Source organism: Zea mays, chromosome 10, assembly GCF_902167145.1.
Source record: "Zea mays cultivar B73 chromosome 10, Zm-B73-REFERENCE-NAM-5.0, whole genome shotgun sequence".
NCBI classification, from domain to species: Eukaryota; Viridiplantae; Streptophyta; class Magnoliopsida; order Poales; family Poaceae; genus Zea; species Zea mays.
The window spans coordinates 83,494,821-83,566,909 of NC_050105.1; positions in this window are offsets into that span (position 1 = coordinate 83,494,821).

The window sequence follows — 72,089 nt, forward strand, 5'->3', positions numbered from 1 at the left end:
AATGGGCAGGTGGAGCGTGCCAACGGCATGATTCTGCAGGGACTTAAACCGAGGATCTACAACGACCTCAACAAGTTCGGCAAGCGGTGGATGAAGGAACTACCCTCGGTGGTCTAGAGTCTGAGGACGACGCCAAGCCGAGCCACGGTACCGTTCTTTCTAGTCTATGGGGCCGAGGCTATCTTGCCCACAGACTTAGAATACGGTTCCCCGAGGACAAAGGCGAACGACGACCAAAGCAACCAGACCAGCCGAGAAGACTCGCTGGACCAACTGGAAGAGGCTCGGGACGTGGCCTTGCTACAATCGGTGCGATATCAGCAGTCTCTGCGACGCTACCACGCCCGAGGGGTTCGGCCCCGAGACCTCCAAGTGGGAGACTTGGTGCTTCGGCTGTGGCAAGACGCCCGAGGGCGCCACAAGCTTACTCCCCCCTGGGAAGGGCCGTTCATCATTGCCAAGATTTTGAAGCCCGGGACATACAAGCTGGCCAACGATCAAGGCAAGGTCTACAACAACGCTTGGAACATCCGACAGCTACGTCGCTTCTACCCTTAAGAAGTTTCGAGTCGTTCATATACCTCGTTTTCTTTACACACACAAATAGAGTCTAACCGTCAAGTAAGGGTCAGCCTTGCCTCAGCAAAGCCCGACCCTCCCTCGGGGGCTAGAAGGGGGGAACCCCCACTGCGTCAAAATTTTCCTCGGAAAAAGTCTTTCTGCTAGAACATCTTTCGTGCTTTTCGACTGCTTCGATAGCAGGGTCCTGAAAACGACGGAGTACACGTAAGCGGCAAGGCCGACCGAGCCGAGGGACTCCTACGCCTCTGGGATACGGATACCTCACTCATCACCTTCCGCGATAAGTAACTCACGCTCGGATAAGTGATTCTGCTACCGAACAAGTCTCAACGCTCGAAAACTTTTTTGCCAGAACGATTTTCGTGCCTTCTTGACTATATCGATAATAGGATCCTGCGGACGAGTAAGAGTACACGTAAGCGGCAAGGCCGACCGAGCCGAGGGACTCCTACGCCTCCGGGATACGGATACCTCACTCATCACCTTCCGCGATAAGTAACTCTCGCTCGGATAAGTGATTCTGCTACCGACGAACAAGTCCTGATACTCGAAACAAGAGGAAAGGAAACACAGCTTTACAACACGACAATAATATGTTTGGGCCTCGGTGGCCGCAAAAAACATACGCACACTACAGACAAACTGTTCCTGCAGGTTCAGACATCGACAGAGGGAGCAGCAGCACCCCCGGTGTTGTTTCCACCTTCGGCGGAATCTGGCCCGGCCTCGGACGGCGACACGGGCGGAAGGATCTGCACCTCGAAGGAAGACGTCAGCACCGTGCTCGGGCCATTGCAGCCAGGGTCTCCTCCAGGGTCCCGGCCCAAGCAGACATCTTGATCGTCTGCTCCGTAGCCTCAGCCAGCTATCCCCCGAGGACATCAGCCCGACTCACGGCCTCGGCAGCGTGACTCCGAAGTTGGTCCCGCTCACGGATGACCTGGCCAGGCTCCAGCTGCCGCTGCTGCGCCTCCTCGGCCAGGGAAGCCACGTGCCCCCGGGCCGACGAAGCCTCTTCTCGAGCCGACTCCGCCTCTATCCACGCTGACACTGCTGCCTCTGGCTCCGGCTCATCGTAGAGTGGCCGAGGGTTCCTTAACGGAGCAAGAGAAGCCTTGAGTGGTAAGGTCGACCGAGCCGAGGGACTCCTACGCCTCCGGGATATGGATACCTCACTCGTCACCTTCCTCACAAGACAACTCACACTTGGTTAAGCGGTTCAGCTAGCCGACAGGCGAGTCACGACGCTCGAAATGAGGAAGAAAACACGGCTTCATGCCCAAATCCCTAGATGTTTAGGCCTCGACAGCCACAATGAACACACACCGGCACTCAAGGTGCCATTACAAACGGAACTCCGGTTCCACTCCCGCGGGTATGAACAACCTCCACATCGGAGGGCCTGCGGGACGACAAACTCCAGGTGGCTCACCGCCGACCACTGCAGCAACAGCGACAACGACCTCCGCTCCGGGCGGCTAAACAACAGCAGTGATGACCTCAAGGCAGATGCTGCTGTGGCAAGGCCCTCGCCCACATCCCCACTCGAGGGGCGAGGACAAGCTATCAAAGCCAAAGAGCCGAAGGTCCGGCCGCAGGTGGCGCTGACAATCTCGTCGGCAGAGAAACCTCCTCTGGCGACCACCACCTCAGCACCAACGACAGCGGCCACCTGCGCGCCGACGCTACGCCAACGAAATGGCGGCCGCCCCAGCCTGCACCGAAAGATCCCCACTCAAGTCCTCGCGGACAGGCAGGCACCAACCTCCGCGCGGAGGCATCGTGCCGGAGTGAGGACAAGACAATCCAAGAACACGAACGCCGCCCTAGCGGCGTGCGACGTCTTGGACGGTCCCCCGGTGCGCACGGCGCAACAGCCGCTCGTACGGCGGGCAGACAGCCACACTCCGCCCCAGCGGTGGGAGGTGGCACCGGAAGCAGCGCCAGAGTCGGCTGAGCCAGCGAGCCAGGCATGCTGGAGCTGACGACGCTTGCGGCCGACTGGCCCTGCGTTGTCGAAGTCCACCCCCTCCGCTAGGCCGGTGAGTGCCCTCTCCCCTGAATGCTGAAGGAAGAGGCAGTCCGCCGGCCCATACGAGAGGTAGAGCTCCGGCTCAGCTCGCACCTTGCCCTAGCAAGGATGATGAAGATCCTTGAAGCTGAAGGCGGGGCAGAGGCCGCAGCCCGGCTTGCTTCTCCCCACCATCGAACTGGTGGTCACCATCCTGGGTGACCATTGGTGAGGGAATGCAGCCGGGCTGCCCGATGAAAATCCTTGAAGCCAAGCAATGGCTGAAGGGTCCCCACCTCCGTGAGGTTGCGCTCCTCCTCCAACAAGACGAAGGCAACACGGGCGCTCCCCATCCGGGGGCTCGGAAGGTGGAAGGACACGATGCATGAGGGGAGTGCGAAGGCATGGCTACCGCCCGGGGGGTCGATCCCTTTTTAAAGGCGGCTCTCCCCACTCGCGTCCTCAGGCGTCGCGGACTAAGTCTTCACCGACGTGCTCCAGGATCCTCCCCCTACGACACGGGGGCTGGGTCCCACACGTCATGCAAGCTGTCCCGGAACAGAAGAAGCCAAACCGTCGTGCGCGGAGCGTGTAACCGCCCCGCGGTTACAAGCACTCCTCCATCCTCACCGAAACCAGCGGTTGATAAGGCGGACCGCCATGCAGGTGGCGTGCAACTGCACCACGGGGACGCACCCCTTCGACTTCGACGCATCCAGCAAGGAGGCCCAGGCCCACATGTCATGTAATCGGCGCGCCCGTTACTGCGTGCGAGAAACTGCACCGCCACTTGCGCCAATGCCGCGCCTTCTCGACTGCGGAACTAGTGCCGCGATTCGAGGCAACCCTGCGCATGGCCCAACAGTGCCAACCGAGCACATCGGTCACGGGTCAGTCAACCACGGGAGGAGACGCAACGGTCGATATGGTCAAAACTAGGCCGGCAGTAATGGCGGCAGCAGGCGAGCGGAAGCAACAGTCAAGTCGTCTGCAGGCTCATGTCCCCTCCTGGAGCAGCAGGGGAGCCCTCTCCCACGGCGTGAAGACGACGCGCCCGTGTTCCGTCCTTCGAACGGCTCGCACAACGACCGCCCCGCGAACCACCCGTCCCGTCGCATTAACTCCTCGGCAAGGCAAGCGACACCTTTGGCAGGTGAAGTGGGCGTCGTTTCACCTCCACCATGATGACCGCGTCAAAAAAGGTGCGCCACACCGTTTAAATTCATATCCTTTTCTTCTTCCCCTTTCTCTCTCTTGCTACAGGGACCGGGAAAGGGGACAATTCGAAAGGGATCCTTCTCCGCGAAGGAAGCGGGCCCCGAGCCCTCCTACTGATCAGGGGTTCGAAGGCTGGCCCCTCAGAAGGGTTTGACAGCCACCCCAGAGCACTCGGGCTTCAGGCTCATTACTGATCAGAGGTTCGAAGGCTGGCCCCTCGGAAGGGTTCGACAGCTGCATCAGAGCACTCGGGCTCCGCGCCCACTACTGATCAGGGGTTCGAAGGCTGGCCCCTCAGAAGGGTTCGACAGTCGCCCCAGAGCACACAGAGCGAGGGATGACTCTGGGTACGTCCGATACATGGCCGAGGCTTGGGCTACGCTCCCGAGGTACCCTAGGACATTTCCGAGACCAGCAGGAGCAATTTTGTAACGGAATCCCATCAGAGGGAGGCATCGAGCCCTCGGACCCTATCAAACGGGACCGGGTCCGGCAAATCACCTGCAAGTACTTTTGGAGCGTGCCTCTGGGCCACTAGCCGACCCTTATCGAACGGGGCACGGGCATCCACTCGGATCACCCATTAGCAACTCACTGGAGACACCATGTTCGGCGCCCTTCGAGGGCAACATGGCACTTTCCCCCCCTTCCTCCTTGCGGAAAGGCGACGAAGGGGCGTATCATAAAAGTCGAGTCAGTCCTTGATCGTCCTCTCGCTCCGTGCAGAGGCTCGGGGGCTGCTCTCGCAAACCTGGCTACGGCCAAACCGTTGACAGCGTCAACAAACCCACCTGAAAACTTGAAACCTGACCATGCACCCGGGCTACGATCATATCGCATGAGGGAACAACCAGACCGGCCAAGGCATCACGAAAGCCATTAAGACCTCAGAGGAGTCAAACCACTTCTCCAAGGCCTCGGGGGCTACACCCGGCGAGTGCGCTCGCGCGCACCCACCGGAACAAAATATAACCGAGAAAGGCCGCCCCCCTTGCAAAAAAGTGCGACAAAGCCTCCAAGCGAGTACCAACACTCCCTTTGAGGCTCGGGGGCTACTGTCGGGTACCATAATTAGGGGTACCCCCAACACTCCTAAACTCGGCTGTTAATCACCATCAACACAAACTGCAGAGACTGATGGGCGCAATTCAGGTCAAGGCTTCGTCTACTCAAGGGACGCAATCTCGGCTCGCCCGAGCCCAGCCTCGGGCGAGAACAGTAGTCCCAGGCGAATTCACACCTCGCCCGAGGGCCTCCTCAAGCAACGAACGCACCCTCGACTCGCCCAAAGCCTAGCTCGGGCAGGCTTCGTTGTGAAGCAACCTTGACCAAATCACCTCACCATCCGACCGTATCGCAGGCGCATTCAATACAAGTATCGCCTGACGCCTTATCCTGACACGTGTGCCTCAGTCGGCAAGGTCGAAGTGACCGCAATCACTTCGCCCTCCCGCTGACTGACCTGACAGGAAAACAGCGCCGCTCGCCCCTCTCCGACTGCTGTGCCACCCGCCAGGTTGAGGCTGACAGCAGCTGAGTTCAGCCTCAGGCGCAACAGGAAGCTCCGCCTCGCCCGACCCCAGGACTCGGCCCCCGCCTCGACCTCGGAAGGTGGTCTCCGCCTCGCCTGACCCCAGGGCTTGGCCCCCGCCTCGGCCTCGGAAGGTGGTCTCCGCCTCGCCCGACCCCAGGGCTCGGCCTCAACCTCGACCTCGGAAGGTGGTCTCCGCCTCGCCCGACCCCAGGGCTCGGCCTCAACCTCGACCTTGGGAGGAATCGCGTCCTCGCCCGACCTCAGCCTCAGGAGGAGTCCCCGCCTCGCCCGAACTTGGGCTCGGACCGACCGCGCCACGGAGGATACATCATTACCCTACCCCTAGCTAGCTCAGGCTACGGGGGAACAAGACCGGCGTCCCATCCAGGCTCGCCCCGGTAACAAGTAATGATGGCTCCCCGCGTGCGTCCGTGACGACGGTGGTTCTCAGCCCCCTACGGAAGCAAGGAGACATCAGCAAGGTCCCAGCAGCCCCGACAGCTGTGCTTCTACAGGGCTCAAACGCTCCTCCGACGGCCACGACACCGCGTACAAAGGGCTCTAGCGCCTCTCCGACAGCCACGTTGGCATGTACATAGGGCTCTGGCTCCTCTCTGCCAGACACGTTAGCATATTGCTACACCCCCATTATACACCTGGACCCTCTCCTTGCATCTATAAAAGGAAGGGCCAGGGCCCTCATACGAAGGGTGGTCGCACGGGAGGACGGGCTGACGAACCGGCTCACACACACTCTCTCTCCCTCGCGAATGCTTGTAACCCCTACTGCAAGCGCACCCTCCTCTGGCGCAGGATAACACGAGCGGCAGTTTCCCCCCTTTGTGTTCCATCTCGCGCCAACCCATCTGGGCTGGGGCACGCAGCGACAATTTTACTCGTCGGTCCAGGGACCCCCCGGGGTCGAAACGCTGACAAACGCCTTCCCTTCTTTTCGTACACAGTGAAGCATAAAACTACTTCTTTTTCTTTTTGTCGAAGCCTTGTCTTTAAAGCCGAAGCAACTGCCTGTGTCATGATGATGATGATCCTTTGTATGTCTAAATGAATGTTTATGAATGCAAATGTATGATGTAATGTACCGTGCAAATGAATGTCCAAACATACGCATACGAAGCCACAACCATAGCCTCCATTGCCTTAGGAATAACCAAAGTCTCTTTGCCGTTTATTTTTCGGCTTCACCGCTTATTTTTTAGTGTATCAGCGCTGACTTTTCGCTGTAAGTTCTGCATTCCCTTAGGAACGTCTTTTGAACTTCTTCGCCTTCTATTTCGGTGGTATCGCGTTGACTTTTCGCGCTTCGCCTTATATTTCGGCGGAATCAGCGTTGACTTTTTGCTGTAAGCTCTGCATTCCCTTATGAACGACTTTTGAGCAGAAAACTTACACTGCGCTCCCTTAGGAACGACTTTTTGTAGCTTCATCGTTCTCTGCATCCCCTTAGGGACGTCTTTCGAGCTTCTCCCTGTTTTTTCTTTTCTCTTTGCACTCAATGGTGCATGCTCAGCTTTTACATTTACATTTTTGGGGGATATTGCTCTTGTAGAGCTGAAATAAGAAAAAGAGAAATTACATGCTATGGCCCCATTAAAAACCTTTCTCCCCCTTTAGAAAGGAAAAGGGTGCCATAGGAAAAAAATAAAAAGATTACATCAAACTATACATAATATCGCCGAAGCTCATCCGCATTCCAAGATCTAGGAATGTCGTTACCATCCATATCCTTCAATCTGTAAGAACCGGGTCTTGACGAAGATACTACCAGAAAAGGTCCTTCCCACTTCAACTGTAGCTTGCCTACTGTATCTGGGTTGGCAACTCTCCGAAGTACCAAGTGCCCTGGCTTGATGTTTTTTAACCGAACTTTTCTGCCACGCCATTTTATTATTTCAGCTTGATATTTATTGATGTTCTCCACAGCCTGAAGCCTGATCCCTTCTTTAGCATCTTTTGCCACAGAATAATCAGCTTCGTCCTCTGCCGAAGCCACTGTTCTTATTGATCCTGCTTTAGCTTCTTCTGGGTTATTGCTTCATCACCAAACAATAATTTGAATGGTGTAAAACCTGTTGACCTTGATATTGTTGTGTTGTGGCTCCACACCAGTTTGATCAATTCATCTGGCCACTTTCCTCTGGGCTGATTGAAGATTAACTTCATTATTCCCGTCATTATAATGTCATTAGCTCTTTCAACAAGTCCGTTTGACTCCGGATGTCTAACCGATGCAAAATGGATCTTCGTGCCAATTTGTTCACATAACTCTTTGAAAGCTTTGGCATCGAGCTGTGTTCCGTTGTCCACAATAATAGCCTTCGGCACTCCGAAGCGACAAACAATATTTTACCAGAAAAATTTCTGGACAGTGACCGAAGTTATTGTGGCTAAGGGCTTCGCCTCAATCCACTTGGAAAAATATTCTACCGCCACCACAACATATTTTAGATTTCCTTGTGCTGGTGGAAGTGGGCCTAGCAAATCAAGGCCCCACCTTTGCAACGACCAAGTGAGCTGTATTAACTGAGTCAGAGAAGAAGGTTGTTTCTGATCTCTTGCACATTTTGATAGCCTTCACATTTTTGGACTAATTCTGCTGCATCTGAAGCTGCCTTCGGCCAATAAAATCCTTGACGAAAAACTTTTCCCAGCAAGGGCCTAGATCCGATGTGAGATCCACACAGACCTCGTGTATCTCCTTCATCAATTCGATACCTTCGGTTCTTGATAAACATTTGAGGAGTGGTAAACAAACTCTATGTTTATACAATTCCCCTTCTATCATGACATATGGTCTTGTTCTTGCCTCCATTCTTTTGTTATAAGCTTCGTCACTTGAAAGACAATTTCCTTGAAGGAAAGATATTATTTCAGTTCCCCAGTCTTCACTGTGAACTGGAGAAATAGTGAGCACTACTCTTTCCATGAGCTCAACCGAGGTGCTTTTATTGTTTCAAAAAATACTTCGGAGGGTAAGGGGAGCCCCTGAGCCGCTGATTTGGCTAGCAAATCCGCATGCTCATTTTCACCTCTTGGAATATTTTTGACGGAAAACCCTTCGAAGGAAGCTTCCAACCTTCGGACTGCATCCAGATATTTTTCTAGCTTCAGATCTCATGCCCTGCTGCTCTTACCCACATGACCAGCAATAACTTGAGAATCAGTCTTTAGGATGACCCTTCTTATTCCCATTGCCCTTAGTTTTCGAAGCCCCAAAAGAAATGCTTCGTACTCAGCAATATTATTTGTGCAACTGAAGTCTAGTTTGACTGCAAAACATGTTTTGACTTTTGAAGGTGCTACTAGGACTGCAGCTGCTCCTGCACCGAAGGTTCCCCAAGAACCATCGCAGAACACCGTCCAAGCTTCGGTATCCTTATTTGTCCCTTCTCCGTGAGCCCCTGGCGTCCAGTCAGCAATGAAGTCTGCTAGCGCCTGGGATTGAATTGAAGATCTGTGCACGTAATCAATGGTGAATTCATTGAGCTATGCGGCCCACTTTCCAACCCTTCCAGTAGCTTCTCTGTTCCTCATAATATCCTTCAGAGGCTGCGACGAGGGAACAATTATATGATAAGCTTGGAAATAATGCCGAAACTTCCAAGAGGCCATTAATACAGCATACAACACTTTCTCCAATTCTGTGTAGTTTTTCTTTGATAAGCTTAACACTTCAGAGACAAAATATACTGGGACTTGCTTTTTATTTAGTCCTTCAAGCTTCTCCTGTACAAGTGCCGCACTCACTGCAGAGTGCGAAGCTGCCACATACAATAGCAGAGGAGCCCCTGGCATGGGTGGAGTTAGCGTCGTTAGGTCTATCAGGTATTGCTTCAGCTCTTCGAAGGCTTTCTGCTGAGCTGATCCCCATTGAAAGACTTCGGCCGACTTCAGCACTTCAAAGAATGGTAAATTTCTCTCTGCTGATCTAGAATGAATCGATTCAAAGATGCCAATCTTCCTGTCAGCTGTTGAGCCCCCTTCTTTATGCTTGGCGGCTCCATCCGAAGAATAGCTTCAATTTTATTTGGATTAGCTTCGATCCCTTTTGTTGAAACTAAACAACCAAGGAATTTCCCCTTCTTTACTACGAAGACACATTTTCTGGATTCAACTTCAGGCCAGCTTGCCTAAAGTTAGCAAATGTTTCCTACAAATCAGCAATGTGATTTTCTTGCTTCGTGCTTTTTACTATGATATCATCAACATATGTTAGCACATTTCTGCCTATCTGAGAATGAAGGACTTTCGCTGTCATTCTACTGAAGCTTCCTCCAGCATTCTTGAGCCCCTTAGGCATCCGAAGATAACAATATGTACCACTGGGGGTTATGAAGCTGGTTTTTGGCTCATCTTCCTTCTTCATCCAGATTTGATGGTAGCCTGAATAACAATCTAGTAAACTCATGAGTTCTGACGAAGCTGCTACATCTACTAGAGAATCTATTCTTGGTAATGGGAACTCATCCTTCGGACAAGCCTTGTTGAGATCAGTAAAATCAATGCACATTCTCCATTTACCATTGGCCTTCTTCACCATAACAGTATTGGCTAACCATTCTGGGTATTTTACTTCTCTGATGACTCCAGCACTAAGAAGTCTTTTCACTTCATTCTGAGCACCTTCGGATTTGTCATCAGACATTTTCCGAAGCTTCTGCTTTCTGGGTCTGAAGGATGGATCGACATTGAGCGAGTGTTCAATGGCATCCCTGTTGACACCACAGAAATCGTTGGCTGACCATGCAAAGACATCTTTGTTGTTGAACAGAAACCTTGTTAGAGTTTTTCTCCTGTTCCTCAGACAACTGAGATTCCATCAATACCTTCTGCTCTGCTATATCTTCACATAAGAGCATGGGCTTCGGCTGATCGACCGAAGCAGCCTTCTCCCTTCTGTATTTGTACTGCTCACAAGCTTCGGCTCCATCTATATTATGGATTGCTTTTGAATCTGTCCAGTTTCCTTCAGCCTTTCTGGCAGCTTCCTGACTTTCATGAATAGCAATAGGCCCTTGATCTTCATGCATAGATATGTTGGATGAAGAATTGCTTCAAAAGCATTGAGTGTCCGACGACCAATGATTGCATTGTAGGGGTACTCCATATCGACAATATCAAACACAACTAGCTCAGTCCTTGTATTGTTGACAAATCCAAAGGTCACTGGTATCGTGATCTTGCCGAGCGCTACAATCTGCCTTCCTCCGAAGCCACAAAGAGGGTGTGTTGCATCATGAATCTTATCCTCTGGCTCTTGCATCTGTCTGAAGGCCTTAGCAAATATAATATCCGCTGCATTGCCTGTATCAACCAGAATATTGTGGACCAGAAATCCTTTGATAACGCAAGAAATGACCATAGCATCATTGTGAGGGTAATCCTTGAGCTGAAGGTCCTCTTGGGAGAAGGTAATTGGGATGTGGGACCATCTCGACTTGATGAAGGGTCCCTGCACCCCGACATGCTGTACCCTTCTCTGTGCCTCCTTCTTCTGCTTCTTGTTGGCCGGCTCTGAACATGAACCGCCTGTTATCGGGAGTACCAGCTTCGTAGCCGAAGCAGCTCCAGCTTGGTTGTTGAATGAAGCCATCAACTCAAAAAGTGGAAGTGAGTTCACCGGAGGTGGGCGCCAATGTTGGACTTGTTCTCAAATGATATGAATTAAGAACAAGACAACATAAAATGTTAAATATTAATGCCCTTCGTCCACTGAAGCATTATCTCCCCAAGGATTTAATAAGCTTCGAACGAAGGCCATGAGCAAGATATCACGAAGGTCATACCTTCGTGATTAGAGTTATAAAACAATGTAGAATGAAATATAGAAAATATAAAACATTAGGGAACGATATATCAAAAACACGTAAGATTATTCACATATTTTATTATACAAACCTAAATATTAAAACATGATATTTAAGTACATTTATACCTTCGTCTTGGCAGAAAGCAATAATTCCAGCGTAATGTGTCAGCGATTACAAGATTGCGTGAACAGTATAAGTGTACTGTTCACCTATTTATAGGCACAGGGCGCAGCCTGTGTAAAATCACATTTATGCCCTTTACAATCGACTACAATAATGACACAGAACATCATGGGTCTTTAGGTCATTTCATCTTTAAGTCGGTTCTCCCATTCGACTTGAGACATGTCACTGTGCCGAAGCTTTATAGGCGATAGCTTCGGCGCTACTTTTGAGAGGATCTGCCGAATGTGTTTTCTTTCTTTAGGATCTTCGGCTACGAAGCATACCCCCAACAGCATGGATATCATTTTTTCATGCACTGTTTTCAAAGTTTCGAGTGACCTGCAGTTCAAATCTGAATTTTTCGAAAAAATTCAAATAAACGAACTAAATCTACTAGCTATTGCAAACACTGTTATAATTGTCCCAAAATGGTACATGTAGGTCTATATAGTGTAGGAACATACCATAAAAAGTTTGGTGGCCAAAATGTAAAAAACAAAAATATGGTTTGCCGAGTGTCTATAGAAGACACTCGGCAAAGCCTTCTTTGCCGAGTGTCCAGTATTTGACACTTGACAAAGAAGCCTCTTTGCCGAGTGTCAGTCCTCGGCTCTCGGCAAAGACTGACGGCCGTCAGCTTTAGGACGACCGCTGACGGCCCTTTGCTGAGCGCCTTCTTTGCCGAGTGTTTGACACTCGGCAAACATGTCTTTGCCGAGTGTGGTCCTGTGCCGAGTGTCCTGCACTCGGTAAAGAGGCTCGTTACCGAGAGCCGAACTTTGCCGAGTGCGGCTCTCGGCAAAGCCTTCTTTACCGAGTGCCCGACAAAAGACACTCGGCAAAGAGTCCGACACTCGGCAAAGTCTCGGATTCCGGTAGTGCTAGACGTGCATGGTAATGGATCGCGATTCAAATGTCTCCTTCACAAATAAGTTAGGGCCCTTAAATAATGTTAGGAAAAAATATTATTATTCAAAACAACAAGTTATATTATTTCTAGAACACCATATCATACCATAATTTGGGAGGAGGAATCGAACGTGTAACTACTGTAATTTCCCTATCTTCTAACGAACCAAGACTTGGAAGCGAGGTCTTTGCTAGTTGCATTGTCTGGTTAGAATAATCCAACCGTGCAGCAAGCACACAGCTACGGCGACGACTTCATGATCAATAATGGATCCTACCTGGGTTAATTGCTGCACGTGATGTTCACATGCCAACTAGAGCTAGCGATCTAAAGGACACTCTAATTTTCCTTATTAGCATAGTCTTTCTATCAATTATGTATCGAGGCCTTCGCATGTATATATATATATATATATATATATATATATATGGCAGGTATAACGGGAGCTCTGGTCTTTCAATAGTTAAAGGAAGCTCAGGCCGATCACCCTTGTAAACTGGTTCAATCAGCGCGTCCAACCAGGCTTTCGGGTACGTCACCTGCTCCACGTCTGTTAGCGCAAAAAAAGAATGCATACATGAGTCAAACACGATCCAATGCATGCACATAAATTTAGGAAAGATATGTGCGGCAGTTTTTATTTTTAAATCCTTTATTTCCTCCATAAATTTAGGATCGCTGTAACAACCATGCAGCTAGACGCGTAAAGACCATTTTATGATATATACTGAGACTAAATATGCTACACTGTGTAAATAATTATGCAATTCGATATACTGCGTAAAAATCTGTTACCAGCTGTGTCGGCGTCTCGAGACCGGGCGGTCCCTAAGCCGACGAGTGAGTGTGCCGCGTGCCCCAGCCCAGATGGGTCGAGCGCGTGGGTGAGCGCGAAGGGGGGAAGCGAGGTGGCCGGAGACGGGCGTGAGAGAGGTGGAAATCCCGCGGCCTTCGTGTTCGTCCCGCGCCCAGGTCGGGTGCGCTTGCAGTAGGGGGTTACAAGCGTCCACGCGGGTGAGGGAAGCGAGCGGCCCCAAGAGAGCGCCTGTCCCGTCCTCGTCCCCGCGCGGCCAACCTTCTCTAAGAAGGCCCTGGTCCTTCCTTTTATAGGCGTAAGGAGAGGATCCAGGTGTACAATGGGGGTGTAGCAGAGTGCTACGTGTCTAGCGGGGGAGAGCTAGCGCCCTAAGTACATGCCGATGTGGCAGCCGGAGAGATCTTGGCACCCAGTCGGTGTGATGTCGTGGCCGTCGGAGGAGCAACGGAGCCTGGCGGAGGGACAGCTGTCGGAGCGGTCGAGTCCTTGCTGACGTCCTCCTGCTTCCGTAAGAGAGCTGAGAGCCGCCGTCGTCACAGGGCACGTGGGGCGCCATCATTGCCTATCTGGCGGAGCTAGCCAGATGGGACACCGGTCTTGTTCTCTGCGGCCTGAGTCGGCTCGGGGTAGGGTGATGATGGCGCTTCCTGTTGACGTGGCGGGCCCGCGCCCGAGGTCGGGCGACGTGGGGGCTCCTCCGAAGCCGGGGTTGAGTCTGTCTTCCGTGGCCGAGGCCGAGCCCGAGCCCCTGGGTCGGGCGAGGCGGAGGTCGTTCGGCAGAGGCCGGGGCGGAGTCCGAGCCCTGGGGTCGGGCGAAGCGGAGTTCGTCGTCTTCTGGGGCTGAGCCCGAGTCCGAGCCCTGGGTCGGGCGGAGCGGAGTTCGTCGTCTTCTGGGGCTGAGCCCGAGTCCGAGCCCTGGGTCGGGCGGAGCGGAGTTCGCCGTCTTCCGGGGCTAAGCCCGAGTCCGAGCCCTGGGTCGGGCGGAGCGGAGTTCGCCGTCTTCCGGGGCTTAGCCCGAGTCCGAGCCCTGGGTCGGGCGGAGCGGAGTTCGCCATCTTCCGGGGCTTAGCCCGAGTCCAAGCCCTGGGTCGGGCGGAGCGGAGTTCGCCGTCTTCCGGGGCCTAGCCCGAGTCCGAGCCCTGGGTCGGGCGGAGCAGAGTTCACCGTCTTCCGGGGCCTAGCCCGAGTCCGAGCCCTGGGTCGGGCGGAGCGGAGTTTCCTATGGCGCCTTTGGCAAGGCCTGACTGCCTGTCAGTCTCACTCTGTCAAGTGGCACTGCAGTCGGAGTGGCGCAGGCGGCGCTGTCCTTCTGTCAGACCGGTCAGTGGAGCGGCGAAGTGACGGCGGTCACTTCGGCTCTGCCGGGGGCGCGCGTCAGGATAAAGGTGTCAGGCTACTTTTGCGTTAAATGCTCCTGCGACTCGGTCGGTCGGCGCGGCGATTTAGTCAGGGTTGCTTCTTAGCGAAGGCAAGGCCTCGGGCGAGCCGGAGATGTGTCCGCCGTTAAAAGGGGGGCCTCGGGCGAGACGGAAACCCCTCGGGGTCGGCTGCCCTTGCCCGAGGCTAGGCTCGGGCGAGGCGTGATCGAGTCGCTCGTACGGACTGATCCCTGACTTAATCGCACCCATCAGGTCTCTGCAGCTTTATGCTGATGGGGGTTACCAGCTGAGAATTAGGCGTCTTGAGGGTACCCCTAATTATGGTCCCCGACAGTAGCCCCCGAGCCTCGAAGGGAGTGTTAGCACTCGCTTGGAGGCTTTCGTCGCACTTTTTTGCAAGGGGACCAGCCTTTCTCGGTTGCATTTTGTTCCGGTGGGTGCGCGCGAGGGCACCCGCCGGGTGTAGCCCCCGAGGCCTCGGAGGAGTGGTTTCACTCCCCCGAGGTCTTAATGCCTTGCGTAATGCTTAGGCTGGTCTGGTTGTTCCCTCATGCAAACTGGCTGTAGCCCGGGTGCACGGTCGGGGCCCAAGTTCTCGGGCTGGTATGTTGACGCTGTCAACGGTTCGGTCGGAGCTGGGTTTGCGAGAGCAGCCCCCGAGCCTCTGCACAGGGCGAGAGGGCGATCAGGGACAGACTCGGCTTTTTTACATACGCCCCTACGTCGCCTTTCCGCAAGGAGGAGGGGGGGAGAGCGCCATGTTACCCTCGATGGGCACCGAACATGGTGTCTCCGATGAGCTGCAAGCGGGTAATCCGAGTGGACGTCCGTGCCCCGTTCGTTGGGGGTCGGATAGGGGCCCAGAGGCACGCCCAAAAGTACCTGCGGGTGATCTGCCGGACCCGGTCCCCTGGCGACGGGGTCCGAGGGCTCGATGCCTCCCTCCGATGGGATTCTGTTACAAGATCGCTCCCGCTGGTCTTGGAAATGTTCTAGGGTACCTCGGGAGCGCAGCCCGAGCCTTGGTTATGTATCGAATGTACCCCTGGTCATCCCTCGCTCGGCGTCTGAGGCGACTGTGAACCCTTCGGGGGCCAGCCTTCGAACCCCTGATCAGTAATGGGCGCGGAGCCCGAGTAGCCTGAGGCGGCCGTGGAGCCCTTCGGGGGGCCGGCCTTCGAACCTCTGACTAGTAGTGGGTGTAGGGCCCACGCGATCTGAGGCGACTGTTGAACCCCTCGGAGGGCCAGCCTTCGAACCTCTGATCAGTAGGGGGGCTCGGAGCCCGGTTCCTTCACAGGGAAGGATCCTTTTCGGGGTATCCCCCTTTCCCGGTCCCTGTTGCAAGAGATAGAGAAAGAGGAAAAAAGGAAAAGGATACGAAATCGAACGACGTGGCGTACCTTTTTTGGCGCGGTTATTACGGCGAAGGCGAAGTGTCGCCCGCTTCTCCTGCCAGAAGCGCCGCCTGTCCCGCCGCGGAGTTAATGCGATGGGTTGAGTTGTTGGCAGGGCGGCCGTTGCACGTGCGCGAGCCGTTCGAGGAACAGATCACGGGCGCCCTGTCTTCACGCCGTGAGAGGGGGTTCTCTTGCTGCCCCCGGACGGGACGTGAGTCTGGCCGACGACGTGACCGCTGCTCCCGCCCGCCTGCCACCGTCATTACTGCCAGCCCACTTTCGGCCGTATTGACCGTCGCGCCAGGCTGGCGCTGCTGGGTCGCGCGCTGGGCCGCCTCGAGTCGCGGTATTAGTTCCGCAACCGAAGAGGCGCGGTGGTGGCGCAAGTGGCGGTGCAGTTGCTTGCATGCAGCATCTGGCGCGCCGGTTGCGTGACGCGTGGGCCTGGGCCTCCATGCCGGCGTGTTGGGAGTCGGAGAAGCGCGTCCGCCTGGCGCGATTGCATGCCGCCTGCATGGCTGCCCGCCCCTTCCGCCCGCTGGTCTGGGCAAAAGTGGGGGGTCGCTTGTAACTGCTGGGCGGTTGTGTGCACCACGCACGGCGCTTTGGCTTCTTCTGCTCTGAGCTGGTTTGCATGACCTGCGGGACCCAGCCCCCGCGCCGCAGGGAAGGGCCTTGGAGTGTGTTGGAGAAGACTCAGCCCGTGACATTTGGGGGTGCACGTAGGGAGAGTTGCCTTTAAAAGGAGGGCGACCCCTTTCATAAGGCAACCATGTCTTCTCGCTCCCATATGCGTCGCGTCTTTCCACCTTCCAAGCCCCCGGATGGGGGGTACCCACCGTCTTTTCGCCTCATCGTTGGAGGAACGCAACTCCGTGGGAGTTGGTACCTTTCAGCCATCGCTCGGCTTCAAGGATTTTCATCACACAGCCCGGTTGCTCCCCTCCGCTGGTTGTCACCCGAGACGGTGACCTCCAGCTCCTGGATGGGGAGAGGCAAGCCGGGCTGTGATCCCGATCCCGCCCTCAGCGTCGAGGGTGTTCGTCATCCTCGCTGGGGCGGGGAGCGAGGTGAGCCAGGGCTCTACCTCCTGCACTGGTTGGCGGGCCACCTCTTCTTCCAGCTTCTGGTGGTGGCAATCGCCCTCCAGCCCCGCGGCGGAGACGTCCTCCAGCCATGCCGGGGAAGGCAAACTGTTGCTGCCCAGCTAGGATGCAACATTCCGCCCCCTCCCTCGCATTCGCGGCGAGGACGGCAGCGAGGACCTGCCGGTGCGCTTGGGAGCGGCCCGCTCTTTGGCTTTAATAGCTGGTTCGCGTCCCTTGAGCGGGAACGCGAACGAGAGCCCTCCGGTGGCCGCGTCCACCCGGGACCATGGCTGCTGCTGCAGAGGTCGCTGGCAGGTCTCCCGACGCTCGTCGCCCCGCAGGCTCGAGGTTGCTCATACCCGCGGGGACGGAACCAGAGTTCCGTTTGTAATGGCACTTTGAATGCCAGTGTTTTTGTTCATTATGGCTGTCGAGGCCTGAACATGTATGTAATTTTGGCACGGAGCCGTGTTTTTTCCTCATTTTCGAGCACTAAGACTCGCCTGTTGATTATCTGAACCGCTTCACCAAGCATGAGTCGCCCCGTGTCAAGGTGACGAGTGAGGTATCTGTATCTCGGAGGCGTGGGAGTCCCTCGGCTCGATTGGCCTTGTTGTCTGAGGCTCCTCTAGCTTAGTTAAATAGACCCCTTGGCTGCTCTTCGACGAGCCGAGGCCAGGGGTAGCGATATCAGCACGAACAGAGGCGGAGTTGGCTTGAAAAATGAAAACCTGGTTGGCCGGAGCCTAGCCGGGTTGTCCGTCAGCAAGACCGATGCCGGAGTTGATCAGCCGAGGCCTTGGACCGGGCTGGCGCCCTTGGAAGATGGTTGGCCGAGGCCCCTGGGGTAACCGGCCGAGCCGCCTGCTCGGGCCGGATTCCCGGAGAAGTCCCTGGACCGCGTCGCCGTCCGAGGCTGGGTCGGACCTCGCTGAAGGTATCGTCGATGCCGAGGGTGCTACAGCTCCCTTCCAGCGTGAAGACCCGAGCCTGCAGGATCAGATTGTCTTGTAGCGTGTGCCTTCTGCGGCCGCTGAGGACAGAAAACACACCCTCGCTGCGTTGTAAAGCTGCGTCTCTTTTCCTCTTATTTCGAGTATCTGGACTTTTTTGTCGGTAACAGAGATGTTTGTGCGAGCGAGAGTTGCTTCTCGCGGAAGGTGATGAGTTAGGTATCCGTATCCCGGAGGCGTGGGAGTCCCTCGGCTCGGTCGGCCTTGCCGCTTACGCGTACATTCACCCGTCCATGGGGCCCTGTCACCGACTCGGTCGAGAAGGCTCGAAGGTTCGCTTCGACAGAAGGGCTTCCGAACGTAAAGACTTGTTCGATCCGCGGAGTCACTTTATCCGAACGCGAGTTACTTATCGCAGAAGGTGATGAGTGAGGTATCCGTATCCCAGAGGCGTAGGAGTCCCTCGGCTCGGTCAGCCTTGGCTACTTACGTGTACTCCGTCGTTTTCAGGACCCACTTTTCGAAGTAGTCAAAAAGCACGAAAGATATTCTGGCAGAAGAGACCTTTTTTCGAGGAAAATTTCGACGCAGAGGGGTTCCCCCCCCCCTTTTAGCCCCCGAGGGAGGGTCGGGCTTTGCCGAGGCGAGGCCGACCCTTCCTTGATGACTAAACTCTGCGTGGGTGCGAGGTATATGAACAACTTGAAAACATCTTAAGGGTAGAAGCGACGTAGTTGTTTGATGTTCCAAACGTTGCCGTAGACCTCGTCTTGACTGTTGGCCAGCTTGTACGTTCCGGGCTTCAGAACTTTGGCGATGACGAATGGCCCCTCCCAGGGGGGCGTGAGCTTGTGCCTCCCTCGGGTGTCTTGCCGCAGCCGAAGTACCAGGTCGTCCACCCGGAGGTCTCGGGGCCGGACCCCTCGGGCGTGGTAGCGTCGCAGGGATTGCTAATACCGCACCGAGTGTAGTAAGGCCTTGTCCCGAGCCTCTTCCAGCTGGTCCAGCGAGTCTTCTCGGCTAGCTTGGTTGCTTTGATCGTCGTAGGCCCTCGTCCTCGGGGAGCCGTATTCTAGGTCAGTGGGCAAGACGGCCTCGACCCCGTAGACCAGGAAGAACGGCGTGAAACCCGTGGCCCGGCTTGGCGTCGTCCTCAGACTCCAGACCACCGAGGGGAGTTCCTTCATCCATCGCTTGCCGAACTTGTTGAGGTCATTGTAAATCCGAGGCTTGAGCCCTTGTAGAATCATGCCGTTGGCACGCTCTACTTGCCCATTCGTCATGGGATGAGCCACGGCGGCCCAGTCCACCCGGATGTGGTGATCCTCGCAGAAGTCCAAGAATTTTCTGCCGGTGAACTGGGTGCCGTTGTCGGTGATGATGGAGTTTGGGACCCCGAAGCGATGGATGATGTTGGTGAAGAACGCCACCGCCTGCTCGGACCTGATGCTGTTCAGGGGTCGGACCTCGATCCACTTGGAGAATTTGTCGATGGCGACCAGCAGGTGCGTGTAGCCCCCGGGCGCCTTCTGCAAGGGACCGACGAGGTCCAGACCCCACACAGCAAAGGGCCAGGTGATGGGTATCGTCTGCAGAGCCTGAGCGGGCAGGTGGGTCTGCTTCGCATAGAATTGGCACCCTTCGCAGGTGCGGACAATTCTAGTGGCGTCAGCCACCGCCGTTGGCCAGTAGAAGCCTTGCCGGAAAGCATTCCCGACAAGGGCTCGAGGCGCTGCATGATGGCCGCAAGCCCCCGAGTGTATTTCTTGCAGGAGTTCCTGACCTTCGGCGATGGAGATGCATCGCTGGAGGATGCCCGATGGGCTGCGGTGGTAGAGCTCCTTCTCATCGCCCAGCAAGACGAACGACTTGGCGCGTCGCGCTACCCGCCGAGCCTCGGCTTGGTCGAGGGGTAGCTCTCCTCGGCGGAGATATTGCAGGTACGGGGTCTGCCAATCACGATCAGGCGTGGCCCCGCTCCGCTCCTTCTCGATGCGCAGTGCCTCGCCCTCGGAGGCCGAGGGTACCTCGGGCCGAACCGAGGGCGCCTTGGGTCGAGCTGAGGGTGCCTCGGGCTGAGCCGAGGGTACCTCGGGCTGGACCGAGGGTGCCTCGGGCCGAGCTGAGGGTGTCTTGGGCTGAGCCGAGGGTACCTCGGGCTGGACCGAGGGTGCCTCGGGCTCGGGCGTGTCGTCGATCTTGACGGAGGGTTGATGCAGATCCTGGAAGAAGACGTCCGGGGGAACCGTCATTCGCCCCGAGGCTATTTTTGCCAGCTCGTCCGCAGTCTCGTTGTAGCGCCGAGCGATGTGGTTAAGCTCGAACGTCAAAGTCTCCCCAGTACCTCGTGGTAGGTTCCTCGGAACCCGACCACCTCGAACGTCAAAGTCTCCCTTCGGAAGTTGGAGGGCGTTCCAAAGCAGACGGGAAGGTCGAGCCGTCCGAGGGGCTGGACGCGCTTCCCAGGAATGATCCCGTGGAAGGGCGCAGTGCCTGCTCGGACGGAGGACAGATCGACGCGCAGGAGCCTGAGGGTCTCGGCGTAGATGATGTTGAGGCAGCTGCCCCCGTCCATCAGGACCTTGGTGAGCCTGACGTCACCGACGATGGGGTCGACGACGAGCGGGTATTTCCCCGGGCTCGGCACGTGGTCGGGGTGGTCAGCTTGGTCGAAGGTGATGGGCTTGTCGGACCAGTCTAGGTAGACTGGCGCCGCCACCTTCACCGAGCAGACCTCCCGACGCTCTTGCTTGCGATGCCAAGCCGAGGCATTCGCCGCATTCCCACCGTAGATCATGAAGCAGTCGCGGACCTCGGGGAACTCTCCTGCTTGGTCATCTTCCTTTTTGTCGTCGTCGCGGGCCCTGCCACCCTCTGCGGGTGGCCCGGCCCTGTGGAAGTGGCGCCGATGCATGACGCACTCCTCAAGGGTGTGCTTGACGGGCCCCTGATGGTAGGGGCACGGCTCCTTGAGCATCTTGTCGAAGAGGTTAGCACCTCCGGGGGGCTTCCGAGGGTTCTTGTACTCGGCGGCGGCGACAAGGTCCGCGTCAGCGGCGTCGCGTTTCGCTTGCGACTTCTTCTTGCCTTTCTTCTTGGCGTCGCGCGGAGTAGACGCCTCGGGAGCCTCTTCCGATGGGTGGCCTTGGGGCTGCTTGTCCTTTTGGAAGATAGCCTCGACCGCCTCCTGGCCAGAGGCGAACTTGGTGGCGATGTCCATCAGCTCGCTCGCCCTGGTGGGGGTCTTGCGACCCAACTTACTCACCAGGTCGCAGCAGGTGGTGCCGGCAAGGAACGCGCCGATGACATCCGAGTCGGTGATGTTGGGCAGCTCGGTGCGCTGCTTCGAGAATCGCCGGATGTAGTCCCGAAGAGACTCTCCCGGCTGTTGCCGGCAGCTTCGGAGGTCCCAGGAATTCCCGGGGCGCACGTACGTGCCCTGGAAATTGCCGGCGAAGGCTTGGACCAAATCATCCCAGTTGGAGATTTGCCCCGGAGGCAGGTGCTCCAACCAGGCGCGAGCAGTGTCGGAGAGGAACAGGGGGAGGTTGCGGATGATGAGGTTGTCGTTGTTCGTTCCACCCAGTTGGCAGGCCAGGCGGTAGTCTGCGAGCCACAGTTCTGGTCTCGTTTCCCCCGAGTACTCTGTGATAGTAGTCGGGGGTCGGAACCGGGCCGGGAACGGCGCCCGTCGGATGGCCCGACTGAAGGCCTGCGGACCGGGTGGTTCGGGCAAGGGACTCCGATCCTCCCCGCTGTCGTAGCGTCCCCCACGCCTAGGGTGGTAGCCTCGGCGCACCCTTTCATCGAGGTGGGCCCGACGGTCGCGACGATGGTGCTCGTTGCCGAGGTGGCCCGGGGCCGCAGGCGCGGTGTTGCGCGTGCGCCCGGTGTAGACCGAGGCTTCCCGCATGAATCGGGAAGTCGCGGCATGAGGTTCCGAGGGGTATCCCTGCCTTCGGGAGGCAGAGCTCTCGGCCCGTTGGGCCGCAGCGCCTTCCAGGAGATTCTTGAGCTCTTCCTGGATTCGCCGACCCTGGGTGGTTGATGGCTCCGGCATCGCGCGGAGGAGCATCGCTGCGGCTGCCAGGTTCTGACCGACCCCGCTGGATGCGGGTGGCGGCCTGACCCTGACGTCGTTGGCGACGCGGTGCTGGAAACCCTGGGGCAGGTGACGTATTTCTCCGGCCGGGGGTTGGCCCGCCCATACCTGCCCGACGTCCCGGCGGATCGACTCAAGCGCTCCTGCTCCCTCGTCGAGCCTGGCCTGCGCCCCGTGGACTTGCTCGAGCTGTGGGTCGTGACTCCCCGCCGGAACGGGGACCACAGCTAGCTCCCGCGGGATGTCAGCGCGAGGCACCGGCCTAGGGAGATCACCGTCCTCCGGCATGCCGAGATGGTTGCCTTCGGAGGGATCCCCTAGCTCGACGTGGAAACATTCGTGGCTTGGGCCGCAGTCCTCGTCGTCAAGGCTGCGGCTACCGTCGGAACAGTCGGAGAGGCAGTAGTCACATGTGGTCATAAAGTCCCGCATGGCACTGGGGTTGCCAAATCCAGAGAAATCCCAACAGATGCTGGGATCGTCATCTTCCTCGGACCCAGAGGGCCCGTAGGTCGAGACGCCCGTCAATCGGTCCCAAGGCGACCGCATACGAAACCCCAGAGGGGTTGCACTCGCCTCAACGAGAGCGCCCGCCAAAGCGAGGTCGCTAGGCGGGTTGAGGCCGAGTCGAAATAACGTAGGATGGGAATCAGTCAGTACCTTTTGGTCGACGAGGAGCGACATAGTCACGTCGGGGACTGATTGCACCGTCGTCTTAGGTACGAGGGCGACGTCCTGCAAGCCCTCCGCGAGCGCGCTGGCGTCGTCCACTTGCTCAGGATTGGTGTGTCGCGGGGGGACGGCGCTCGCCTTCGTCTCAAATGTGAGGTCGACGCCCGACGCGCCCCCCGTTGGGGCGCTGGGGACGTCGATTCGCTCGACAGCCGACGAAGCGCGGCCTCCCGCTTGGCCTTGGTTGCCCCGCCTCCTCCTCCGTTGGCGGGGGAGAGGACGGGGCGAGCTCGAATGTTGTTCTTCCACCACGCGGGGAAGATGTCGTCGATTCCGCCGCCGGCGGGCGGGTTGTCGGCCGCCATTGTCGTTGTCGCGCGGCGGTGGAAGGAGTATCATGTCGTAGCTGCCGTCGAAGGACATGAACTCAAGACTCCCGAAACGGAGCACCGTCCCGGGCCGGAGAGGTTGCTGGAGACTGCCCATCTGGAGCTTGACGGGAAGCTGTTCGTCAGCACGCAGCAGGCCCCTACCTGGCGCGCCAACTGTCGGCGTCTCGAGACCGGGGGGTCCCTAAGCCGACGAGTGAGTGTGCCGCGTGCCCTAGCCCAGATGGGTCGAGCGCGTGGGCGAGCGCGAAGGGGGGAAGCGAGGTGGCCAGAGACGGGCGTGAGAGAGGTGGAAATCCCGCGTCCTTCGTGTTCGTCCCGCGCCCAGGTCGGGTGCGCTTGCAGTAGGGGGTTACAAGCGTCCACGCAGGTGAGGGAAGCGAGCGGCCCTAAGAGAGCGCCTGTCCCGTCCTCGTCCCCGCGCGGCCAACCTTCTCTAAGAAGGCCCTGGTCCTTCCTTTTATAGGCGTAAGGAGAGGATCCAGGTGTACAATGGGGGTGTAGCAGAGTGCTACGTGTCTAGCGGGGGAGAGCTAGCGCCCTAAGTACATGCCGATGTGGCAGCCGGAGAGATCTTGGCACCCAGTCGGTGTGATGTCGTGGCCGTCGGAGGAGCAACGGAGCCTGGCGGAGGGACAGCTGTCGGAGCGGTCGAGTCCTTGCTGACGTCCTCCTGCTTCCGTAAGAGAGCTGAGAGCCGCCGTCGTCACAGGGCACGTGGGGCGCCATCATTGCCTATCTGGCGGAGCTAGCCAGATGGGACACCGGTCTTGTTCTCTGCGGCCTGAGTCGGCTCGGGGTAGGGTGATGATGGCGCTTCCTGTTGACGTGGCGGGCCCGCGCCCGAGGTCGGGCGACGTGGGGGCTCCTCCGAAGTCGGGGTTGAGTCTGTCTTCCGTGGCTGAGGCCGAGCCCGGGCCCCTGGGTCGGGCGAGGCGGAGGTCGTTCGGCAGAGGCCGGGGCGGAGTCCGAGCCCTGGGGTCGGGTGAAGCGGAGTTCATCGTCTTCTGGGGCTGAGCCCGAGTCCGAGCCCTGGGTCGGGCGGAGCGGAGTTCGTCGTCTTCTGGGGCTGAGCCCGAGTCCGAGCCCTGGGTCGGGCGGAGCGGAGTTCGCCGTCTTCTGGGGCTTAGCCCGAGTTCGAGCCCTGGGTCGGGCGGAGCGGAGTTCGCCGTCTTCCGGGGCTTAGCCCGAGTCCGAGCCCTGGGTCGGGCGGAGCGGAGTTCACCGTCTTCCGAGGCTTAGCCCGAGTCCGAGCCCTGGGTCGGGCGGAGCGGAGTTCGCCGTCTTCCGGGGCTTAGCCCGAGTCCGAGCCCTGGGTCGGGCGGAGCGGAGTTCGCCGTCTTCCGGGGCCTAGCCCGAGTCCGAGCCCTGGGTCGGGCGGAGCGGAGTTCGCCGTCTTCCGGGGCCTAGCCCGAGTCCGAGCCCTGGGTCGGGCGGAGCGGAGTTCGCCGTCTTCCGGGGCCTAGCCCGAGTCCGAGCCTTGGGTCGGGCGGAGCGGAGTTTCCTATGGCGCCTTTGGCAAGGCCTGACTGCCTGTCAGTCTCAAGTGGCACTGCAGTCGGAGTGGCGCAGGCAGCGCTGTCCTTCTGTCAGACCGGTCAGTGGAGCGGCGAAGTGACGGCGGTCACTTCGGCTCTGCCGGGGGGCGCGCGTCAGGATAAAGGTGTCAGGCTACTTTTGCGTTAAATGCTCCTGCGACTCGGTCGGTCGGCGCGGCGATTTAGTCAGGGTTGCTTCTTAGCGAAGGCAAGGCCTCGGGCGAGCCGGAGATGTGTCCGCCGTTAAAAGGGGGGCCTCGGGCGAGACGGAAACCCCTCGGGGTCGGCTGCCCTTGCCCGAGGCTAGGCTCGGGCGAGGCGTGATCGAGTCGCTCGTATGGACTGATCCCTGACTTAATCGCACCCATCAGGCCTCTGCAGCTTTATGCTGATGGGGGTTACCAGCTGAGAATTAGGCGTCTTGAGGATACCCCTAATTATTGTCCCCGAGAAGCTGCATGCACACGAATTTATAGTGAAAATAATGTGCAATGAAAGGAAATGAATTACACGCATAGAAACAAAAAACCGTATTTAATGTTTTATTTCCTTCATAAATATAAGATCCCTCCAACAGCCATGCAGCTAAACACATTAAATCTAGTTTATGATATATACTGATATAAATTATACTATATGGTGTAGGTATTTATGCAATTCGTTACACTGCGTAAAAAATCTGGCATGTTGTTCACTGGTGGACGCACCTCCGGGTTGGAGCGTAATAACCTAAAGTTTTGAGCATAAAATCCCTCAATTATAAGCGTATATACCGAGCCAATATGAGAGGTTGATAGCTCTAGTAGGTTGTTATTACGATCCTATCTTTATGGCAGATCCGAAAAACATGGCAGCCACATGCATGCGGTTATACAGATCCAAAAATTATGGCAAAATGCATGCATGAGTCAAACACATTCTCTTGCATGTGCGTAAATTTAGGAAAGATATGTGTGACGGTTTCTATTTTAAATGCTTTATTTCCTCCATAAATTTAGAATCGCTGCAACAGCAATGCAACTAGACTCGTAATTATTGTTTTATGATATATAGTGATACTAAATATGCTACACTGTGTAGATAATTATGCAATTGGGTATACTACGTAAAAATCTGTTACCAGCTGCATGCACACAAATTTATGATGGAAAGAATATGCAATAAAAGGAAATGAATTGCATGCATAGAAACAAAAAATCGCATTTAATGTTTTATTTCCTTCATAAATATAGGATCCCTCCAACAGTCATGCAGCTAAACGCATTAGAACTAGTTTATGATGTATATTGAAACAAATTATACTACACGGTGTAGGTATTTATGCAATTCCTTACGCTGCGTAAAAAAACTGGCATGTTGTTCACTGGTGGACGCATATCCGGGTGAAGCGTAAAACCTTAAGTTTTAAGCATAAAATCCCTCAATTATAAGCGTAAATACCGAGTCAATGAGAGGTTGATAGCTCTAGTAGGTTGTTATTAGGATCTTATTTTTATGACAGATCCTAAAAATATGGCAGTCGCATGCATGCAGTTTCTATTTTTATACAAATCCAAAAATTATGGCAAAATCGTGGGAGTTTCCATTGCATGCGCGCAAATTACGAACAACATAAATTAAGGAATTGCCTTTCCAATGTGCATGCAGTAAACTGATATAGGAACTCCGTGTTCAAGCATAAAATCGTACAGTTTTTATCGTAAATAGTACATGTGGTAGGCATAAAACACAATAATCGAAAAGAAAACTGCGCCGGATCGGAGGATGTCACGCGTGATCATCGCTGCGCACATCTCGCGCCTTCCGTGACGTCGCTCGCTCGAACATCGCGCCTCATGCGTCGCCGTCGCTACTCGCACGTCGACGGGCGTCGCTTGCTCGCCGGCCTTGGAAGTGCCTCCTCCTCGGAGCTTCGGGGACGCCGCCGCTTGCCCGCACAAGGGCCCCGCTGCGGATCGAGGAACCTCCGCCACCGCGCGTCGAGGTAATGGAGTTGCGGCCACCGGCCTGGGAACCGCCGCCACCGCACAAGGGCGCTGCCGCCGCTCGCCCTCTGGATCGGGGGCCGCCACCGCCGGCCTGGGAACCGCCGCCACCGCCCAAGGGCGCTGCCGCTGCTCGCCCTCTGGATCGGGGGCCGCCACCGCCGGCCTGGGAACCGCCGCCACCGCATGTCGAGGTCGGGGAGCCGCGGCCACCGCAGCCACTGGCCGGGGTCCACCGCCGCGCGCACTATCGGGCAACCACCGTCGCTAATGAATCGAGATGGAGCGTGAAAAATTGATCCGTAGCACTACGGATTTTCTTTTATAAACGTCTGGACCTGGTCCGGCTCGACCGGATTGCACTGTCTGGCCTGGGCTTCCTTTAGTTATTGGAAGTCCAGAGCTCCTAATATACAATATATATAGACAATGACTAAGTAAAACTATCTAGTCACATATATATATATATATATAGTACAAATTATGGTGAATAAATCAATCAAATTGTTCATGTTGACTTTAAGTAGCATTAATTATCCCATGTTGCTTTCAGTATTTTATATATAGAAGGAGAAGTATTCCCTTGTCGGTGTTTCTTCTTGTGCACATAGGAAATCAGATTATTCATGTTGATTTATAGTGGACGCATGGACGTCGAGGCTATTGGTTAGGAGTGAATCAACATTTACACTATATATAACACTATTTTATGCTCGAAATTGAGGATTTTTATGACCATCAATACAACACACCAGAGTAATCGACCTCTCTCCCATTGACTTAGTATTTATGGTCAAAACTTAGGATTTTTGCGCTCAAAAGTGAAGATTTTTACGCTAGAACCTTGATTGCGACCACCAGTGTACCACATGCCATTTTTATGCCTACCATAATTTTTGGACCTAAAACCAATCAACAAATTGTATCGGTCATAAAAATTGTACCTAAAACCAATCAACAAATCATATACATTGAGCCCTAGGCTTCCAATAACTAGAGGAAGCCCAGACCAGTCAATGTGTTATACGGTCGAACCCAACCAAGTCAACTTATCCCACGTCCCCACGTCCGCCGAGCCGCGCCTATGAGTCCCACGTCTTTAACACCATCCAAAACCATCTCTGCTCAATCAATCCCACTATCCACGCGCGAGTATTCAGGGTTTTCTATCACCTGTTGCTGTAAACCCGGAAAGAAACCCACCAAATCCCGGCTGCCGAGGTGGCTCCGACCAAGGTGACTGGCCATTTGACTTCCGTCACCACCATTCATCTCCAGCATTGGTTCCATCCAACCCATCAATCTAGGGTTTTGGAGCCCCGATTGAAGAGCCATTACCGTTCGCCAAGCTCCTTTGTCTCACTAGACCTTCAAATCCTCCGAAGCTTCAAGCGCTCTGTCAAATTCGATCATCCATCCAACTCAGCAACTAAACCCTCCAAGAAAAGGTCTCGGGTATCGTTCGCGGACACTCCACCTCCTCAACCCAAACACTTCAACCCTTCCTAAGTCTTCTCTGGCGTTTAAGACAAAGTCCAACTTGAAAAAAGCTCCACCGAAGCAAAGGACACCCGGAAGATCTCAGGTTCAATCCCTTTTTTGTTTTGAACATATGTAATTTATGTACGTATGGTTTTTACAACACAATATCTTAAAGCAGATGGAACTTTCTGTATGTTTTGCTGCATTTGGCGTCATTACTTTGCCGTTGTTATGATAACCATCAGATAATAATTTTATTTCGTACAAAATACTTTTTCGAATGCATGTTTTTATATTGTGTTTATGCTAAATTTCTTGTCAATTCAACAAAAAATATTATAACAAGCAGTTCTATTCCCTCATTTCCACGATATTGTAATACATTTTATTCATTTTTTACAACAAAAGATGGACATCCGATGCATACCCTACGATGTTCTTGTTTCCATATGGATAATGAACAACCGACAGCGTATTTGATACATGCATACGCTGATTTATGGTGTCTGTGGCTGCCAAAAAATACAATTTCCTAATCAACTCACCTAATTAAATCCCCTAATCAACTCCCTTAATAATCAAATCCTTTGATTTATGGTGACCGCATGAACGTGGAGGCTGATGGTTAGGAGTGAATCAACATTTACGCTATACTAACACTATTTTATGCTCAAATTTGAGCAACTGACAGCGTGACGCGATTGCTAGGATGGAATTCCAAAGCATTATTGATATGCACACTGATGCATTAGAGAGTATATCCCTTATCATATGCCCGATAGACAAGCTTGACCCAAATGATATGACAATACTTCCTGGTCCAGGAAAAGAACTGAAAATTACAAAAGAGAAAAGAGATTGTTCGACTCATATTTGGCTTGCCTAAAGCTGGAGGTGGCAGGGAATTCACTGATTGATATAGCAAAATTGATGCTGCTGTCAAACTAAGAGGTGACCTGAAGATATCCAAAGATGAGTTCGATATAGTCAAGCTGTAGGGCAGACTTGTTGAGTGAAATGGTGACGAGTTGTCCATCAAATGTTTTTTCTTATATTATTTCAATCGTCTTTTGTTTCCAACTGCTTCCTAGGGTATCACCAACAATGAGGTGCTAATTACTGGAAACATGGACTGGATGGCTGATATTGATTGGTGCCAACTTGTGTACACCAATCTGTGTGATGATGCTAGCCATTGACACAAGAGGAGCACAACAAACATAATTGTAACAGTTTATGGAAATTACTCCCAACCCAATTCACTATTTAGGGCTAGTTTGGGAACCCTGTTTTCCCAAGGGATTTTCATTTTTCCAAGGGAAATTAGTTCATTTTCCCTTGGGAAAATTGGAATCCCTTGGGAAAACGGTGTTCCCAAACTAGCTCTTAGTTTACTCACATACAAAATATTTTTTACATTCCTTTTGTTAAGCATTATGTTTGTTTTTAATATATTCATCAAATCTACTATCTTGACCACCTTCACGATACTACATCAGGTGCGTATGAGGGTATTTAAAGTTGATTATAGTGAAATAAAAACCTGAGCTACAGTTATCCCTAGTAGACTAATTAAGTCAGTTGGCTTCTCTGCAGATCGATCCATTATTATTGTTAGAGTTTGGTCTCCAAATTAAATAAACATGAGATTATATAGTAATCATAATAATTAATTTGCAAAGTAAGTATATATATATATATATATCTTACCATTCATTCTCAAAGACAAACATGTGTGAAGTTGTTGTGAACTGCGATGCACTCGCAAGATAGTCCCGGTACTCAGCCCTCCCGTAGGAGGCCCTAGGAGTAAACCAGATCTATTCTTCTTCCCCCCTCTACTAACACCCTACCCCTCCTTATATAGATAGGTAACCCTAACTTAATAGCTAAGCAACATAACAAACCCTATCTGTCCGGCACTGCTCACGCGCTACAGTAACCGCACGTGAACAGTGGCCGCAGCTAACCTAGCCATAATGACATAGCTAATGGGCTAAGGCCCATAACATTCCATCCCTCCTTAAAAACAGCTCGTCCGCGAGCTGTAGTCAAGAAGAATTGACCCATACTAAACTAGCACTTAATGACTCAATACTAAGTCTTTTACATCTCGACTTAGTATTTTATTCACCTAGAAAAAAAAATGAACCACGTCAGTGGTCGGATCTATCGAAGGAGGACGTGTCGGCGGCCAGATCGACTGATGACGGACGTGGCTGCGGTGGCGCAGAGGGCTCCCTGCGCCTAGCGAAGGTCGGTGGCACCCTCCGGTGTTGTAGCTCAAGTGACCACGCCGCGGCGGTGGCCAAGGTGGCTGACGTCGACCACAGCTGCGACGACGCAGCAGATGGCTGTCCGTGGTGCAGAAGATTGATGGCCACGGCGCGGAGGATTGGTAGTTGTGGCGTGGAGGGTTATCCCGCAGCAGCGCCTCTACAGGTTGGGCCACCATGGCGGCCGATTGTTGCAGATTGGGCGAGCAGATCCGTGCGCAGCCGTAGTCGGGCCACGCCTGGACCTCCATGAGCACGGAGGCGGGCTGCAGCAGTGGCACAGCCACCTCAACGTAGAACGCCGCCTCCACCTCCCTGGGTGTGTTGGGTTGCAGCCCATTGACCCCATCGTCCTCGACTCGGCCGCCTCCTCCCGTGCCCAGGCCGCCCTCGCTCGCGCCCAGGCAGCCCGCGGTAGAAGTAGAGGGGCTGACCCACGCCTGCTCTAGCTTGGCCAGACGAGCGTCGTGGGAATCCAAACGGGCATTGATGGCGGCAAGTTGCTCGAGGATGAGGTCCATCTTAGCGGAGTAGGTCACAAGATCGTCGTGCGCGCCGGCCATGGTGGCGATGCGCGCGTAGTGGCTCCGGTATACCAATTTGTTGTGAACTGCGATGCACTCGCAAGATAGTCCCGGTACTCAGCCCTCCCGTAGGAGGCCCTAGGAGTAAACCAGATCTATTCTTCTTCCCCCCTCTACTAACACCCTGCCCCTCCTTATATAGATAGGTAACCCTAACTTAATAGCTAAGCAACATAACAAACCCTATCTGTCCGGCACTGCTCACGCGCTACAGTAACCGCACGTGAACAGTGGCCGCAGCTAACCTAGCCATAATGACATAGCTAATGGGCTAAGGCCCATAACAGAAGTATACCAACCGGTGACGGTCTGACCCACCTGTATATGGTAACCATGCGCACGTCCAAGCCGCATGGGCCAAGGCGTACATCCAATATGATCACAGTCTTGGAGGTTCTCAAAGACAAAGATAGTAAGCAGCCCCTCCCAATGGACTGTGTCTAAGGCTTTGGGCGAAGTCTAGTTTGAGTATGTCTATGGCAGAGTTTTTGTTTGTGATAGTGGTGCACCAATTCTAGCACATATATAGACAAAGTTTCTTATATCCTCCCGCCTTTTAGGAATCTAGCTTGATCCAGATCCACTAGACTAGAGATTTCTTGCTGATGTAGACGTGTACATAGGATTTTTGAGATAAATTTCACAATGCAGTTCTCGAGGCAAATGGGTCTAAAGTCTTGCACTTGCTCAGCTCCAGGGGTGTAGCACTACCGGAATCAGCTCCTTTGCCGTGTGTCTGAGACACACGGCAAAGGCTATTTTACACTCGGCAAATGCTTTGCCGAGTGTAACACTCGGCAAAGAACGCTCGACGAACTGTACATCAGCAACAGCCTCTTTGCCGAGTACTTTTTGTCGGGCACTCGGCAAAGACTTTGCCGAGTGCCATTTGGCACTCGGCAAAGAAAAGTCACCGTCACGGCGCCAAGTGATGGTGACGGATCCTTTGTCGAGTGCCTTCTGTGGCACTCGGCAAAGAGGCCAATTTTGCCGAGTGTTTGCTCGAGAGGCCCTCGGCAAAGACTGCTCCAGTGGGCCCCACCGCCAGTCCCTGTGCCGAGAGCTCTAGTAGGCACTCGGCAAAGGAGGCTTCTTTGCCGAGTGTCTGGTGGACTGGCACTCGGCAAAGAACCCTCCAGTGGGCCCCTTTGCCAGTATCTTTGCCGAGTACCTTGGCAACAACACTCGGCAAAGATATCTTTGCCGGTTCCCAGGTTTCCTTCTTTGCCGAGTGCCATTGTCAGCACTCGGCAAAGATGGCTTTACCGGTTCCTAGGTTGCCTTCTTTGTCGAGTGCCATGGTCATAGCACTCGGCAAAGCGACCCTTTGCCGAGTGTTACACTCGGCAAAGTGACCAGGATGTCCCTTTTTTATTTGCTTTTGTTGTTCCATCCAAACAAACAAAAGATATATATCATTCACATCACATTATATATCAATCACATCACAGAATGAACACATTTATCATCAACACCATATATATCACAAAAGTCTCACAAATATAAGTCAGGATCATCACAAAATAGATATAAGTCTGCATCATCACTAACATCACCAAGTATCTCACAAGATAAAGTCTAACTAACATCACCAACACTCATAAAGGTAAGTCTGGATCATCACAAAACAGATCATCAACGAGGTGGGCATCTGGACTGGTTCGGCGAAGGGCTGGACGAAGCATGAGGGTTGTTCGACGCCGCCGATTGACCCTGCACAGAGAAGAGATTGTATGTGTGAGAACATATGAATATATATCATGCAGTACTAAAATTTTGATACTCACAGGAGTAGTGAACTCTGTAGGGTCAGCTGCAGGGAACAACGGAGGTGGTGGAGCATGACCCTGTGCGGCGCCAAGGCTCTGCATGTACACGAACATCTCCGCCATCCTCTTCTCCAGCTCCTCACGTTGCCTCCTCTCATCATCTAGCTGAGTCTGTAATATTTCGCCCTAATGTTACGATAATGCAAAGAGAAGATATATAAAAATCAATGAACGATGAATAGATAAGGAATAACCTGGAGTTGCTGAATACGATGCTGTGAGGTGTCTTGCCGAGGTCGTATGGCTGGGCTCGCGCTCGTGCTCCTTGCTCGCACCTGAGAGAGAGTGGGAGTGGAGGACGAGTCGATTGCCCCGTCGGCAATCCAGTACCGCCCATGCCTCTTGCCTCCTCCGACCCTCATGAGGACATCTCCGTCGATGTCCTCGGTCCTCGGATCGTAATCTGGCCCATGGACCTCCTTGGCCATGGCGGTGTACTCACTGAGTCGGCTGTGGATGGCGGGGTTGGTGTACGCCTCGGGCCCGTCATCCGGGTTGTAGGTGACGTCGGACGTCGCCTTCCCCTTGTGGGCCATGGCATATGCCGAGAACGTGGAGCAAGGCGCGCCACCATGTGCTGCCGACTGCGAGAAAACCAACGAGATGGTTAGAAATCATGTCTAATCGAAAATTATATACCTAAATAAAAAAGAGCGCGTACCCATGCTTCCGCGTATTTGCCCAGGCTGCGGCTGCCTTGATGGTGGGAGGGACCTTGCATCAGCAAACGCCGTTCCCGGCTAGCGTTGTGCGCCTCATCCCACTCAGCCGAGCACCACCTCTGCACCATCTGCTCCCAGCACTCAGGATGCACGGCGCACCAATGAGGAATCATCTAAAAAAATATAAGTACACCGCATATCAGAAGATAAAAATAAGCATATTTAGTACCAATAATAAAGTTTTGTATTTACCTGCAAGTACTGGTCCGGAGTCAATGACATGGTTCGGGCGTCCTTCTTGTTCACCTTCTCCCCAAGGACGGAGCCGTGGTAAGTGACGATGGCCTGGATGCGCGCCTCGTAGTGCATGTCCACGACGAGCTTCTTACAGCACGTCGTAGACACCACATCCGCCCTGGCCTCGTATCCAGCATCGCACCTGAAGAAATCCTACATACAAAGACGATGTATCCATACATTATTTCAAGAATATGCAACAAATGCGACTTATTAAACAATATAGTGCGAGGAAGACTTACCCACAGCTCTTGCTTCACCCGCTCCGCCTTGTTGTTGAATTGTCTGCCGTCCCGATCTACTGCATCGGGGGCGACGGCGTAGTGGTCGAAGGTGTATGCTGGGCTCGTCACTCCGGCGTACTCGACAAGTCCAGGGAAGTGTTCCCAGCATAGAAGGCCGAGGATGCCTCTTCTGTCCATCACCAGAGTCTACCTCCATGAACCTAGACGATTTACACTTCGGACAGTACTTTGCCTCAGTGTGTTCTTTCCTAAATAGGACACAGCCCTTCGGACAAGCATGTATCTGCTCATACGTCATCTTGAGTGCACGAAGGAGTTTCTGTGCCTCGTACATGCTCTTTGGCAGAACGTGATCCTCCGGAAGCAGGCTGCCAATAACTGTCAACAAACCATCGAAGGTGTCTCGACTCATGCTATACTGCGACTTGAACGCCATTATACGCCCAATGGCATCCAGTTGAGAAACCTTTGTCTTGCCGTGAAGGGGTTTCTATGCCGCGTCAAACATGTCATAGAATGCCTTTGCGGTCGCCTCTGTCTCGTCCTTCGTACGTCCTTCAGCGAACTGTGCCTCGTGATAGTCGTTCAACATGTCCGCTACCCCGGCATCAGCATCGTAATCCTCGACGCGTTGTCTCACCACCTCCTCTCTCGTGTGATGCGCTTCACCATGGAAGATCCACTGAGTATAGTCCGGCGTAAATCCATTCTTCCAAATATGTTCTACCATGGCCTTCTTTGGTTTTCTTTTCCGGTTGTCACATTTGCTGCACGGACAAGGGACTAGGCTAGCTCCTTTAGCACCTTCGTCATATGCCCGTTCCACGAAAGCATCGGTCTTCCTAATCCATTCAGGGGTGACATCATTACGTCGAACGCGGCCCATGTACATCCACTCACGGTCCTCCATCCTCTAACATATATAACCGAGTATAGTTTAATATAGACATGTAATGCATGTACACTACGTTCCTACCTTCTAATAGGTGATGATAGGTCCTAATCCCACCCGCGGTTGCGTAGATGGAGTTAGTTTCCATGCTCTACTCCGATCCGAGATAGAATTTCGGCAGCACCTCCCCGTTGTTCTCCGGATACACGTCCTGGCAGGGAGAGTGTACTGTCCGGAGAACAACAGGGAGGTGACGCCGAAACTCTATCTCGGACCGGAGTAGAGCATGAAACTAACACCATCTACGCAACCGCGGGCTGTCCAAAAAACGTGGACAATTCGAAACTGATACATTTGTAGATATGCAAAGATCTGCATATCTACACCGTATCTCTTTCGAACGGGAGACGCCTAACTGGGTTACGTGATCTACGACCATGATGCGGAAATAGAGGTTATACCTAGGGTGTTGGTGGAGTCAGGCTAGTGGGGCTGTGGCGGGTCGGTGCAGTAGCGACGCGACGCGGTGCAGGTAGACCCGCAGCGGCTAGGAAGACAAGTATCTTCTCTGTAAAAAAGAAACACAAGTCTATTAATACAAAAAATATTGCCAAACTTTGTTCATATGAATTCACATCAACGACCGCCATCCTTAGGACCACGCATGCCATCGGCAAACCTACCACTACTTGTGCCTATCTACCGCTATCTAACATATATCGACAAAAAAATCGGCAGCACCTCCCCTGCACGGGGAGGTTTCCAAAACCTGCAAATAAAAGTAGCAGCACGATGGCTGATATTCACAGGTATATCAACGACACTATGACATATATGCAATGCATTGGACATCATATATACAAGTAGTCGAACCACATCTATCACAAGGTTTATGATTTTAGACTCAAATTAGTATCATAAATATTGTTATTTTCCTATAGATATAGTCGAATAACATAATGCATATGCAATATTTCGAACATCATATATATACAATTAATTATAGAGTAGTAGTACAAGCTTTGATCAAGAAAAAAAATTATACCTATTTGAGGCCGGGGCCGGCGACGATGGTGGACGCGCGAGTGGCCGGATGGCGGTTGCGCGTGGACGGCCGGGCGCAGGGAGTAGCGTAGGCGACCGGGCGGCGGCGGGCCGAGCTCGTGGGAGCCGCCGGACGACCGGGCGGCGGCGGCGGGCCGAGCTCGTGGCAGCCGAGCGGCGGCGGGCGCAGGGAGACGACTGGGCGGCAGCGGGCGCAGGGAGGCCGGCGGCGGTGGTGGCCGGTCGGCCGGCCGAGCGCGTGGGGGCGGTCGCAGATGGCTTTGGTGGCGCTCGGGCGAGGACGGGCGGCGACGGGCGTTGGTGTCACGGTGGGAAAGTGAAAGGAGAAGGAAGGAGAAGAAGAGCCCGCAGGTCTGTATAATTAACTTCTTTGCCGAGTGCCCGCGATCTGGCACTCGGCAAAGATTTTTTTAAAATTTAAAAATATACTTTGCCGAGTGCCTTTGATCTGGCACTCGGCAAAGGCTTCTTTGCCGAGTGCCTGTCTGTTGGCACTCGACAAAGACTAGAATTAGGGTTTTTAAAAAAACTTTGCCGAGAGCCGCACGACAAGCACTCGGCAAAGCTTTCTTTGCCGAGTGTCCAAGCTGGGGCACTCGGCAAAATATATTTAAATTTTTTTATTTTGTTTATGAAACTTTTTGTGGTATGTTCCTACACTATGTAGACCTACATGTACCATTTTAGAACAATTATAACTGTGTTTTCAATTGCTAGTAGATTTAGTTCGTTTATTTGAATTTCTTCGAAAAATTTAGATTTGAACTGCAAGTCACTCGAAACTTGGAAAACCGTGCATGCAAAAATGATATCCATGCTACTTAGCACAAGTTACGACCGATTTCAGAAGCGGACCGGAAACTTCGAGCAACATGCTCACTAAACATGGCCGTGAACTTGTCATCCACATGTTTAAAAATTGTATAAAACACAAACAAAGTCAGAAAATCATGAAACTTGTCCACGTGTTATGATATCATATGTACAGGCTGCGATAAAAATTTTAGAATGTTTGGAGAAAGGAGTGTGGCACTATGTGTAGAAACCTAAGAGAACTACACATGAAATCATAGAGTTTCAATGTGGATCTCTTAGGTTTGTACACATAGTGTCCCACAACTTTCTCCAAACATTCTAAAATTTTTATCGCAGTCTGTACATATGATATCATGACACGTGGACAAGTTTCAGGATTTTCTGACTTTGTTTGTGTTTTATACAATTTTTAAACATATGGATGACAAGTTCACGGCCATGTTTAGTGAGCATGTTGCTCGAAGTTTCCGGTCCGCTCCTGGAATCGGTCGTAACTTATGCTAAGTAACATGAATATCATTTTTGCATGCACGGTTTTCCAAGTTTCGAGTGACCTGCAGTTCAAATCTAAATTTTCCGAAGAAATTCAAATAAACGAACTAAATCTACTAACGATTGAAAACTCTGTTAAAATTGTCCACAAATGATACATGTAGGTCTACATAGTGTAGGAACATACCACAAAAATTTTGGGAGACAAAATCAAAAAATTAAAATAAACTTTGCCGAGTGCCTATAGTAGACACTCGGCAAAGTATGCTTTGCCGAGTGTCTACTATGTGGCACTCGGCAAAGAGGTTCTGTGCCGAGTGTCAGCCGTTGGCTCTCGGCAAAGACTGACGACCGTCAGCTTTGGGACGGCCGCTGACGTCCATTTGCTGAGAGCCCCCTTTGCCGAGTGTTTGACACTCGGCAAAGTTGTCTTTGCCGAGTGTCGTCCTGTACCGAGTGTTCAGCACTCGGTAAAGGTCGCTTTGCCGAGTGCCTAACTTTACCGAGTGCGGCACTCGACAAAGCCTTCTTTGCCGAGTGCCCGACAAAAGGCACTCGGCAAAGAATACAACACTCGGCAAAGCCTGCGATTCCGGTAGTGTAGGTGGTGGGTGCAGCAGGCGAGGCGCTAGAGTCAGATGTGGCTATAGGCCGGTGATGCCATGCGCGGGGCAGCAATGGTCGGCGGCTGCACTAGGATGGAAGGGGACATAACATGGGAGTGAGGATGGAAGGCAGAGGAGAGCGACATTCACAGTGGCTAGAAGGTGGAGCACAAGCGAGCGAGGATGGAAAGGGAGCGCGATAGAGGGGATCACGACATTGTCTCGGGGCATGCGCGGTAGGACGTGGGCTGGCAACGTGAGGCGCACGGTTGGGGGGGCAGAGCGGGGGCATTGGGAGGGTGTGGACGCTGACACTACACTCTTAATATAGTAGTATAGATAGTGACACATTTTCGCTATGCGAACCTGCAGGGTTAGCAAAAAAATTAATTTCTTTCTTTCTTCTGCACACAAATCTTGTTCAGCCTGCACAGGTTAATTACATGTTAATTTGTTATGTACGAAAGAAAGAAAACGCTGGCCCTGTGGCACCTGTCACGATGAAAGAAAGAAAACACTAGTCATGCACGTTGGTGTCTAGAGATGAGAACGTTATCGTGCGCTCCCTAGCCATGTGGTTTGTTGCTCCTATGTCTAAAATCCACTAAGTGCTGATTTGGTGATCAGGGATTCTCGTAGATCCATGAAGGAGTAACCCACCAAATTTAAATAGCAAAGGGATTTCTCCCCATTGATCCTATCGAGATCCCTGATCACCAAATCAGCCCTGAGTGCGGCTTCCACCATTGTCGCCAAGCTGCACGAATAGCTTGTCGTCCCTAAGATATACCTCGGACGAGGCAGCTGTCGCTGGCTTGACGTTGACATTCCCAACAACACGTCGTCCGTCGAGGTCATGTCAAAAATGCTAGAACCCACCACCAGTAGGGCTTCACCATCTTCATCGGCTTGCTTGAAATGTGTTTGTTCATCATGCTTCTTTTTCTTGCAACCGTGCACCTAGTGCCCGTCTTCCCACAGTAGTGGCACTTGTTGCTGGCGATCGAGTTGCCATCAAATCCAATGTTTCTACCAATGCGTCTCCCTAGGTTTCTGATGCACTCATGCCCTCAGCCATGGCCACAGCCTTGATTGTTCCCTAGTAGCGCGAAGGGCTCCAAGTCAAAATTGTCCCATTGTCTCCTGCAATCTTTAATCGGGAGGTGATCTTCACAATCAGCTCATCCTCAGTGAGATTGAGTCGAGGCAGCACGATGTTGTGTTCCTAAACTAGCCTATCCTCGGTGGTCTTGAGTCGTCCAACGAGCTCGTCGACAGATACCTCACTCAAATCAAGCAAAGTTTTAATAGAAGTGGCAATTTGACCAAACCTAGGTGGAAGTGCTTGGAGGAACTTACGACCGATTTCCTCCTCAGTATACTTGTCACCGAGAACCACCAGTTCGCTCGTGATCCCGATCGATGCTGAGGCTAAAATCATCAATCGACTCATCGTCATTGAACTAGAGAGCGTCATTTTAGGGTGCTCGCCTTGGCCTTCCTCACGTGATCGACACCTATGTTCCTCAATTGCAACACGTTCCAGGCCTACCTCGCCGATGCCACAGCTCCTGTCAGCTTGGGCGACGTAGCCTTGGAGATCACACTTCGAGCGCGTTTCTGTCTTTAGCAAAGTTTGTTGTGCATGCTTGCGCTCGCTGCAACTCACAGGCCCCTTGACTGCTGTAAGAAAAATGGATCTCGATCCATTTTACTAATTGATTTTGGTGTTTGATGATCAACATAACTCGTTAACTAATGGGGTTTGCTATTGTTTGTGTTTGTATTTCATAGGATGCTAAAGTGACTTGGAATAAGTTATTGACGAAGCAACACCTCAAAAGAAGACATTAAAAAGATCATAAGTGAAGATAAACAAGTATAAATCAAAGTCCAAGACATGAAAAAAGTGTTGCCACTAGCGAAACATCCGGGTGAGAGCACCGGACTGTCCGGTGGTACACCAGACTATCCAGTGCCACACCGCTGGACTGTCCGGTGCACCGAGGAACAGTAGCCCAACGGCTAGTTTTTGGTGGCGGTATGGAGGAGGAAAGCCACCGGACTGTCCGGTGCAAGGCTACAGCGTCAACGATCACCTACCAACATCAGATCCTATTGAAGACCACAACTGCTAGTGGCGCACCGGACAGGGCACTGGAATGTCTGGTGCTTACCACCGGATTGTCCGGTGTGCCACAGAAAGCAACAACTTTTCTCCAACGACTATATTCGAGTTGGAGCCTATATATACTTCACCCAACCGGTCATTTGAAGGTGTGAGAGCCCAAGCAACATACCAACGCTAGGATGATCAGATACCTTCTTTTTTATCAGGCTCATCAATGTTCTATTACTGGACTCGGCCTGTCCATGGCCTGAGCATAATATGGAGATGAATTGAGCAATTTGATTCTATATAATTCGGCAAATTCTTGTATCTCCTTTGACATAAAAGAAGCCCCCTGTCTGTAGTCAAAGTTTGAGGGATGCTAAATATATGAATAATATGCTCAGTTATGAACTCAATTACCTCCCTGTGTGTCATGTTCTTCAGAGCAATGGCTTCAGTCCATTTGGTAAAGTAGTCAGTTGTAACTAACAAGAATCGATGCCCTTTTGATAATGAAGGATGAATCTCTCCTATAAAGTCCATCCCACATCCTCTGAAAGGTAAAGGCTTAATGATAGGATGTAATTCGGCTACGGGGATCAACTATAAGTTGCCGAATTTCTGACATTACATGGCATCCTTTGTAGTACTTGAAACAATTGGCTATCATGTTAAGCCAATAGAAACCAGATCTTCGCAATAACCACTTCATCTTTGGAGCCGATTGATGGGTACCACAAATCCCCTCATGTACTTCGGCGATGGCTAATATAGCATCACCTAGGACCAAGCATTTAAGCAGGACATCGTTGATTGTTCGGCGGTAGAGTTCATAACTCATTAAAACATACTTGAAGGTTGTACGCCAAACGTTCCTATCTGTTCTAACACTGGGATTTCATAGATAATTAATTATGGATGTCCTCCAATCGCTTGCATCGGCTTCATTACCAGCCGAACCAATCAAGAGAACTTTCCTGGCAACGTCGGACGGTCCAGCTCCCACATCCGGATGGTCCGAGACCTCGGAATCTGGCGCGGCACCGGTTATCAGATTTTCAGTATGGTGAAATTTCCCTCGCTTTATTCGATAACCTGATGCATCTTGCGCTAAATTGTTAGCTCTGCAATTCTCAACCCTGGATATATGTTGAATGCTGAATTCATAAAAAAATGAATTATGCCCCAACATTTTTCAAAGTAACTATTTAGAGTACCATCTAAACATTGATACTCTTCTAATACCTGTTGGACAACCAGCTGAGAATCACCAAATGACTTCACATGTTTTATTACCATACAGTTTAGAAGCTCCAAGACAAACAAAAGGGCCTCATATTCGACTTGATTGTTAGTGCAATAAGTTTTTAATCGGCTAGAGAAGTCGAAGGAGGCATTACTTGGTGAAACAAGCACAATGGCAATTCCTTGTCCTTCATTGCAAACTGATTCATCAAAATATAAAGTCCAGGGAGTAACAGTGAGGTATGATATGTCTAGTTTATGAGTATCATCAGTCCGATGTTCTACAATAAAATCTGCTATGACCTGACCTTCCATATATTTCAATGGTTCATAGGCCAAGTCATATTATATAAGTGTATAATCACATTTACCAATTGTATCACTCATAATCGGGTTTTGCAACATGTATTTGATCACATCAGTTTGGCCAGAAACAATGCAATGACTAGAAAGCAAATAACACCTACATTTGGTGCAGGCATAAAACAGGCATAGACATAACTTCTCAACGAAAGTGTACCTTGTTTCAGCGTCCACTAGCCTCCGACTTAGGTAGGTTACCACATGCTCCTTTCCTTCGGTTTCTTGTGTCAGAAAAACTCCAATAACTTTATCTTCAGCTGCAATGTATAATCTGAACGGTACTCCTGCTTGTGGTGCTTTTAATACGCGAGTCGAAGACAAATATCTTTTAATAAGGTCAAATGCTTCTTGTTGTTCTGCTCCCCAACTGAATTCGGCATCATTTTTAAGCCGAATGATAGGAGTGAAGGCATTGATATTCCCGGCTAGATTAGAAATAAACTGAAAGGGAAATAGGGTCAAACCTTTTCCTAAATGATTTTGGTGGTTGAATTGCCCAACGCAAATAATTGGACTAACTAGTTTGCTCTAGAATATAAATTCTACAGGTGCCAAAGGCTCAACACAAACCAATCAAAAGAACAAGTTAGGCTTCAAAAGAAAGGAGAAAAACGGAAACCGAAGTGTGCCATGGTCTGGCGCACCGGACTGTCCGGTGTGCCACCAGACAGTGTCTGGTGCACCAGGGTGAATCAGCTCGAACTCCTCAGCTTCGGGTTTCCCAGGCGCAGCTCCGCTATAATTCACCAGACTGTCCGGTGCACCAGCGGAGCAACGGCTATCTACGCGCAATGGCCGACTCTGCAAAGTGAACAATGCAATTCAGATGTCAGAGCAGAAGGTCAGAGGGGCACCGGACCGTCCGGTGTGACACCGGACTGTCCGGTGCCACATAAGGACAAAGCCTCCAACGGTCGACCAGCTCCAAGCCCTAACTACAAGATGACGTGGCGGCGCACCGGACTGTCCGGTGCGCCCATCGCCAGTAGCCTTCTCCAACGACTACAATTTGGTTGGTGGCTATAAATACCACCCCAACCGGCCACTTCAATGGGTGGGAGCCCAAGCAACATTCCAAGTCATCTAGTTGACATACTCAAGCCCTCCCAACCACATATATTCATTGATCCATCCTATGCGCAAGATTTAGGCCACTACAACCAACACAAGTGCCACACAAAAAGAGCTAGCAAAAGAAAGCCTCTCGTGTGAGTCTAGCAAGAGTGCCTTGTGAGAATTATTGAGAGTTAGTGAGAACTACATCTTGTGATCATTTGTGCATGGAGTTTTGACTCCCATTGAACTTCGTCCAAAGTTTTGGAGGCTTGTAAAAGCTAGCAAGGGACACCAAAGAGTGTGGTGGTCCTTGTGCGGTCTTAAGTGATCCTTGAGAAGAAGAAGAGCTCGCCGGTCTTTGGTGATCGGTGGAGAGAGGGAAAGGGTTGAAAAAGACTCGTCCTTAGTGGACTCCTCTACGGGGACTAGGCCTTCGAGGGCCGAACCTCGGTAAAACAAATCACCCGTGTCTCGTGTGCTTATTGCTTGTGATTTGTTTGTTCTTTCCCTTTCTAAGTTTTTCTTGCACTATTCTTTGCTAATACTATTTGGTGTTGCTTTAAGTTAAATTCTCATTTAGTGAAGCAACACCTTGCAAGAAAGAACGTGTGTTATTGCTCTTTTTATCTAAGCCCTCGTGATTTATTTATTAGTAGTATTGATTTATCAACTCCGCATTATTTGAAAGTATTACTCCTTACAAGCGAAGGACTTAGTTTTTATACTCCGACAATTGTGTATCTTGTTCTAACCACTAATCAAGGGATCTAGTTGGGGTGTAAAGTTTTAATTTTCAGGTTTCGCCTATCCACCCCCCTCTAGGCGACTTTCAATTGGTATCAGAGCTAGGCACTTCATATTGAGTCTAACAACTCGAAGTGATGGCTCAAAGAAGATCCCAAAAGAACAAGAACACAACTCGGAAGGAGGTAACTCTTGAGATATTATTTTCCGATTGTTCTAACTATGATTCATGGTCTACTAGTGTACTAAACGCTTTTAGAACTATAGATCCACGATTAGAACAAATTATAGACAAGAGTATCATACCCTCTGATTATGATGCTTCCGAGGAAGATCAAAGATGTATACGCTTAAACCATCTGGCTCTTGACATCTTAGGTAATTCTCTTAGCGAAGAAGATTATCATGCCTTCATTACAAATTATAATGAACATATTCCTGATGCGCATGATATTTGGACTAGGATCAAAAGTAAATTTGATGAGTTCAAACATGATCGTTCATATGATGCTTCTACTTGCTTTAGTTCTTGTGATACTAACCCTTGCAAGGAAGAAGAAGAAAATGACCGATGGAGACCAAACGATGAATCCACCTCTCCAAAAGGTTTGTCTTCCCATTTTGATTCCCACATATATTGTGTGGCTAATGAAAATGATAGCGGAAGCACAAACGAGGATGAGGAGGAAGAAAGAAGCTTCATGCAACTCTATGCTTGCCTAAGCCAAGAAGATAAGGCGGTCATGCTCAAACTTCTAGAAAGAGCGAGAGAGCAAAGCGAAGCTCGTCAAATGCTAGAAGATGTTCTCTCCATGAAAATGCAATGCTTTGACGAGTTAACTAAAGAACATGAGGAGCTAAAGTGCTCTCATGTTGATTTGGTCCAAAGGTATGAAACTATTTCAATTGAGCAAGATAACGCTTTACATTGTATTGCTCAATTAGTAAATAGGAATGCCTTGCTTAAGGACCAAGTAGAAAAGCTAAAAGATGAAAATCTAGCTTTTCAAGAAAAATATGATATGCTCCTATGTTCTCATGAAAATCTTATGGATGATCATATCATATTAAATATTGCTCATGAGGTTGTGATAGAAAACTTAAAATCCCAACAACCTCACTCATGCACATGTATTCAAATTGAAACTACATTACCATGTGCTAATGTTTGTTGTCCGTCGACAAGCAAATCTTCCTTTGAGCTAGAATTTGCAGGAACAAGTGATGATACATATCAAAAGCTCAAAGAAGAAAATGATAGGCTAAAAATGAGCTTGACACAACTAAAAGGGAAGTGCATTGCTCAACCTTCTCAAGATAATCGTGATCACATGGTGAAGAAGCTTGAGACGGGAACAATCGTGGCATGCACTAAATCCCTTGAAGAAAATGTCAAGGACTTGAGGATTGTCAAGAGGAAGGAACAAAAGAAGAAAATCAATACCTCTTCCAAAAGCCTCAACCACGCCTCCATAAAAGGTAACATCCAAGGTAATAATCAAGTCACACTTCACACTAAGAGAAGTAAGAAGTGTAGTGAATGCTTTGAAAAGGGGCACTCTATTAGGTCATGTCCCTATATTAAAAATGACTTGATTATTAACAAGGATGATAAACTTTGTTTTAAATGCTCCAAGAAGGGACACTTGTTTAGGTCTTGTCCCCATTTAAAACAAAAAGGCATAGTGTTAGAAAAGAAAATATTCACTAACCATGTAGCAAGAGAGAAATAAGGAAAGAAGAAATCTTCAAGACTTGAGGATCGCCTATGCTACATATGCCGAAAGAAGGGACATCAATGTAAGGATTGTCCCATTGGTAACAATCCCACTCCTAACTTGTCAATTAATTCTCATGTAACTAGGCAACCCAAAATTGCAACTTGTGCTAGAAAGGCAATGAGTTTACCTAGTGCTAGCACAAAGGACGTTTGGGTTCCTAGATCTTTGTTGACTAACCTTGATGGACCCATCAAGAGATGGGTACCAAAATATGCTTGACAAGCTTTGCAGGAGAAAGAGATGATATGAAGCTTTGGGGTGCTTGAGAGAGTCAAGTCAATTCTTGTCAACTCAAGCTATCAATCTTCAATGATCTATATCCATGATTGACCCAAGGTTATTTTTCAAATTACTATATCTTAAACTCATATCATCTCGAGGGAAGATATTGATGTTGTAGGAAATAAAGAATTATCCTGTGCCGAAAAGTCAAGACCTACAACATGGAGGAAAGCCAAAGGATGGTAACATTTATGCTTTTAAGTGCAAGTATCTTAAAATATCATTTCTTATGTGTCTTGTGTAGTCACATAGAAAAAGAAAGCACTTCAAATGTTTTTAAATTATGTCACCATTCTTTGAAGAAATTCCTCTCATATGGTAGATTGTACATTCATCATTTCTATACCATAGCAATCTACATGCTTTAAATTGTTGTAAGTACCCCATGGCATGTTTTACACTAATTATCTTATTATTGCCATGATTCTAGATATAGAGAGATATTACAAGTTCCTAAAAGAATAAGGTGTCATGTAAGGAATTCAAATCCTTAGGACACTTATAAAAGGAAAATTCTCTCTATAACTAGAATAAGTTTCTCTTTGGAAGTGCGCAATATAACATAAAAAGAAAAATCAATCCAATGACTTATGTTGTTGTGCTTCTTGCTTATATTGGATATGATTCTTCTAAATTTATCGGTCTCCATGTTATGAATTAGATTTATTCCCATAATCCTAAAGAATTATCTATGCTTGTTTTGTAAGCAAAATCAAGCATACATCATGGAATAACCTAGTTCATATTATAAAGTTTCCATACTTTAGTAATCTATATTCCATTCCTTATCAAAATGATTACACAAAGGGAAACTAGTGCTTGTGTTACTAATGACATATCTCTTGAGCTTACTTATGAAAATCTACAAGAGAGTAAGTGCAAGCCGCAAGCCTCAAGGGTTGCTCTTCACCCAAAGGAAGAAAGGTAAAAGCAAATGTACGGGAACTTATCTTCTTAATCAAATATAGTTCCAATCAATGGTTATTTACTCTAAATTCTACCTATGTGAAAAATATATTCTTTATTGGACTTAAGTCAGCCAGATGTGCATTCAATCTCATTCTCACAAATGCACTTGTCCATTAGAATCTAATTCATGCCTTTGCTATACCTATTCTCATATTGATATGCTTTTAAGTCATGATAATAAATTCAATATGAAGAAGTAAAATTTCTATGAGTAATCAAAATGATCAAACGGTGCATATTCCTCTTTTCAAATAATGTACACCAATGATAAGGATTTTACTTCATATCTGTGTGACGTATTGATGATCAATTGTTTATATTTCTTATCTAAAAGAAATTATTCTTCATCATATACTCCCTTGGGCTATTAACATCTCTCTTGAGTATTTTCAATAAGTTTGGAAGGAAAAAGAGTCAACTATAAAGGGAGGACACTCAAATGAAAAAGAAAGACATCAAGAGCAACAACACCTTCTTGGATAATGAGATCTTCAAGACAATCACTGGTGTGGTTGTAAGCATTCTAAATCTTTTTCATTATGAGAATACTAGGCATAAAATTGTTTATTGCAAATTTTGTAAGCCTTAATCAAGATAAATAATGCTTCTCCCTATTTTGTCTTTAAAAAATGCGTACATCTATCCAATTCATTCAATTTCTTGGTGCATATCTTTAGGGGGAGCCTATTTCTATATCTTGATTATATTGAGACTAACACTTTATCTTAGTAATCTCATATAGTCTCAAGTATGAGAATAAGTTTCTCATGACATATGCTACTACATGTCAATCCATCTTGGTAAAGTAACATCACCTTTATCAAGGATTGTAGCTTTCATTGTTAAAGTAGCATATTTACTGGATTCTCCCAAATTAAGCTTGTTTAATGATCTAATGCCTATGTTGTTCTTTTGATCACATCTGTTATTTGTTTGATCATTGAATAAATTCAACTCACACTTATGCTTCTTAGTGCCTCATGTAATTTCAATCGATATCTCTCTTGATATGCACTAAGTTAAAAGGAGAATTCATGATACATCTATGCAATTTGTGATCTATTTTAATATATGCTAACAATAACTTAGAAAAGGATCACTAGTTGTAAAACTCTTTCTTGTGCAAAATATTTCCATATATTGTCTTAAGTATAGGTCTTAAGCATCTAAGACTAAGGACAACGCACAATGAAGAGAGCGTCTCTATGTGAAGGTATAAAAGGGTAAAACAACTTCCTTTCATTCTAACTTGTACCTAAATCTTCCTTTTTCCATACTTTCTTTTCATATCTTGTATAAAAAGGAAGAGAAAGCATGTTCATGCATTAACCCTGCTTCATACCTAGTTTAACTTCTCAAACATTCATTCTTGCATCTTTGTTAAAACTGGGTGAAGTAATTTTATTGTCAAAGAGCTTAAAGCTTAACCTTGCAACGAGGATAAGTTGCCTTTGTTCCAAAGGTGGATGGTCCTTAAGCCTCTTTGAAATCCTTAAAGGTAAATGCTTGAGATGTTTATAACATGCTTTCATAAGTGCATAAACTGTCATGAGCATCACACTTATACTATGACACAATGCACTTCACATCCTGTATAATATAGATATGCTCTCATTAACCTAATTATGTGCAATTGGCATTTAAGGCCAAAATATGTGTTCCTCTCAAGGCACATATTTAGGGGGAGCAACCTATATTATATAGAACTGTTTAAGCTTAATTGACATATCATTTTAATCATGTCTCTTTCCTTTTGGTACATTTGCATATTTCCTATCTCTATTATGCCAAGGCTAAGACTAATTTGTTTTCATGAGCATCTCATGTATTAAGTCTTAGATTGAAAGGGAAATGGAGTATTCGACAAAGACATCGCTTCCACTCAACTCCATTGGTATTATCCACTCTTTGCCGGTATTCTGCCGTCTCTCCAAATTTGGTATAATCCTCACTCAAATCTTGTTTGCCAAAGGGGGAGAGAAAGTAAGAAGGGCTTATATTTCACTCACAAGTATTCGTTTTTGGCGATTCATGCCAAAGGGGGAGAAAGTATTAGCCCAAAGCAAAAGGACCGCACCACCACCAATTTCAAAAATTTAGTCTTTCAACTTGTATTTAAAGAAGTGTTTTTCAAATTGTTATCTTATTTTGATACAATTTCAAAATTGGTATGACCCCTCTTCAAAATTAATATCTAAAACCCTCTTGAACACTAAGAGGAGGATTTCATTAAGGGGGGGTTTTGTTTAAGTCAAAGGAAAAGCATTTGAAACAGGGGGAGAAAATGTCAAATCTTGAAAATGCTTCTCAAAATCTTCTTCATATACCTTTGACTATTTGCAAAAGATTTTGAAAAAGAATTTCCAAAACATTGCAAAACAAAAACAAGTGATGCAAGCGTGGTCCAAAATTTTAAATAAGAAAGCATTCTTGCATATATTATGAAATGAATATTGGTTTAATTCCAAGTAACCTTTGCACTTACCTTATGCAAACTAGTTCAATTTTCCACTTATATACTAGCTTTGGTTTGTGTTGGCATCAATCACCAAAAAGGGGGAGATTGAAAGGGAAATAGGGTCAAACCTTTTCCTAAATGATTTTGGGGGTTGAATTGCCCAACACAAATAATTGGACTAACTAGTTTGATCTAGAATATAAATTCTACAGGTGCCAAAGGCTCAACACAAACCAATCAAAAGAACAAGATAGGCTTCAAAAGAAAGGAGCAAAAAGGAAACCGAAGTGTGCCCTGGTCTGGTGCACCGGACTATCCGGTGTGCCACCGGACAGTGTCCGGTGCACTAGGGTGAATCAGCTCGAACTCCTCAGCTCTGGGTTTCCCAGGCTCAGCTCCGCTATAATTCACCGGACTGTCCGGTGCACCAGCGGAGCAACGACTATCTGCGTGCAACGGTCGACTCTGCAAAGTGAACAGTGCAATTCAGATGTCAGAGCAGAAGGTCAGAGGGGCACCGGACCGTCCGGTGTGACACCGGACTGTCCGGTGCCACATGAGGACAAATCCTCCAACGGTCGACCAGCTCCAAGCCCTAACTACAAGATGACGTGGCGACGCACCGGACACTGTCCGGTGGCGCACCGGATTGTCCGGTGCGCCCATCGCCAGCAGCCTTCTCCAACGGCTACAATTTGGTTGGTGGCTATAAATACCACCCCAACCGGCCACTTCAAGGGTGGGAGCCCAAGCCACATTCCAACTCATCTAGTTGACATACTCAAGCCCTCCCAACCACATATATTCATTGATCCATCCTATGCGCAAGATTTAGGCCACTACAACCAACACAAGTGCCACACAAAGAGAGCTAGCAAAAGAAAGCCTCTCGTGTGAGTCTAGCAAGAGTGCCTTGTGAGAATTATTGAGAGTTAGTGAGAACTACATCTTGTGATCATTTGTGCATGGAGTTTTGACTCCCATTGAACTTCCTCCAAAGTTTTGGAGGCTTGTAAAAGCTAGCAAGAGACACCAAAGAGTGTGGTGGTCCTTACGGGGGCTTAAGTGATCCTTGAGAAGAAGAAGAGCTCGCCGGTCTTTGGTGATCGGTGGAGAGAGGGAAAGGGTTGAAAAAGACTCGTCCTTAGTGGACTCCTCAACGGGGACTAGGCCTTTGAGCGCCGAACCTCGGTAAAACAAATCACCCGTGTCTCGTGTGCTTATTGCTTGTGATTTGTTTGTTCTTTCCCTTCCTAAGTTTTTCTTGCACTATTCTTTGCTAATACTATTTGGTGTTGCTTTAAGTTAAATTCTCATTTAGTGAAGCAACACCTTGCAAGAAAGAACGTGTGTTATTGCTCTTCTTATCTAAGCCCTTGTGATTTATTTATAAGTAGTATTGATTTATCAATTCCACATTATTTGAAAGTATTACTCCTTACAAGCGAAGTGTCACACCCGGTTTTAGAAGGCAAACCGAATGCGAACCATGTACGTGCCAGGATCAGTTATTCACGTACACAACAGTTACATAACATGGACATCATCACACAGTGCTCAAAATAGTATTAAAAGGGAACTAATAGTCGATTACATCATACGTCTGAGACGTCCATATAGTTCTTACAATAAATCAAAGTGCGGAAAAGAAACGTAGATAACCGCGGCCTTCACAGGCAGCCGACTGGGGGTTGCCGCTAACCCACGCCTAGAACTCGTCGTAGTCTTGGAACTCCTGGAAGTCTCCTTCCACAGCTTCATCTTCGCCTGAGCAGTGGTTGCAATGCTGAGAACCTGGGGATGGGGGGGGTTTGGTGTGTAGAGAAAGGGTGAGTACACATCAACATACTCAGCAAGTATCCTGTTTGGCTGTAGTGGACTGGCTTTATGTGGGGATAAGTCAAGCAGTTGCTTTTAGTTGGTCAGATTATTATTTACCTATAGAAAGCCAAGTTTTAGCATTAACCCAAGTTATTAGCCCGATGTATCCTTTCCAAACGGAAAGAATACCACTTACCAGCACCATAGTCATAACCAAAACCATCAATCTCATTGCCACCTGTAAACCAAAAGGTCTCTGATCAAGTACCACTAATCACTGGAGCTCCCTTGGCCGCTCATAACCATGAGCACGGCTGATATATCAGTTTTTCAAACACTCTGCAGAGGTTGTGCACTTTACCCATAAGCCGTGATTCCCTCTTGCCTTAGGCCGATCAAACCCTTAAACACTACCAAGGTGAACAGGCAGGGTCTCACTACGTAGCCTTTACAAAGATTCCTCGGGGCTGTAGCCGCCCGTTAGGTTTCCTAAATGTACCGCACTCCTCCCCAAGGGACGAATCAACCTTGGCAGAGCGAGCCGCATACACCGAGCCCCATTGACGGCACGACGGCGAAGCGAACTACACCCCGAATCCTCTAATTATTCAGCTAAGGGCACCCCATTCTACCCTCATGGTTGCACTGTTTTCCCGGGCGGTCATCCATAGAACAGGTCCTTACGGAGAGGCACTCGAGAAACCGCTCGAGCCCCCTTGAAGACCACAAGTACAACATCATAATAAGAGAAGGGAAAACAGCGTATCATAGATAATCTCATCATGTTCATTGATTAGAGTTGAGCAATAGCATAAAGCTAAACAATAATAATCCAACCCAAATAGGTAAACAAGGACATGGATAACAAAAGCTAGTCAATCCTTGGGTATAAAGGTGTAATGCGGGAGGTGAATTAAGTAATGAATAGGACAGAGATAGGTCAAAGGACACTTGCCTCCACCAACCGACTGCTGCTCAGGGGCTTCTCCTGCGAGTTCTTCGGGCTCTCCAACCGGATCGTTCTCTATGCGATTGCAAGCATACATACATACATCCATTCAAATTGGGAAACAAACAGTACATCATACAAGGGAACAAATAAAGTAAATATGCATCAAGTATGACATTCGATATCGCATTCATTATGGTTAGAAAGAAACGGGAAAGGGTCTCGCGGGGGGGGGGGGGGTTTAAAGCTTATGCACTAATGACTAGTTACAATTGGTTCTAACAAAAGAATTTAGTTATATGCACTAATGGAAACCTAGTCATTTTTAGTTGATCAACATTGAACTGGATAAACAATTGATTATATGAATCAACTAGCGTAACGGAATTCTAAATTAAGTTTCCTATTTCAATAACATGAACAATGATTAACCTGCCTAAAATAAAATATATAACAGTAATGAAAGAAAATAAAATAAAAAAAATAAATAAAATAAATAAATAAAAAAAGGGGGGCGGTTGAACTGGCCAGGGGGCGGTTGAACCGGCCTGGGGCAGGGGCGGCTGGGCAGGGCGTGGGCGCGGGGCAGGGGGCGGCCGAGCCGGCCAGGGGGCGGGGCAAGGCGCGCAGGGGCGGCCGAGCCGGCCAGGGGCGGCCGAGCTGGGCGCGCAGGGGTGGCGGCGGCCGAGGGCGGGGCAGGGCGCGCAGGGGCGGCGGCGGCCGAGCCGGCCATGGGGCGGCCGAGCCGAGCGGCGGTTGGGCCGGGGAGGGGGGAGGGAAGGGAGAGGGAAGGGAGGAGAGGGGAAGGGGGACCTCACCGGGGACGGGGACGGGCGGCCGAACCGGCGACGAGCAGGGGCGGCGGCTAGGGCAGGGGGCGGCGACTAGAGCAGGGGGCGGCGGCTAGAGAGAAAATGGGAGAAAGGGAGGGAGAGAGGAGGGGATTTGGGGAAAAGAGGGAGGGGCGGCTGGGCCAGCTGGGCCCAAGGGGGGCGCGCGGGGGGGGGGGCGGCTGGGCCGGCTGGGGCGGCCCACGGCGCGGGAGAGAGAAAAAGGAGGAGGGAGAGAAAGAAAAAGAAAAAGAAAGAAAAGGTTTTTTTCTCCTTTTTGAAATCCGATCTTCCTAGATGAATGCACTTACATTTCTAAGCAATCAAAGAATGCATAGTTCGGCATGGTGCTTCACCCAAAATAAAGTATTTTAAGGTTTTGCTTTACACGGGGTCTAAAGCCAAAACCCGCTATAACTTTGGAAAAGATCAAGGTTTAGCGGGGGAACGAGAAAAGAAAAGGGTAACACCTGAATTTGGTGAGAGAAAAGAAGAAAAAAATTCTACCCCCAAATTCAGGGCGTTACAAACCTATCCCCCTTAAAAGAATCTCGCCCTCGAGATTCAGGCGTGGCTAGCAAAGAGCTCTGGGTACTTGGCCATCAGATCATCTTCACGCTCCCAGGTTGCTTCTTCCTCAGAGTGGTGATTCCATCTGACTTTGCACATTCTGATGGTCTTCCTTCGGGTGACTCTGTCTGCAACCTCAAGGATTTGCACTGGCTTCTCAACGTAGGTCAAGTCCTCCTGGACTTCAAGACCTTCCACTGGCAACTGCTCTTCTGGCACACGCAAGCACTTCTTCAACTGAGACACATGAAAGACATCATGCACAGCAGACAAATTCTCTGGCAAATTGAGCTGATAGGCCACTTCTCCACGTCTCGCAAGAATCTGATACGGACCAATGTAGCGGGGTGCTAGCTTGCCTTTGACTCCGAATCTTCTGACTCCTCTGATCGGTGACACTTTCAGATAGACTAAGTCTCCGACTTCAAAACTCAGCTCTCTTCTTCTAGTGTCTGCATAGCTTCGCTGTCTTGATTGCGCTATCTTCAGATTCTCTCGGACCATCTTGATGTTCTCTTCGGCTTCAAGTAGAATGTCTGGCCCAAACACTTGCTTCTCTCCAGGCTGATCCCATTGCAACGGAGTTCTGCAACTCCTTCCATAGAGCGCCTGAAATGGTGACATCTTCAAACTGGATTCGTAGCTGTTGTTATAGGAAAACTCTGCATAAGGCAATCTCTTATCCCATCCGGACTGATCTTGCAACGCACAGGCTCTCAACATATCTTCAAGAATTTGATTGGTCCTTTCAGTCTGACCATCTGTCTGCGGATGATAAGCTGAACTGAAATTCAGATGTGTGCCCAAGGCTTCATGCAACTGCTGCCAGAAATGAGAGGTGAACTGCGTTCCTCTGTCTGACACTATCTTCTTTGGCACACCATGAAGACAAACGATCCGAGACATATACAACTCTGCCAATACTGCACTGCTGTAGTTGGTCTTGACAGGTATGAAGTGGGCTGACTTGGTCAAACGGTCCACTACTACCCAAATGGAATCGTAGCCGGCTCGAGTGCGAGGCAATCCGACTATGAAATTTATACCGATTTCGTCCCATTTCCACTGAGGGATCTGCAACGGTTGCAACAATCCAGCTGGTCTCTGGTGCTCTGCCTTGATTCTTCGACAACTATCACACATAGCCACATGCTCTGCGATTTCCCTCTTCATTCCGTACCACCAGAATTTCTTCTTCAGATCCTGATACATCTTCTCACTGCCAGGGTGAATCGAATAGGCTGTCTCATGAGCTTCCTTAAGGATCAACTCCCGAATGGACTGGACATTGGGAACACACAAGCGGTCTTTGAACCATATCACACCTTCTGCATCTTCTCGAAAATCTTTGCCTCTGCCATCTAGAATCAGTCGCCGGATCTCACTGATCTTCTCATCATTCTTCTGCGCTTCTTTGATTTCGCGCTCTAAGGTAGGTTCTGTGACGGAACCTCCTAGGTAATTAGGCCCACCTACAGTTGTCCTTGTCTCACAGACATCAGACAACCCTGTAGGTGCCCCTGAACTACTTGACAAGTTCGGTATCTTTCCTTACCTTACCAGGAACGTCTCACCCGTCTTGTAGACATTACAGAACATCGGAGATAAAGAAATGCGGAAGCGAATTACATAATCTTACATTTATTTCAAAGGCAAGCTTGAGTTATGTTATTACAGACCAAACTAAAAGTGAGTGCATAGAAGTAATATAATACAAACCAGGGAGGCACAAACTCCTCCCGAGAAGTCAAAAGCAAAAGATCTTAAGTGGAGGATCGAGTCCTCCCGCACTTCAGTCTTGATTTTCTTCTTTTGGAACCACTTTGGCACAGAAGCAACAAAAGTCTGCTACTTCCTCACCTAAAAACAACGAAGGGATAAACCCTGAGTATGGAATTACTCAGCAAGTCTTACCCGACTAAAGAAAAGACTCTCAAGGGTATGCTGGTTATATGGGAGTCAAGGTAAGGCTTTTCAATATTCAAAGACTCTGTTTTGCAGAAATGCTTACTAAAGTGGATCCTTAAAAATCCAATTTTATTTGTCAAGTTAGGTAAAATTACCTGCACTAGAGTTCTTTCTACCCTAGTTCAATCACTGGTCCTGCACTAGCCAATTTCTTAACAAGAGCCCATCGTCTTTAGTGGAATGCTACGTGTAGGGCAGTGACCAAGTCTTCATAACCGCGAAGGTACGGCGATCCGAATCGATTATACTCAGCTGAGGATCTCCAATCACACGACATATGTAGCACTTAACCCTTGCATATGTCAACCCGCCACCGGGGTTCTTAAGACCGGATTAGGTTCACGCAAACCGAGAGCACAGCTACACCACCGTCCAGCCTCTTGCCACGGAGGGTACACGCTACTCTCGCCACCGCTCCACGCCCATTTCGTGTTATCTTATTCCGGCCTTAGTCTACCCGAGGCAAGGCTTACCCATGACGAGGCATGTGACCAGTTAAAGGGTCCTCGATCATCAAGCCTACATCGAGACGGTCCTTAATCGACTCAGACGGAGACACTACACCGAGACTCTCTTCTCGTGCAAGTCACCCGCCCGGTCTCAGCTTAATCATTTCAAACCCAAAGTTGGTACCTGGCAGAGGTACATCTTTTCCGATGTTGAACCTATCAAGGCCTTTGATAGATCCATCATCAAGTTTTATTTTCGAAAAACATCCCACCCACTTTTGCCACATCATATTTTGTAAAAACAAATCCTTTTGTTTTTCTAAAGCAAAGCTAAGCATTAAAAAGCTTTTGTAAAACAGGTGATCAAGGAAGGTAATCAAATTCAAGGAAGGTAATGCAGGAATGGTTTTATCAAGCAACTCCTATCACCTAATGCAGCAATCAAGTGAGAAAGATTTTGAAATAGCAAGGGAGGTGGCAAATGCACCGGGGCTTGCCTTCGTTTACAGGTGATTCAGGCTCGGATCCACAAATGTCGAAGTAGAAACTATTCCCGGCCTGAGTGTCCAAAGGTGGTTGTACTTGCTCTTCAGTTACTTCTACCTCTTCTTCTCGTTCTAATCATAACCATACATATGTATAAGAATGGATGCCATGGGATGCTCATGAGGATGCAAAGACAACATAAATTTATTATTTATGTCTTGAATACAACTTGCCTTCACGGAGTTCCGGGAACTTAGGGTTTCCGGAGTCGGTAAAGGAGTTCATGGAGCAGGGGGGGTGTTTTGGGGTTTGGTGATCAAACAAGGTCCAAATCAATTCAAACTTTACCCAAGGCTTCTCAATATTGAATAACACTCATATAAAAATTTTGGGCATTTTAGGACCTATCAATTATTTTCTAAAAATCTATAACCAAGACTTTTAACTACTTTAAATACCCTAAAATTTCTTACTTCCACTAAAAATCACCAACTTATTTTTGTTAAATACTATAGAAAATAACAAACCTAGGAAAATTAGTTTCACAATTTTAGCATTTTTCTACATTTTTCTACATATTTTTGAATCTCTGCGGAAAAAGAAAAAGGAAAAGAATTAATAGGACTGGGCCGAATTCAGCCCAGCGGCCACGGTCCAGAGGGAAAGCGCGCCCGCGCGCTCCGCGCTGGTGTCTTTACAGAAAAGACCCCGACGTTTTTACTAACTAAGAACAGGTTCATTCACTGTTTTCGCAAGTCACTGACGCTTTGCACAGGGGTCCTCCAACTTCTGTTTCTTCGCACTGGGAGGTCCCCGACGACGGCAGCGCACGGAGAAACTCCGGCGAGCCACTGTACCGGCCAAATGGGGCAGTGACCGGCGCTCCCGAGCGGTGGACACCAAATCGGGGCCTGCCCGAGCATTTCCCCTCACTTAATTGTGCAAATGGTGAGCTACCAAGCTCTGTCCGCGTGAACCGAATGGGTGGCGGACAGTTGATCGTGTTCCCAAAGATTGGTGGCGGTATAATTCAATTGGGTGGGCCGGTGAGCTTACGGAGGATCCAAGAATGCTAGAACAAGTAACAGAGAGCCTTGGACTAACCTGAGTTAGGCTGGCCGCGGTGAGGTTGATTTCGGGTGGCGGAAACTTGATTTGGGGGAAAACCGAAATTCAAGCGCTCGGAGGCACGATTGCTAGCGATTGTTGGTGGCCGAGGGGGTGATGATGTTGCGAAGCTAGTGGGGGCTTCAATTTATAGGCGGAGTGATCGGTGGCCGCAAATTTTGGACGAGCAACGCGGCGGCCGGAGGGGAGGAAGAAGCCTGGCGCGGTGAATACGTGGCTATTGCCGTGGCAAGCTCCCCGGCGACGATGGGACGGGTAGAGGGAGTCATGGCGACGCTGTAAAACGGCTAGGCCACGCGGCGCACGGTCGGGAAGCGGCGGTCGACGGCGAACTTATCGTGCCAGCCGCAAAGCAGAAAGGAAGACAGGAGAGGGGGTCGTCGGAGTGGTGGCCAGCTCACCGGCGGTAAGGATCTTTACTGAGCTGTGCATAACCGATGACCACGACGCACGAATCACGACGAGCAGGGATCAACGGTGATGGACACCGGCGGCGAGCAGGGGGGGTGAACCTGCGATCTTCTTCAGTTTGGAACTACTGTACCATGGCAAGGGCCATCAAACAACCTGACAGCCACGGTTTAGGGCCATTGTTCTCAAAATTTTGCATTACGACTTGGTCATCTCTCTGCACCAAAGTTATAGGGCTAAAGTTAATCTTTAACTTTGCCACAAAGCTTACTATCAAATAGTCACTAAATTCCCTTTGAAATCGAGCTCAAAGTTCATCCCATCTCACTGCTCCTGGAAATTCAGTTCAGGGAGGGACTGACAGCCCGACTTTGAGCTTAATTATCTCTCAAATACTCTTAACAACTATGCTTACCACCTTAAGCAAAGTTGTTCCCCTAAGATTGATCTTCAACTTTGATGTGGTGACCTAGGGCAAAAACCCTATGCTTTGAAAGTTACAAAGCCCTAAAGTGGAGCCTTTAACACTGAATTTCAGACTTAGTGTAGAACTCAAATGAGGTCCATTTTGCACTTAAGTCCAAATCTCAGGGTTTGGCTTGTAAATTCACATATTTGTGAACCAAATGACTTTATATGTCCAAACATAGTAGTTTTTACACTTTAGTCCAAAGGTTCATCACTTTTGCACATAAGCCCCTAGGGTTTGGACTTAGAGTTTTCCAGGGTTCCAATTAGGATTTCTGGTATCCCAGGGGTATAAATGTGATTCAAGTTCATTCTTAAGGTCATTTCATGACTTTTACCCTAAAGCTTTAGGTTTTCTTGACTTGGGTTAAGTTTTACCCCTTTAACCACTATTTAGGGTTAAGTTCTTTAACCAGGGTTCCATTTGCAAAAACAGTAAAACAATACAACTTGTTTGAAATTTTTGCCTAGTGAATGCACTCTAGGTGTGTCACACATATGCAATGCCAATGCTTATGATGTCATGCTCAAGTTTTAGTTATAGTAACACCAAGGGTGTTACATCCTTCCCCCCATAAAAGAATCTCGTCCCGAGATTAAAATCCTAGGGTAAGTAATGGTAAAGGAAACGCATCACATTTTTATTTCCTTATTTTTGGTACAAGACAGGGGTAATGTGGGGGTTACTTCTTTATTACAACAGCTATACAGGCTTTACAATTTACATGAGGCTAGGAAGCCTGGGAAATTCTTATTTAAAAAGTCTTGGGTTTCCCATGTAGCCTCATCTTCCGAATGCTGGTTCCACTGTATCTTGTAGAACTTGAGAATCTTTCTTCGGGTGACCCTGTCCTTTTGATCCAGAACTCGAATAGGATGTTCCGAGTACGTTAAATCTGGTTTCAGGACAACATCAGTCACTTCAACGGTTCGATCAGGAACCCGAAGACACTTCTTCAGTTGTGATACGTGGAACACATTGTGCACAGCAGACAATGTTTCGGGGAGTTGGAGTCGATACGCCACTGGCCCATATCTTTCCAGAATAAGAAAAGGACCAATATATCGTGGTGCAAGTTTTCCTTTAACTCCGAAACGCGATACGCCCTTCATTGGCGATACCTTCAAGTAGACATAGTCCCCTTCAAGAAAATATAAGGGCATTCGCCGTTTGTCTGCATAACTCTTTTGCCGTGCTTGAGCTTTCTTCATATTATGGATAATTCTCTGAACCTTTTCTTCAACCTCTTTCACCATATCAGGTCTAAAGAAGTATCTTTCTCCAGGTTCAGACCAATTTAACGGAGTTCGACACCGACGTCCATATAAAGCTTCAAAAGGTGCCATCTTGATACTTTCTTGATAACTGTTATTGTATGAAAACTCCGCTAAAGGTAAACATTCATCCCATTTCAGTGAGAAATCCAGGACACATGCCCGCAGCATATCTTCAAGTATTTGGTTCACTCTCTCAGTTTGTCCACTGGTTTGAGGATGATAGGCCGAACTGTGGAGTAATTTGGTACCCAGGGATTTATGAAGTTCTTCCCAAAACTTGGATACGAATTGAGGTCCACGATCCGACACTATAGTCTTTGGAACACCATGCAAACTGAGAATACGGGCAATGTATAACTCCGCATAGGTAATGACGGGATATTTAACCTTGACAGGGAGGAAATGGGCGATCTTTGTGAGTCGATCAATAATAACCCAGATAGAATCATACCCTTTTGCGGTTCTGGGCAATCCCACAACAAAGTCCATACTGATGTCTTCCCATTTCCATGTTGGGATTGGCAAAGATTGTAATGGACCAGCAGTTTTCATGTGTATGGCCTTGACACGTCTGCAAGTGTCGCATTTAGCCACATAGCGTGCAATTTCAATCTTCATCTTAGTCCACCAGTAATGTTGTTTTAAGTCTTGATACATCTTAGTGCTTCCGGGATGAATAGAATAGCGACTAAGATGGGCTTCATCAAGAATTTGCTGGCGGAGCTCTTCGGTCTTTGGTACTACTATGCGGTTCTTAAACCATATCACACCTTGATCGTCTTCTTTGAAACACTTGGCTGTTCCAGCCCTTATCTTATCTCGGATGTGCTTCATACCCAGATTATCCTTTTGAGCATCAATTATTCTTTGCAAAATGATTGACTCAAGCCTTAACTGATTTAGAGTTCCTTGTTGAATGATCCCCAGGTTTAGCTTTTCCATTTCTTGACACAAAGTGTTCTCGAAGATCTTCGCCATAAGACAGTGGCAGGAAGTCTTACGACTCAATGCATCTGCCACCACATTGGCCTTGCCTGGGTGATAATGGATCTCCAGTTCATAGTCTTTAATGAGCTCAAGCCATCGTCTTTGCCTCATATTTAACTCTGACTGGGTGAAGATGTACTTCAAACTTTTATGATCTGTATATATGTGACAGATATTACCCAGCAGATAGTGACGCCAAATCTTTAGGGCATGAACCACAACAACTAGCTCCAAATCATGAGTTGGATAGTGCTCCTCATGTCGGCGCAACTGCCTTGAAGCATACGCAATCACTCGGCCCTCTTGCATCAATACACAGCCGAGCCCACTGCCAGATGCATCACAATATACATCAAAAGGTTTAGTGATGTCCGGTTGAGCCAAAACCGGAGCAGTGGTTAATAGTGTCTTCAGTTGCTCAAAGGCTTCATTGCACTTAGAAGACCAATTGAACTTAGTGTCATTCTTCAACAAACTTGTGATTGGCTTCACAAGCTTAGAAAAATCTGGTATGAATCTGCGATAATACCCAGCTAGTCCAAGAAAACTCCGGACTTGGTGAACAGTTGTTGGGGGTTTCCATTCCAGAATATCTTTGACCTTGCTAGGATCTACCGCAATTCCTTTAGCTGATAACACGTGCCCCAAAAATTGAATTTCTTCCAGCCAAAATGCGCACTTACTGAACTTGGCATATAGCTGGTGTTCCCTGAGGCGCGTCAATACAATCCGTACTGCTGAGTATGGTCCTCTTCATTCTTAGAATATATCAAGATATCGTCGATGAAGACTACCACGAACTTGTCCAACTCGGGCATGAACACCGAGTTCATTAGATAAGTGAAATGGGCAGGGACATTTGTGAGCCCGAAAGACATTACCAGGTATTCAAACAATCCATATCGCGTAGTAAACGCGGTCTTCGGTATATCCTCGGGCCGAATACGGATTTGATGATAGCCCGACCTGAGATCAATTTTAGAAAATACCCTCGCCCCAGTCAGCTGATCAAATAAAATGTCGATCCTTGGAAGGGGGTACTTATTCTTGATAGTGACCTCATTTAGGGGTCGATAATCCACGCACATTCGCAAGGTTTGATCCTTCTTCTTAACAAAAATGGCGGGGCAACCCCATGGGGACGAGCTTGGCCGGATGAATCCCTTATTCAGTAGATCTTGTAATTGAATCTTCAGTTCCGCCAACTCATTAGGGGGCATGCGGTACGATCTTCGGGAGATGGGAGCCGTACCGGGCTTTAGCTCAATTACGAATTCTACATCTCTTTCAGGGGGCAGTCCAGGCAAATCTTCCTGAAATACATCTGGAAACTCACATACTACCGGAATATTCTTGATCTCCGGTACAATGGCTTCATAGACTCTACCAGAAGTTTTGGCTGGATTGGTTGCGGGGAGAGTCAAGAGAATCTCTTCTTGGTTATAGCTCAACCTGACGGTTCTGAGTTCAGTGTTGAGGATTGCTTTGTGTTGGGTTAACCAATTCATACCCAAGATTACATCTATATCCTGGCCCTTCAGAACAATCATGTTAGCAGGAAAGTTCCGTCCGGCCATTATTACTGGCACTCCATAGGCCACTTCTTTAGTATAAATGTGTCCCCCAGGTGAATGAATTTTAAATCCCTCCTTTGATTCATGGTATGAATATGATGTTGTTCCACAAATGTCTTGCTAATGAATGTATGTGAAGCACCAGAATCAAAAAGAATAATTGCTGGATGACTGGCCACGGGAAACGTACCCATCATCACCGGCTCTTCTTCCGGTGTAGTAGCCACTTGAGTATAATACACACGCCCCGTTTTCTTCATATTCTTCCCCATAGCATTTCCTTTAGGCTGAACTGATTTCCCAGATCCTTGCGAAGCATTAGATTGATTTTGCCTAGGATATGGGCAGTCCTTGATAAAATGTCCTGATTTGCCGCAATTAAAACACCCAGTTGAAGAACTAGGCAAGGCAGGAAATCGAGTGCCTGGGGCACCCGGCTGTTTTGGGGTAGTGGGGGTATTATTGGGGCGGATAATGATTGGCTGTTTGAAGGGAAATGAAGGTGGACGAGAAAAAGGCGATTTTGGTTTGAGGGTCAAATCACAAACCGTGGTTTCTTCGCTTGGCCCTGATTAGGCCGCTCACCACCAAATCCCTTATTCTTTCCAGAATTTGTGTATTTGGCTTCAACAGATAAGGCTGTGCTGACAGCCTTTCCATACGTGAGGTCTATGCATGTGGCCATTTTCCTTTGTAGCCGATCATTCAGTCCCCGCATAAAACAGTTCTTCTTCTTCAAATCCGTATTCACCTGGTCGATAGCATATTGCGATAGGTGATTGAATTTGTTGAGATATTGAGTAATGGTATCTCCACCTTGTTGTAACTTCATAAACTCCTCTTGTTTCATATGCAGCACTCCCTCAGGGATGTAGTGTTCACGGAAAGCTGCTTTAAACTCATTCCAGGTGACTTGATGGTTGTCAGGTTGAATAGCCATGAAATTTCCCCACCAGGTACTGGCAGGACCACGGAGTTGTTGTGCGGCGAACAACGGCTTCTGCGTCTCTGAGCATCGGAGAAGACCAAATTTTTGCTCGATAACCCGAATCCACTCGTCAGCTTCTAGGGGATCTTCTGCCTTGACGAATAGAGGTGGACGAGTTTCCGAGAAATCCAGATAAGTGGTCTCACGGGGACCCTGCGGATAACCTCTTGCTGCTTGCTGCTGGAACTGCTGCTGACCCGCCATTTCCCTAAGGAAGCGGGTATTATCGGCGGTGGCATTCACCAAGGCGGCGATCGCCTCGGCTAACGTGGGAGGAACTGGAGGTGGGTTTGGGGTAACATCCCGTCCCCCAGAAGTTCCTGCTGCATCCTGTCCTCGAGTCCTGGTCGGCATCTGCGGCAAAAACATTTGAAGTAAACATAATGTGCCAGAGAAAACCTTCCATTTTACATTACTATAAAAAGTAATGATACAGACTCGATATTACATAACAGGATACAATACCCATTTTACAGGAGCTCAACCTATTAACAGGATACAATACCCATTAAACAACAGTACGCCCTTCAATACCCTACCATACACTACTCTACTTCTATTACACCCTTATTCCTGCTTGCCATTACTCTTGGCGGCCTCATCGTCAGGTGTGGGAGTCCAGACATCAACCAACCTCAAGGAAGGAGGAGGCTCAAAAGGTCTAACTCCCCACCCAGCGCACGCCCTGCAACGTGAGATGGTCCAGCTTCCGCCTCAGCAGGTGGTGCAGGCTCACTTGGGTGTAGTTGTGAGTATAGTATATGGACTTCCTCGTGCAACGTATTGCAGTAAACCTGCAGGTCATCAACAGTCGAGCTAAGTTCTTTAACTCGGGCCTGAGCCCTTGCTTCCTTAGCACACATTAGCAAACGAGACTGCACGGCCCAGTCAAGTGCTAAGTCTCGATCAGCGAGTTGATCCTGCAAGTGTCGGATGTCCATTCTCAGTTCGTTGATTCTATCACCGTCAGCGACCCAAGCATCAGTCCTATGTTGCAGCGCTGCTTGAAGTCGACTCACACGAGCTTCAAGGTCTCCGATGGGGTCGTTACTTCCACTGCTGCTGCTTTCATGTCGGGGAGCCAATTGATGCCGAGGCACCCCAATTGGTCCCGTAGACTTGCGTGCCGTTAGCCTGGTACGTGGCGGCATCTTTCTAAGGGGGAAAATATTATTAGTATAGTGCTTAGCATGATGCATGTATAATTACAGAATCAACCTTAGTCGATTCAACCTTCTATATGTTGCACTCTTCCTATCTGGTCTTTAAGATAAACTTCTTCAGAATACTTAGGTAAGAAGAGAAAAGAATTTTTAGGTAAGACTTTTAAAAATTCTTTTGAAGATGCCTCATAATATCTGCCAAGAAGGGCTACGCTCCGATACCAGCTGTGACGGAACCTCTCAAGTAATTAGGCCCACCTACAGTTGTCCTTGTCTCACAGACATCAGACAACCCTGTAGGTGCCCCTGAACTACTTGACAAGTTCGGTATCTTTCCTTACCTTACCAGGAACGTCTCACCCGTCTTGTAGACATTACAGAACATCGGAGATAAAGAAATGCGGAAGCGAATTACATAATCTTACATTTATTTCAAAGGCAAGCTTGAGTTATGTTATTACAGACCAAACTAAAAGTGAGTGCATAGAAGTAATATAATACAAACCAGGGAGGCACAAACTCCTCCCGAGAAGTCAAAAGCAAAAGATCTTAAGTGGAGGATCGAGTCCTCCCGCACTTCAGTCTTGATTTTCTTCTTTTGGAACCACTTTGGCACAGAAGCAACAAAAGTCTGCTACTTCGTCACCTAAAAACAACGAAGGGATAAACCCTGAGTATGGAATTACTCAGCAAGTCTTACCCGACTAAAGAAAAGACTCTCAAGGGTATGCTGGTTATATGGGAGTCAAGGTAAGGCTTTTCAATATTCAAAGACTCTGTTTTGCAGAAATGCTTACTAAAGTGGATCCTTAAAAATCCAATTTTATTTGTCAAGTTAGGTAAAATTACCTGCACTAGAGTTCTTTCTACCCTAGTTCAATCACTGGTCCTGCACTAGCCAATTTCTTAACAAGAGCCCATCGTCTTTAGTGGAATGCTACGTGTAGGGCAGTGACCAAGTCTTCATAACCGCGAAGGTACGGCGATCCGAATCGATTATACTCAGCTGAGGATCTCCAATCACACGACATATGTAGCACTTAACCCTTGCATATGTCAACCCGCCACCGGGGTTCTTAAGACCGGATTAGGTTCACGCAAACCGAGAGCACAGCTACACCACCGTCCAGCCTCTTGCCACGGAGGGTACACGCTACTCTCGCCACCGCTCCACGCCCATTTCGTGTTATCTTATTCCGGCCTTAGTCTACCCGAGGCAAGGCTTACCCATGACGAGGCATGTGACCAGTTAAAGGGTCCTCGATCATCAAGCCTACATCGAGACGGTCCTTAATCGACTCAGACGGAGACACTACACCGAGACTCTCTTCTCGTGCAAGTCACCCGCCCGGTCTCAGCTTAATCATTTCAAACCCAAAGTTGGTACCTGGCAGAGGTACATCTTTTCCGATGTTGAACCTATCAAGGCCTTTGATAGATCCATCATCAAGTTTTATTTTCGAAAAACATCCCACCCACTTTTGCCACATCATATTTTGTAAAAACAAATCCTTTTGTTTTTCTAAAGCAAAGCTAAGCATTAAAAAGCTTTTGTAAAACAGGTGATCAAGGAAGGTAATCAAATTCAAGGAAGGTAATGCAGGAATGGTTTTATCAAGCAACTCCTATCACCTAATGCAGCAATCAAGTGAGAAAGATTTTGAAATAGCAAGGGAGGTGGCAAATGCACCGGGGCTTGCCTTCGTTTACAGGTGATTCAGGCTCGGATCCACAAATGTCGAAGTAGAAACTATTCCCGGCCTGAGTGTCCAAAGGTGGTTGTACTTGCTCTTCAGTTACTTCTACCTCTTCTTCTCGTTCTAATCATAACCATACATATGTATAAGAATGGATGCCATGGGATGCTCATGAGGATGCAAAGACAACATAAATTTATTATTTATGTCTTGAATACAACTTGCCTTCACGGAGTTCCGGGAACTTAGGGTTTCCGGAGTCGGTAAAGGAGTTCATGGAGCAGGGGGGGTGTTTTGGGGTTTGGTGATCAAACAAGGTCCAAATCAATTCAAACTTTACCCAAGGCTTCTCAATATTGAATAACACTCATATAAAAATTTTGGGCATTTTAGGACCTATCAATTATTTTCTAAAAATCTATAACCAAGACTTTTAACTACTTTAAATACCCTAAAATTTCTTACTTCCACTAAAAATCACCAACTTATTTTTGTTAAATACTATAGAAAATAACAAACCTAGGAAAATTAGTTTCACAATTTTAGCATTTTTCTACATTTTTCTACATATTTTTGAATCTCTGCGGAAAAAGAAAAAGGAAAAGAATTAATAGGACTGGGCCGAATTCAGCCCAGCGGCCCCGGTCCAGAGGGAAAGCGCGCCCGTGCGTTCCGCGCTGGTGTCTTTACAGAAAAGACCCCGACGTTTTTACTAACTAAGAACAGGTTCATTCACTGTTTTCGCAAGTCACTGACGCTTTGCACAGGGGTCCTCCAACTTCTGTTTCTTCGCACTGGGAGGTCCCCGACAACGGCAGCGCACGGAGAAACTCCGACGAGCCACTGTACCGGCCAAATGGGGCAGTGACCGGCGCTCCCGAGCGGTGGACACCAAATCGGGGCCTGCCCGAGCATTTCCCCTCACTTAATTGCGCAAATGGTGAGCTACCAAGCTCTGTCCGCGTGAACCGAATGGGTGGCGGACAGTTGATCGTGTTCCCAAAGATTGGTGGCGGTATAATTCAATTGGGTGGGCCGGTGAGCTTACGGAGGATCCAAGAATGCTAGAACAAGTAACAGAGAGCCTTGGACTAACCTGAGTTAGGCTGGCCGCGGTGAGGTTGATTTCGGGTGGCGGAAACTTGATTTGGGGGAAAACCGAAATTCAAGCGCTCGGAGGCACGATTGCTAGCGATTGTTGGTGGCCGAGGGGGTGATGATGTTGCGAAGCTAGTGGGGGCTTCAATTTATAGGCGGAGTGATCGGTCGCCGCAAATTTTGGACGAGCAACGCGGCGGCCGGAGGGGAGGAAGAAGCCTGGCGCGGTGAATACGTGGCTATTGCCGTGGCAAGCTCCCCGGCGACGATGGGACGGGTAGAGGGAGTCATGACGACGCTGTAAAACGGCTAGGCCACGCGGCGCACGGTCGGGAAGCGGCGGTCGACGGCGAACTTATCGTGCCAGCCGCAAAGCAGAAAGGAAGACAGGAGAGGGGGTCGTCGGAGTGGTGGCCAGCTCACCGGCGGTAAGGATCTTTACTGAGCTGTGCATAACCGATGACCACGACGCACGAATCACGACGAGCAGGGATCAACGGTGATGGACACCGGCGGCGAGCAGGGGGGGTGAACCTGCGATCTTCTTCAGTTTGGAACTACTGTACCATGGCAAGGGCCATCAAACAACCTGACAGCCACGGTTTAGGGCCATTGTTCTCAAAATTTTGCATTACGACTTGGTCATCTCTCTGCACCAAAGTTATAGGGCTAAAGTTAATCTTTAACTTTGCCACAAAGCTTACTATCAAATAGTCACTAAATTCCCTTTGAAATCGAGCTCAAAGTTCATCCCATCTCACTGCTCCTGGAAATTCAGTTCAGGGAGGGACTGACAGCCCGACTTTGAGCTTAATTATCTCTCAAATACTCTTAACAACTATGCTTACCACCTTAAGCAAAGTTGTTCCCCTAAGATTGATCTTCAACTTTGATGTGGTGACCTAGGGCAAAAACCCTATGCTTTGAAAGTTACAAAGCCCTAAAGTGGAGCCTTTAACACTGAATTTCAGACTTAGTGTAGAACTCAAATGAGGTCCATTTTGCACTTAAGTCCAAATCTCAGGGTTTGGCTTGTAAATTCACATATTTGTGAACCAAATGACTTTATATGTCCAAACATAGTAGTTTTTACACTTTAGTCCAAAGGTTCATCACTTTTGCACATAAGCCCCTAGGGTTTGGACTTAGAGTTTTCCAGGGTTCCAATTAGGATTTCTGGTATCCCAGGGGTATAAATGTGATTCAAGTTCATTCTTAAGGTCATTTCATGACTTTTACCCTAAAGCTTTAGGTTTTCTTGACTTGGGTTAAGTTTTACCCCTTTAACCACTATTTAGGGTTAAGTTCTTTAACCAGGGTTCCATTTGCAAAAACAGTAAAACAATACAACTTGTTTGAAATTTTTGCCTAGTGAATGCACTCTAGGTGTGTCACACATATGCAATGCCAATGCTTATGATGTCATGCTCAAGTTTTAGTTATAGTAACACCAAGGGTGTTACAGGTTCCAACTCAACTGTGACTCCTCGCGAATTGTTCAGAAATCCGAGACTCAACCTGTCAAACTCCTTGGCCAACTCATAAGGCATAGGATGAGCGACCATCAGATTGACTTGACTCTTTCTGCTCAAAGCATCTGCCACTACGTTTGCTTTGCCTGGATGGTAATGGATCTCCAACTCATAATCTTTGATCAACTCTAACCATCTTCGTTGCCTCATGTTCAACTCTGACTGAGTGAATATGTACTTCAGACTCTTGTGATCTGTGTAAACATCGCATTTCTGTCCATACAGGTAGTGCCTCCATGTCTTCAGTGCATGAACCACTGCTACCAACTCTAGATCATGGATTGGGTAGTTCTTCTCATGAACCTTCAACTGTCGGGACGAGTAAGCCACAACTCTTCCCTCTTGCATCAACACACATCCCAAACTTGTGTAACAAGCATCACAATACACCGAGAAGGGCTTGTGCACATCAGGCAAGACTAAGACAGGTGTTGTAGTCAACTTCTCTTTCAGCGCTTCAAAGGCCTCTTGACATTTCTGGGTCCACTTGAACTCAACTTTGTTGCCTAGCAACGCTGTCATTGGTTTCGCAATCTTCGAAAACCCTTCAATGAATCGCCGATAATATCCGGCCATTCCAATGAAACTCTTGATTCCTCGAGCATCTGTTGGCGCTTTCCAGTTCAGAATGTCTGCCACTTTCTTCGGATCCACAGCCAAACCTTCTTTGTTGATTATGTGACCCAAGAACAGGACTTCATTGATCCAGAATTCACACTTGCTCAACTTTGCATACAACTGGTGCTCTCGCAATCTCTGCAATACCATCCTCAAATGATCTGCATGCTCTTCTTCGCTTTGAAAATAAACCAGAATGTCATCAATGAATACCACCACAAACTTATCAAGATAATCCATGAATACACTATTCATCAAGTTCATAAAGAACGCTGGCGCATTGGTCAAACCAAAAGACATCACGGTGAACTCATACAACCCATACTTGGAAATGAATGCCGTCTTCAGAATGTCCGAAGGTCGGATCCTGAGCTGATGATAACCTGACCTCAGATCAATCTTGGAAAACACACTGGCTCCTCTCAACTGGTCGAACAGATCTTCTATTCTGGGTAAGGGGTACTTGTTCTTGATCGTGACTTCATTCAAAGCTCGATAATCGATACACATCCTTTTGGTGCCATCTTTCTTTTCCACGAACAAGACAGGGGCGGCCCAAGGCGAGGTGCTTGGCCGGATGTAACCTTTCTCTGACAGCTCATCAATCTGCTTCTTAAGCTCAACCAACTCTGGTCCAGATATTCTGTAGGCTCTCTTAAAGATAGGGGCGGTTCCAGGAAGAAGCTCTATAGCAAACTCAACTTTCCGCTCTGGTGGCATACCCGGTAAGTCCTTTGGAAACACATCCGGGAACTCGGACACAACCCTGATACTCTCAATTGGGTCTGCTTCACTGCTATCAACAGCTAGCTGATAACAACTTCCTTTCTTTGGCTCAGGCGGGACTAACTCGGTCACCACTTCCTCTCCTAGTGGGGACACCAACTTGATTGTCCTTTTATCACAACTGATAACTGCCTGATACTTATCTAGCCAATTCATCCCTAGGATGACATCTATTCCCTGAGTACCCATTACTATAAGGTTAGCGGGAAACGCTATCCCCTTATTTCCACACTTATATTCAAATAAATGCCATCGGCTCGAATTCTACCACCGGCTGAGTCAATTTGAATGGGGGTTGACATGGTAGTAATTGGAAGATTATGTGCTTCTACCCATGATGCAGTAATGAAAGAATGCATTGCTCCAGTATCAAATAACACTTCTGCAATATGGGAGTCGACTGGGAACATACCTACTATCATGTCGGGGGTCTCCTGAACTGCTTCAGCCTCCAAGTGATTCAGCCTTCCATGATTATAGTGCGGCTGAGGGCGATTGCCTGCTCCAGGCTGAGGCACATTCTACTTTGCTGGGGCATTGGGGCCTGACTGCTGCTGGGCTGCCTTCTTCGGACATTGCATCACCCAGTGGCCTTGCTCTCCACAGTGGAAACATGCCCTGTTTCCAACCTGAGCTGGTGCTGCCTGATTGTTCTGCTGATTTGCTGGGGCAGGAAGACGAGATGCCTGCTGATTCTGCTTCTGAAACTGACCTCCTGACTGATTGCTCTGACGGTTCTGGTACTGGTGCTGAGGATACTGCCTTTGAAACTGCTGATGCTGCCTGAACTGCTGGGGTTGATTGCTTGAGAAACGAGGACGGTTGCTGCTTCCAGGCTGGGGTCCACTGATCTTGCGCTTACGATCCTCCATCTCCTTACGCTTCCTTTCTGTCATGATTGCTCTGTCAATCAGGTGCTGGAATGTCGGGAAGGTGTGATTCATCAGCTGATACTGCAGAGGGTCAACCAAGCCTCTCAGGAAACGATACTGTCGCTTGGCATCGGTGTTAACATCTTTAGGAGCATAGCGAGACAATTGCAGAAACCTGTCTCGGTACTCACTGACAGACAATGGCCCTTGCTTGAGAGCCAGGAACTCCTCTTTCTTCACTGTCATCAGACCTACTGGAACATGGTACTGACGGAAGCTTCCTCTGAACTCTTCCCAGGTGATGGCGTCAGGGTGGGCATGGGTGGCGAGATAAGACTCCCACCATGATTGGGCTGCTCCTCTCAACAGACGGGGACCATACAGAACTTTCTCTCTGTCATCGCACTGAGCGGTATGCAACTCCCGCTCCACAGTGCGCAGCCAATCTTCAGCATCCATGGGGTCAGAAGAGTGAGCGAACGTTGGTGGATGACCTCTCATGAATTCAGCACGCTTGTCTCTGGGCATCTGAGGCATCTGAGGCTGAGGTGGGGCCTGCTGCTGTTGTTGCTGCTGCTGCTGAATGGCGGCCAAAGTCTGACCGATGGCTTGAACTGCCTGAGTCTGCATCAGAAACATCTGCTCGATCGACATCGGGGGCGGGGGCGGCAGGTGCTGCTGCTGAGGCACCTCCTCCTGTTGAGCGGCTCGCTCCTGCTGAGCACGCCTTCCTCCTCTGCGCCTGTTCTCTGACATCTGCAGAATGCAACCACACATCAGAACTGATCTGGCAAATCTTGCAGCATAAGAAAAGAGTATAGAATTCTTCAACAGCACTGAACAGATGAGCATCTTCACTGATCTCCAACACAGACCACACAGTTTCTCAGATAAAGAGGAAAGTAGAATAAAGGGTTTCCCAACTATATAACTAACTCCATTAACATAATAGGTAAACCAAAATGCAGGGGATACCCACACTCTGGTGACAATCATTACAAAGATCCAAACCAAACAAAGTTCATCATGACAAACATAAATGCACAGGATATAGCAAACTACCCTGTCTAACTAAGACTAACTAAGAGCGAGACTAACACTAAGACTGTAGCTTCCACGTATATATTTTGTATTAATTACAAGATCCAACTCTAACGAGCTATAGTTCTAGAGTTATCTTGGTCTTGCAGTCGGGATTGCCATAAGACTGGTGTCCGCGCCGAGGTGAGCGGTACAGGTGCTGAGTCCCGACGGGAGCGGGGGAACCATCATCCAGGTGACGACGTTCCACGCGCTCAGCCCGCAGCAGGGCGATCTCAGCACGAGCCCTACTCAGCTCGTCTAGTGCATGGTCTAGCTCCGTGTTTAGCACGACGGCTAGGTTGACTGTGCTGCTCAACCTAGGATTGCCCTCACCGACAGGTGAGACAATCACGCCTCCTGTGCTGCCAGATGGACGGCGGGGGTAATACTTCAGGTCAAGACCGTCAGCTACCCCACCGAAAACCGAGCAGTAGTGCGAAAGCGCCCGCCGTGCAGCATCTTGCATGGCTGCCTCAGCTGAGCCCCGCTCAGAGATAGAATAGTGC